Source organism: Balaenoptera musculus, chromosome 9 (genome assembly GCF_009873245.2).
Source record: "Balaenoptera musculus isolate JJ_BM4_2016_0621 chromosome 9, mBalMus1.pri.v3, whole genome shotgun sequence".
Taxonomy (NCBI): Eukaryota; Metazoa; Chordata; class Mammalia; order Artiodactyla; family Balaenopteridae; genus Balaenoptera; species Balaenoptera musculus.
This window is the reverse complement of record NC_045793.1, coordinates 31,645,194-31,717,282: the sequence shown is the minus strand read 5'-3', so window position 1 is coordinate 31,717,282 and position 72,089 is coordinate 31,645,194.

The following is a 72,089-nucleotide window of genomic DNA, read 5'->3' as shown; positions in this document are numbered from 1 at the left end:
TAATAGCCATTCAGACAGGTATGAGATAATATCTCATTGTGGTTTTGATTTGCATTGTTCTGATCTTTAGCGATGTTAAGCACTTTTTCATGTACCTGTTGGCCATCCATACATCTTTGGATAAATGTTTGTTCAGGTCCTCTGCCCATTTTTTAAACAGGTTGTTTGTTTTTTGATATTGAGTTGTATTAGTTCTTTATATATTTTGGATTTCAACCCCCTTATCTGATATATGATATGCAAATATATTTTCCCATTCAGTAGCTTGCCTTTTCATTTTGTTCATGGTTTCCTTTGCTGTGAGAAAGTTTTTTAATTTGATGTAGTCCCATTTGCTTAATTTTGCTTTTGTTGCCCTTGCCTGTGGAGATATGTCCAAACAAATATTGCTAAGACTGATGTCAAAGAACTCACAGCCTATGTTTTCTTCTAGGAGTTTTATAGTTTCAGGTCTTAAATTCAAGTCTTTACTCCGTCTTGAATTTATTTTTTATATGGTGTAACAAAGTAGTCCACTTTCATTCTTTTGCATGTATTATCCAGTTTTACGAACACCAGTTATTGAAGAAACTGGTCTTTTCTTCATTCTTTATTCTTCATTCTTCATTGTTTATTCTTGCCTCCTTTGTCATAGACTAGTTTACCATATATGCAAGGGTTTATTTCTGGGATCTGTGTTCTCTTCCATGGATCCATGTGTCGTTTTCATGCCAGTACCATACAGTTCTGATTACTATAGCTTTATAGTATAGTTTGAAATCAGAGAGTGTGATACCTTCAGCTTTGTTCTTTTTCCAAGATTATTTTGGCTATTTGGGGTATTTTGTGGTTCTATGCAAATATTAAGATTCTTTGTTCAAGTTCTGTGAAAAATGCCATTGGTATTTGTATAGGGATGTCAATTAATTTGTAGATTGCTTTGGATGATATGGGCATTTTAACAATGTTACTTTTTCCAATCCATAAGTACCATATATCTTTCCATTTAGTTTCATCGTTTTCAATTTCTTTAATCAGTGTCTATTAGTTTTCAGAGCACAGATTTTCCACCTCCTTGGTTAAATTTATTAGGAAGAATTTTATCTTTTGACACAACTGGAAATTGGATTTTTAAAAAAAAATTCTCCTTCTGATAACTCATTATTAATGTATAGAGACACAACTGATTTCTATATACAGTTGTTTCTGTGTATCCATTGGTTCTGCATCCACAGATACAGAGGGCCCACTGTACTATACCATTTCATATAAGGGACTTGAGCACCTACAGATTTTGGTATCCAAAATGAAACCTCATGGGTATTGATGGATGACTATATTAATTTTGTATCCCACTACTTTACTGAATTCATTCATTAGTTCTTATAGTATTTGTGGTGGAATATTTAGGGTTTTTTTTAATATATAGTATCATGTCATCTTCAAATAGCGAAAGTTTTACTTCTTTCTTTGCAATTTGGATGCATGTTATTCCTTTTCTTGCCAAATTGCTGTGGTTAGAACTTCCAATACTATTGTTGAATAAAAGTGGAGATAGTGTGCATCTTTGTCTTGTTCCTGATCTTAGAAGAAAAGCTTTTCACCATTGACTATGATGTCAACTGTGTTTGTCATATATGGCTTTTATTATGTTAGGCACCTTTTTTTCTGTAACCACTTTTTTGAGAGTTTTTATCATATCAATAAATGGATGCTGAATTTTGTCAAATGCTTTTTCTGTATCTATTGAGATGATTGTAATATTTCTTTTTGTTAACGTAGTATATCACAGTGATCAATTAGTGGATGTTGAACCATGCTTACATCCTTGAAATAATCCCACTTGATCACGTTATATGATCTTTTTAATGTGTTGTTGAATTTGGTGTGCTAATATTTTACTAAGGAGTTTTTCTTTTTTTTTTTTCTTTTTAAGAGGTGGGTGCTATTTCTTTTTTTTTTTAAATAAATTTATTTTATTACTTTTTTATTTTTGGCTGTGTTGGGTCTTCGTGGCTGCCCTCAGGCTTTCTCTAGTTGCAGAGAGCAGGGGCTACTCTTCATTGCGATGCGCAGGCTTCTCATCGCGGTGGGTTCTCTTGTTGTGGAACATGACCTCTCGGCACACGGGCTACAGTAGTTGTGGCACGTGGGCTCAGTATTTGTGGCTCACAGGTTCTAGAGCACAGCCTCAGTAATTGTGGCGCACGGGCTTAGTTGCTCTGTGGCATGTGGGTTCTTCCCAGACCAGGGCTTGAACTCGTGTCCCCTGCACTGGCAGGAGGATTCCTAACCACTGCGCCACCAGGGAAGGCCCCTAAGGAGTTTTTCATCTATGTTCACCAGGGATGTTGGCCTGTCATTTTTGTATGTGTGTGGTATCTTTGCCTGGTTTTGATATCAGGGTAATGGTGGCCTTATAAAAGTAGTTTGGAAGTGTTTCTTCCTCTACAAATTTTTTGAATAGTTAGAGAAGAATAGATATTAACTCTTCTTTAAGTGTTTGGTAGAATTCACCTGTGAAGCCATCTGATCCTGGACTTTGTTTTGGCGGGTGGGGGATTAATTATAATGTGTGTTGGTGTGAATCTCTTTGAGTTCATCTTGCTTGGGCCTCTCTGTGCTTTCTGGGCCTGTATGTTTGTTTCCTGTCCCAAGTTAGGTACATTTTCAGCCAATATTTCTTTAAATAAGTTTTCTGCACCCCTTCCTTCTGGAATTCTTATAATGTCAATGTTAGTATGCTTGATGTTGTCTCAGTCTGTTAAGCTATCCACATTTTTTAAATTCCTATTTTTTTCTGTTTTGATTGAGTAATATCCACTACCCTGTTTTCCAGATTGCTGACCCACTCTTCTGTATCATCTAATGTACTGTTGACTCCCTCTAGTGTACATTTCACTTCAGTTATTGTGATCTTCATCTCTGATTGGTTCTTTTTTATATTTTATAACTCTTTATTGAAGTTCTCACTGTGTTCATTCATTGTTCTCTTGAGCTTCGTAAGCATCTTTATGATCATCACTTTTGATTCTTTATCAGGTGGATTACTTATCTCTGCATCATTAAGGTCTTTTTCTGAGGTTTTGTCTTGTCTTTCCTCTGGAACATATTTCTTTATTTCCTCATTATTCTTGGCTCTCTGTGTTTGTTTCTATGTATTAGACAAAACTGCTACCTCTCTCAGTCTTTAAGGAATGGCCTTGTTTAGGTGATGATCCTTCTCATTCCACCTTTCCTTAGCTCTTGGTTGTCTCTCAAATTTTTGAGGTTGTCAATTCCACCTGATTTACTCTTGATGTGTTCCTTTTGTTAGGGGTTTGCCAAGACCAATCCATGTTTCAAGGGGAGGAATCTCATTTAATGCCTAGTGTCAGGCTGATTGGATGCCAGACCTTCAGGTAGCAGCTAGTAACACATGCAGATACATACAGTCCTGTGGGGCTTCAATCCTAATCCCTGCCGGCCTCCAGGAGATCTGGAGGTGTCACCTGGGCAATAGTTTCCAAAAAAGGGGGAGCTTCTGGCCAGGGTATAAGCTCCTTTCTGGGGAGTCTCATTGAGCTCTAGCAAGGGCTAGGGGGTACACAAGGATGGTGCCTCCCTGCATTTGTTCTCCGGGAGCACCTCCTTGGCCTCTAGATGTGAGGGAAACCTGAAGCCTACCCTTTAGGGTGAAGTTCAAGGGTAAATAAACAAGCATTTCTTACAGGAAGACTGGGTTGTGTTTCACTCTGCTCCCTTTGCAGTGCCCTGTTCATGGTGGCCTGCCAAGAACTGTTTTTTTTAGATTGTTACAGTGTCAAGGAGGTCAGGAATTCCAGCCCCCTTGGCCACCAAGGCCTGGTGACCAAGGAGGATCCTCTGTGTGGTTTGCATGCTTGCTATCTTTAGGCAGGTAGCTGGGGAGTGTAAGGGGTGGGGCTTGCTCTTTTGCTTCAGGAAGGCAGCAGGGAAAATGACTTCAGCAATGTAGTATGAGGGTGCCTTTTCTATGCCCACATCAGCTTTAGGCTTGGAGCAGGAGAATGACAAGACCCCCAGCCAGAGAGTAAGGGAGAATGTCAGCTGTCCATACTTGCAGACTTTAGCTAAGGAGCAACAGAATGCCTCAGCCATTTGTGCTTGCCCACCTCAGCCAGGGAGCAGGAGAGTACTGTAACCACTAGAGCTTGTTAGCCTCAGCAGTGCAGTGGGATAGTGTCATGATTGCTTTCCCCTGGGTCCAAGCTTACCCACCTGTGCTAGCAGAAATGGTTTGGGATCCTTGGACATCATCTTCATTTGTTTTCTAAGCCAGATGTTTTGGGGGCTTGTTTCTCCAGTATAGATCCCAGGGGCCGAGGTGCCTGATGTTAGGTGCCAATACATCATTCCTCTGAGAGAAGTCCTGTGAGCTGAGATCATTCCCTATTGTGTGCCACCTTGCTTGAGGTAAGGTTTTTGGTAAGAGTATTTCTCTGCCTCTCCTATCTGTCTCCATGTGGTCCTTCTTTTCCTGCATTGTGGAGCTAGTTCTCAGGTTCTTTTCAGAGAGAATCGATCCATATGTAGCTGTATATTTGTTGTGTCCATGGGAGGAGGTAAGTTCAGGCTCTTCTTACACTGCCATCTTGAACTGCCCCTTGTTTTATATTTCTTATACTTGTTCTATTAATGAGAATGTACTAGTTTGCTAGGGCTGTGGCCATAATGAAATGCCACAGACTAAATGGCTTACAGACAGGCATTTATTTTCTGACAATTATGGAGGCTATAAGTCCAAGATCAAGACTAGGGACCCACCCTAATGAACCTATTTTATTTTATTTTTGACCCTATTTTAAATTAATTACCTCTTTTAAGAAAACAATTTCCAAGTGTAGTCACATTCTGAGGTACTGGAGTTTAGAGCTGCAACATCTGAATTTTAGAGGCACACAATTCAGGCTATAATTGGATAAGGACTTTTATCTCATACAATTTTTGTGATGATTAGACATAGTTAATATAAAAATGTAACACAGCCTGACATATGTGCTTTAAAAATGTCAGGCTTATTATGATATTTTGAATTATTGTAATAAATGAAGTGAAATATGATTCTACTGCCCTGGTATATTTCTGCTCAGCATAGTCTGGCAGATGAAAGGGAACACATCAACTGGTAAATGATATATTTTCTCTGAACAAGAACCTTTGATTCTACAATAATTATTTAAAGAAATGGCTTCCCACATAAGACCCATAAAAGTATCCAAGAAGGCACCGGGTGACAAACCTGGTATACCTCTTGCTGTGAAATATAAGTGAGCCCTATTGGGTAGGAGAGGAGAAAGAGGAGGTAGAAGAAGGTTTTAAACTTGATCAAGACCATTTTATCATTATTTTTTCCTTTATAGATTGGGTTTATGTTCCCTGGTTTAAAATTATTTTAAATTGCCTCATCGAATGTGACAAACACTTACTTGCCTTTTCTTCCTAAAGTGTAATCGTTTTAGCTCTTATGTTTAGGTCGGTGACAATTTTTTAAATTCATTTTATTGAAGTATAGTTGATGTACAACGTTGTGTTAATTTCTGCTTCACAGCAAATTGATTCTGTTATACATATATATGCATTCTTTTTCCTATTCTTCCCGTTACAGTTTATCACAGGATACTGAATATAGTTCCTTGTGCTATACAGTAGGAACTTGTTGTTTATCCACTCTATATAAAATAGCCTGCATCTGTTAATCCCAAACTCCCAATCTATCCCTCCCCCACCTCCCTCCCACTTGGCAACCACAAGTCTGTTCTCTATGTCTGTGTGTCTGTTTCTGTTTCATAGATAAGGTCATTTGTGTTATATTTTAGATTCCACATATAAGTGATATCATATGGTATTTGTCTTTTTCTGACTTACTTCACTTAGTATGGTGATCTCTAATTGCATCCATGTTGCTGCAAATGGCATTATTTCATTCTTTTTTATGGCTGAGTAGTATTCCATTGTATATATGTACCACATCTTCTTTATCCATTCATCTGTCGATGGACATTTAGGTTGTTTCCATGTCTTGGCTCTTGTAAATAGTGCTGCTATGAACGTAGGGTTGTATGTATCTTTTTAAATTACAGTTTTGTCTGGATGTATGCCCAGAAGTGGGATAGCTGGGTCATATGGAAACTCTATTTTTAGCTTTATGAGGAAACTCCATACTGTTTTCCATAGTGGCTGCACCAATTTACATTCCCACGAACAATGTAGGAGGGTTTCCTTTTCTCCACACACTCTCCAGCATTTGTTATTTTTAGATTTTTTAGTGATGGCCATGCTGACCAGTGTGAGGTGGTACCTCATTGTAATTTTGATTTCCATTTCTCTAATAATTAGTAATGTTGAGCATCTTTTCATGTGCCTGTTGGCCATCTGTATGTCTTCTTTGGAGAAATGTGTCAGTGACAGATTTTGAGTTAAGTTTTTGTATGGTGTGAGGAGAGTCAGGGTTCATTATTTTCCATCTAGTTATCCCACACAATATCTCTTGTCTGAATGAATTACTTTGATACCTTAACATATTTTTACATGCATTACCCCTACATAAATTATAAACATAACAAGATAATTTTTAGCAGCTCTATGGTCACAAAAGAAATAATTATTAGGGAAAAAACCAAAAGAAAGAAATATTTTTCTGGATTTGCTCAGATATTTATCATTACAAAAAATTCTTTATTTTTTGAAGATTAGAGTTTGTATCTGGCATCATTTTTCCTTTGTCCAAAGAAGGCCTCCTGCATTGTTTCTTATAGTTCAAGTCTGCTGAAACTTAATTATCTTAGTTTTCTTTATCTGAAAATATGAATAATAAATCTTCTTTCTTGAAATACATTTTTACTGGATATAGAATTCTGTGCTGACTTATCTTTTTAACACATTAACTTGTTCTATGCTTCATGGATTTTGATGAAAAGTTAGCAATTAATCATATCACTGTCCCTCATATGTATGTGTCATTTTTCATTTGCCACTTTTAATATTTGCCCTTCCACTCTGGCTTTCAACAGTGTGACTGTGATGTTGACAACTTTGAGCTTCTTTTTGTTTATTATGTTTGACATTTGTTTAGCACCTTGGATATGGAAATTTCTTGTCAAATTTGGAAAAGTTTGCAGAATATTATCTTAAATTGTTTTGCCCCTTTCTCTCTTATTCCCTCTTTTCTTTGTGATATTCCAGTTACACATATGTGTTATGCCCATGTGTGTATAAAATGTCCAATGATCTTTTGCCATCATCTAACAGGTCCCCAAGGCTCTGTTCTTTATTTTTTCATTTTTTCTGTCTAGTATTTACTTCTATACTTTCTATTAATCTATCTTCAAATTCTATTTCTCTTTACTGTGTTATTTCAATTTGGCTGTAAAATCACCTACCTTTTTAAAATTTCTCAGTTATAGAATTCTTTTTTGTAATTGTTTGTAATTATCAGCTGAAATCCACTATCTCTCTGTTGAGATTACCATTTATTAAACATGCTTTATTTTCCTACATTGGGGATAGTTAAAATAGTTGCTTTTAAATACTTGGGAGCTTATTGAAACATCTGGTTCATCACACAGTCACACTTTATAGATTGTCTTTTTTCTTGAGAATGTATTTTTGCATAGTATCCCACACATTATGAATATTAGACTGGGGAAATGCTGTATTGTGTAGTTCTTCAAGAGTGCTCGTTTCTTTGTTTCGGAAGATAATTTTCTTGGCTGAGCTTGATATTTTCTTCTCTGGTCCTTTCTTTTCCAGGATTCCTTCACTCCCTTCAGTGTTCATGGTATTCAAACTTTTCTCTCCTCATTCAAGGAATATTGTACATTTTTCCCATATGTGCTTCCACAAACTGTGTCTTCCTCATGAGCTGCTAGCTATAGGCTAAAACTGTGCAGGGAGAATTTACTTGTATAGCTCCTTCTATTGTCTCTTTCATGTACTCACTCTTCAATAGGCAGTTTGTTTTTGTTCACTTCCCAGTACTTTCAGATAGTTGCTTTCGTATTTTATAGGTGTTTTGTATTTTATAGTTTTATAGGTGTTTTTCTGCAGGGGGTATTCCAATATGGTCATAGTCAAATGTAGAAGTCGCATAAATTTCTTGTTGCACATCTGAATTTGTGGGCTAATAAAATGCAGAACATTATATCAACTACATAAATAAACAGGAACAACGAAATAGTGACTATGCTGAACAAGACTGAAAAGAATTGTCTTCCAGTTGTACTAAGTTATAGAAACATTTATGTGAGCTAAATTCGATTAATAACACAAATATTGAGACAAAAATGAAGGGACATTTTCAGATTAAACTTCAAAGCTTCTCGTATACTGGAAACAAAAGCTACGGTGGCCTCTAAGACTTCTGTGTTATTCTAAGCATAGAGGCCCAGAATAGTCTGTAATCAGGTTGTTAGACTGTGGGGTGGTGGTGGTGGTGGTAACAGTGGTGATGGTAGGAGTGATAACAGTGCTGGCAGTGCTCGTAATGGTGTTAGTGGTGGTGAGAACATCAGTATTGGTGGTGCTGGTTGAGGTGGGGGTGGAAATAGAGGAAATTGTAATGATATAGTATTGACATCTGAGAGAAATGATTTGGAGAAATGATTAGATAACAGGTTCCACAAAGGGCTGAATTTCACCTATTTCTAACACTGGGAAAAACATTCTCTTAGATCAAGTAAAAGGTATGTTGACCTCAACTTAAATTACTAAACTATAATATATATTGAGCCTCATTTAACCTATTTGTAATGTTTCCCAAGACAAGAGTTGGTTGGGTTGTTTCTCAAGACAAAAAACATGTTTTTCTCTAGAACTATATCTGTATTCCCTCTCTCACTGTGTCCCTATAACATTTGGTTCATATTTTTTTATACTTTTACCATGCCATAACAAACATTCACTTTTTTATGTTATTTATTTGAGAATGAGGAGTATGCTTTTTCATTCCCTGTATTACCTTACATAATACTTTGACTGATGTGCAAAGGTATGGAATTTAACCATGGTTTGGAGTGTGTAAAATGTTACATTTGTTCCATGAAGTAAAATTAATTTTACTCTGAGCTTGCATAATACTGATTGACTAGAAATATATTATAAAATATTTAATAGAGAGTCCTCTCTACCTACACTCACTCAATGTTCTTCAAAGATCTGCACAGCAAAACAAAGACTGATGCCCCCAGATTTTTTCCATATCTCTTGCCTCTGAGAATCCTATGATATTAGCACACATAAACCTTTTAAGTGCTAAGGCATGAGGTTCCTATGTTGTGCTTGGTGGCTGATGTAGGAAACATGATGCTCAAGGTCCAGCCTAATAGGACAACCACTGAGCCATCCATTTCCCTTTGTCATTTCTCCTTGCCTAAGGCATGCAAATAAAGAGGTGTGTAGGGCTGGTAATCATAAGACCTATCAAGCTTTTTTTCCTTCCCAGTATGATATCTCCTCTCTTTCTCCTGCTTGCTTTTTTCCCATCACCCCCATCAATTTTAGAATAACCCTAACCTAGGGTCTCAGAACTGAGCATAACAGCTATCGTAGAAGGAGACTGTCCTTCAAGAACCTTTATTTTTATTTATTTATTTAACATCTTTATGGGAGTATAATTGCTTTACAATGTTGTGTTAGTTTCTGCTTTATAACAAAGTGAATCAGCCATGCATATACATATATCCCCATATCTCCTCCCTCTTGCGTTTCCCTCCCACCCTCCCTATCCCACCCCTCTAGGTGGTCACAAAGCTTTATTTCCATCTCTGTTTCTAATCTCCCTTTCATTGAGACAACACAAAATCTGGCTACCTGATTGAAGTGGAGTATGCTGGGGGAATGTAAGGGAAATATGTACAGCAACAAATTACTACTAACACCTTGAGAAATCATCCTGCTGCATACTCAGTGAATATTTGTGAAATCAATGTGAATAAATTTAGTTTAGGTATGAAGAGAAATTCTAATTCCATTTTAATTTGGGTGACATCTAAGGAGAACAAATTAGTTTTACTTTTTCTCATGGTTCTCTAAATTATCAATCATTTGTTACTTTTGTTAAAAATTTCTAGGTCCTTTATAGTTACTAGTCTTTAAAACTAAGAGATTCTGAATTTCTTCAGACTCAGCAGGAAGGGGCAGGTTTGGAAGTACAGTGGATCTTTCCACATCATACTGTGCTACAGAGGAATCTGGTGGGAAATTGGGTAGCAATGCCCATTTAGGGCATTAAATCATCCTTGGGCTGGTGGGGAAAAAAAAATAACTAAAGAGGGGCCCTGGGCTGGACTAAGAGTCCTGGGGCTTTGAACTGAAGTTTCCAAAGTTGGAAAGAGATTATCTTAGCCCATATTTCATATCTTGTTGCACCCTCCTTGCCTTAGTAAAAGTTCTTATTCATATTGCTTAATCAAATCCAAAGGCCAATGTATTATTTTTATGGATATTCTTAGTTTATTATAGTAAGTTTGTAAGCAGAACAAAACAATTCCTCTAGCCTCTATCTTATTCTAAAGAAAAAAGAACATTACTTCAGCTCAGCTCATTTGAAGAAAATACCCTAAGTTTTCCTATTAGTTCTTTTCTTTCTTCTCCTGATAGTATCCAAAATAAATTAAACCCATGTGCTGATCTGCAGCACACATCAAACTCCTTACTTTGCAGAATTTAAGTAACTCCAAATATGTCTCTAGGGTTCATCCCAATTGAATTCATAGTCAGGTCCTTACCAAAAAAATCTCTCGAAAGGCAGCCCAGTCCTTCCTCACAAAATGGTTTCTCTGACAAATTTCTGCCTAAACTACTGCTACTCAAATTTAATGTGCGTATAAAACACACAGGGATCTTGTTAAAATGCAGATTTTAGGCCAAATGTCCCAGAGGATCTGATTCAGTAGGCTTGGACTGAGACCCAGAACTCTGCATTTTTAACAGGCCCTCAGGTGATTCTGAGACACATGCTTTGCAAACCTCACTACCTATCTGCCTTATGTTATGCCTTATGAGATCTTTCTTCTCTCCATCTCTAATCACAATAAGAGAACAGAAGACATTTTTTTTCTTGTTTTCTTTCCTTCACTAACACTTCTCCTTTCCCTATAAAAAACAGGCAAATTTAGGAACCTGCTTTTTATTTTCTATCTCAGTCCTTTCTCATGTATATTTTTTTTCAATAATAAAATGTCAGGCTTTTTCTGATGTATGTTTTTCCTCCTTCCAAACCAATTAGGCTATATTTTCCCTGTATTTTCTTAAAAATTTTTGTGTTACTATCGGAAATTTATTATTTCCCTAATTATTAAGCAATTTATACAGTTGGGATTGATTCTGAGTTCACCACAGTAGATCAATGACAGTTAATTGGAGTGTATTTACAAACACTATTTTTGTAAATATCAATGGAAAATGTGACTCTTCTAAACAACAAAATCAAGATAAGATGTAGAGTTTGACAGTCTGCTAGACTCTCACTAGCTAAATAATTTCTGTACCGTGATCTTACATTATAATTCAAATTCTTGCCTCAGAACAATCACAGATTTCTAATATATATAAATGTAAAGGTCATCGTGGATTACTATTAAGTTACTGAAATCCAAGTGCCTCTTATATGTTCACATTCCTAATGATGTTCCCTTTTAATAGTTCCTGAATGATAGTAAATACCTTGAAAATTTCCAAATATTGGGAAATTTAAAAAAAAAAACTTTAAATAACACTTGTATCAAAGAGGAAGTCTCAAGGGAAATTTAGAAAAAAAATGTATATAATAAAAAATGAAATAAATTATATCAAAACTTATTAAAACAATACTTGGAAATTTGTAGAACTACGTGCTTTTATTTAAAAATTAAAAAAGAAACAAATCTAAAACCAGTAACCTAAGCTTCCTTCTTATAAACTAGAGAAAGAAGAACAATTAACCCAAAGAAACAGGAGGAAAACAATAAAGAATAAATACAAGCCAATACAATTAATTAAAAAAATAGAAAATGAAGGAAACCAAAAACTGATTCTTGGAAAAGATAAATAAAATTTCACAACCTCTAGACAGTCTGATAAGGGGAAAAAAGCAAAAAGAGATGACCCATATTACCAATATCAGGAATGAAAAAGGTGGCCTCACTATCAATCCTATGTATCTTAAAAAAGTAATAAAGAAAAGGAAATTCTATGGACAACTCAGTGTCTATAAAATTGACAACTTAGATGAAAAGGACCAACTTCTTGAAAGACACAACTACAAAATCACTGAAGGAGAAATAGATAACTGAAATAATCTTATAACCATTAAGGTGATTGAATCTGTAGTTTAAAACTTCCTAACTCCCACATCCTCCCTCTCTAAACAAAGGAAATGCATGCAGGCCCAGATGATTTTACTGATGCACTCTACCAAGTTTTTAAGGAGAAATAATGACAATTCCAAGCAGTGTATTCCAGAAAATAGAAAACAGAAGAAAAATACAAGAAAAGAAAGCTATAAACCAACATTCTTCAGGCATGTAGATGTAAAAATTCTCATGACATAGTAACAAATCAAATCCAGCAATATTTAAAATGGATATTAAATCACAAACAAATGGAGTTCATCCTAAGAATGAAATTCTCATTATCACTCATAAATCAATGTAATTCATTATATATATATATATATATATATATATATATGTATATATAGGCTAAATAAGAAAACATGTGATAATCTCAATAGATGCAGGAAATATCTGAAAAAAAATCAACTTTATCCATACTAAACATTTTCTGAAAACTAGCTGTAGAGGAAACTTTAGTAACCTAATAAAAGACGTCTTCAGTCAAACTACAGCTAACACCATGGAGAGAGATCAAATGCTTTCTCTTTAATATGGAGAAGAAGGCAAGAATGTCCTCTCTCGGCATTCCTATTCAGTATTGTCCTGGAAATTCTATCCAGTGAAATAACACAAGAAAAATAAATAAAAAGCATACATATTGGCAAAGAAGAAATAAAATTATTTTTTATTCACAGATGATGATTGCCTATTTAAAAAAGTTTTAATATCTACAAACAAGCTCCTGCAATTAATAAGTGAATTTAGCAAGGTTGCTGGATAAAATATCAACATACAAAAGTCAATTTTTTCCTATATAGAGACATTAAAATACAGATATATATGGGTATACATATACATATATAACATGAATAGAAATATCTATGTAAATATATCATTTATGGTATTACCAAGTAATGAAGTACTTAGATATAATTCTAACAAAATATGTGTAGAATCTATATGCAAAACATTGATGAAAGCAATTAAAAATCTAAATAAATGGAGAAACAATGTTCATAGATTGGAAGACAATATTTTTAATATGTCATAGGTCCTCAATCTTTTCTTCAGAGTAAATAAAAATTGGCAAGCTAATTTTAAAATGTATATTAAATGGCAGAATAATTAGAATAACCTAAATGATTCTTAAATGGAAGAACATAGTCATAGGATTCACATTATCCAATTTCAACGCATTACTATAATGCTCCAGTAATAAGATTGTGTGGTTTTAGCAAAAGCATAGACATATGTATCAATGGAACAGAATAGAGACGTCAGAAATACATCCACACCATATAGTCAACATAGTTTTGACAGTATATTGATGGAGAAATATTGTTTTCTCATAAACAAAGCAAAACAAAAGGACCCTCAACATAATTAAACATAAAACTTCCCAAAAGCCCCATATGCATTCATCTACTTGACCTTAGGTTTTCCGTATGGTAGTATAGTGATGAATTTTCAGATGAAACACTAAAATTACCACCCACAGGTGGTGGGGAGCTTGATAAATTAGACTTTATCAAAGTCAAAACTGTTTGCTCTGTTCTGTGAGAGACTCTGTGAAGAAAATGAACAGACATGCCACCCACGAGAAAAAGATATTGGCAAATCACATATCTGATAAAGGATTTGTATCGTGTGTGTGTGTGTGTGTGTGTGTGTGTGTATTCTTTGTTTCATAGGTTTCCTATAGTTTCTTTCAAGTTTATTTTCACTAGGATTTTTAAAACTACTGATAGTTTATACAGTTTTAAAGTTAATATATTTTAATATATCATCGGTCATCCATATCCAGAGTTTCTACATCTGTGGACTCTACTAATCATGGATAGAAAATATTCCAAAAAATTTACAGAAAATTCTGAAAAGCAAAACCTGAATTTGCCATATGCCAGCGACTATTTATATTGCATTTATATTGTATTAGATATTATAAGTAAACTAGAGATGATTTAAAGTATCTGGGAGGATTATGTAGGTTAATTGCAAATACTACACCAATTTATATAAGGGACTTGAACATTCATGGATTTTGGTATCCACAGGGGGCTCCTAAAACCATTGAAAATTGGAAATGGGGAATTTTAAAGTGCTTATAATATTATCTCCCCAGACATGAGCTGTATATTTCCCCATATCTGTGTCTTTATATGCTGCTTTTACTAGTATTATTATGGGTAAACTGCCCATGATAGTAGCAGTGACTTATCAGAAGGGGACCATATGCAATTTCTTCTTGCCTACATAAGGACTTCAGTCTATCAATGCTTTCCCCTTACTATCAGATATTTCCCATGAATCTAAAACCATGTTTTCTTCAACCTACTACCCTTTAGGTCCTGCATAATTTATTTTCTTCCTTTAAAGAATATGTTCCCAAATAAATTATTGATACCTATAGTCTCCATTTTATCTTCTGCTATCTACCTACCCCTTACTTTTGCTCTCTTTTCTCTCTTTTATTTCTCTTAAAATTTTTAATTGTGAAAATTATGTAGAAACAGAAATGTGCATGTGTGTGTGTGTCTGTGTGTACAGGTTAAATATATAAGATAAATCCCTGTGTGATTAAAATTTTGATTAAATAAGTAAACCTTCTTAGCCCAGCATAGATCAGAAATAAAAATGCATCAGTCCTGACACACTTTATATCCCAAATATTCTATCTCCATCTCTGTCCTTCCACCACAGGTCATATCCTGACTTAGTGGTAGTCATTTTTCTTGCTTTTTTTAAAAAAAGGACTTTTATTATTTTCATAGGCATCCCTAAACAATGTATTTTCACTTGTCTATTTTTGGACTTTAAGTGAACAGAATTATTATTTTCCTATTTAATATCTCAAATATGTTGTCCATTCTTATTTAGTTAGATACTTGAGTTGTTTTCTGTTTTTAGATACAATCCTCCCCTACCCCAATTCTGGATATGAGAATTACCTTTGATCCACAAAGCTGTTCACCCATTTTACATTTTGTTAAACTGGTGGAAATATAATAAAACAATGTCATGTTTTTGTTTTATACATCCCTAGGGAAGTTAAAGACTTTTTAAATGTTTCTTGGCCGTTGGATTTCTACTTTTTGAAGTGTCTCTTGAATACTTTTTTCCCATTGTTCCTATTGATTTGTAGGATATCTTTATGTATTTGGGATATAAGTACTTTAATGCTTATATGAATTGGAATGTCTTCTGCCCTCTGTTGTTTCTCTTTTTACTCTCTTTTAGGTACTTCTATGAATAAAGTTTGTAATCTTAGTAGAGTTGAATTTTTCCATCCTTTTCTGTATTTTAGAGCTTTTTATTAAATAAAATTACCCTTCCCATTATGCTCTGTATTATTATTTGAGACCCTTATTGTTTTGACTTTTACATTTAGGTCATTAACTGTGTTTTGTGTGGTGTAAGGTAGAGGGTCTAATCATTTTTTTTCTAATATGGATTCTTCAAATGCATTATTTGCCATCAATTTTTCACTTCATGTCTCTTAACATGTCAAGTTTTCATGTATTTCAGGATTTTGAATTTTGGTCCATTGATTAATTTATCTCTTCCTTTGCAATGCTGCGCTCCCATAATTACTGTAGCTTTGTAATAATTTTTGACATTTTACCAGATATCACACTAACTTTTTTTTCACTATAGTAATAAATGGTCCTAGGAATGGGCAAAAAAGGCAAATTCATCTGTGGAAAGCCTCTTTATAAAATTGCTTGTTAGGCTCTTCTGAATGACAGGAACATACTACATGCTTTACAATTTCCAGAGGGCTTTCTAATGATTAGTATTTGCACGTCTATTTTATTTCTAAACTCTGAATAAATATTTTTTAAATGATAATTAATTTGGGAAAATGTACAATAGCTGCAATCAGTTATTTTCAATTATTGATCCTCAAAATGATGCATAGACATCATTGATGCATAGCTATTTCAACATGCAAAATTAATTGTTTTAGTGAAACATTATATATATGTATAAAGTAGTAAATAGTATAGCATATCGTGAGAGATGGTTCAGAATGAGGTTTCAGTGTGTTACAGTGAAGTAACATCATTGTCTTTTGAAATTAGCTCTTTGCTATTTCCTGACAACTTCTCAGCCAATAAGTGATCATAAGAGTAAATCACCGAGTTGTAATTGACTGTTTTATTAGGATATATTATTCTTTAACATAATTTCTTTGTAAAGATTATTCTGGTTTATCTTTTAAGAATTAAAGGTGTTTTGGATTTTCATGAGTATAATAAATTAATAAGAAAACAAAGTCAGAGGTGATTAAAATACAGACATCATTGTATAAGCTATGTGATAATTTAAGTAGAAATAACTTTAGTTAAGACAGTCAAATTATTTTGAAATATTCTGTAATTCAAGCCATTCACTAATGAAAGACATAATCCAATGATACAGGAAGTAGGATACAATGTATTGCTAGTTTCGGCAGGTCATCTCATTAACATGAATGATGAAAAATAAAATGATGTGAATAAATATTTGGTTTTCATAATGTGGAGGAATAAAGGACTTCCTGATTTATTAAATGAAATAATTTATATGTTGTGGGCTTTCAGTCAGCCTTGTTTTTTAAAATGAGGTGTCAGTATTCATATCTTGGTAACATAAAATACCTTTCATAGTCTTCCTCTAATTCTATACTTCTTTCCCTTTGCTGTGATGGGATTGATGTGTGAACTTATTCTTGAAAAAATAGTCCCTCAAGATAAAAATGTTGACTTCCCTGCTGGCGCAGTGGTTAAGAATCCGCCTGCCAATGCAAGGGTCACGGGTTCCATTCCTGGTCAGGGAAGATCCCACATGCCGCTGAGCAATGAGCCTGTGTGCCACAATTACTGAGCCCGCATGCCACAACTACTGAAGCCCACGCACCTAGAGCCCGTGCTCCACAACGAAGCGGAGAAGCCACTGCAATGAGAAGCCCGCGCACCACAACGAAGAGTAGCCCCCACTTGCCGCAATGAGAGAAAGCCCACGCGCAGCAATGAAGACCCAATGCAGCCAAAAATAAATAAATAAATTTATTTTTTAAAAAAAGAATGTTAATGTATTTATTGGGGTAAAGTGGATCAACATCACTGAAGAAGTCTAGATTTAAAAAATGGAAACATTTCATTGACAAATTATAATAAGAGTTTGAAGAAAATTTTGTTTATCTTACCCATATTATTTGAAAATTGAAAAATTTACAATTAAAAATATTGCTTTAGTTTATAAGGTAGAGTTTTAATAACCAGAAAAAAAAGTTAAATTTCTCGAGCCATGATAGGTAACTACCATTGTTCACTTCCCTCACTTTACTTTAGCCAAAACTGGACTTTCTTCTCCCACCTCAGAACTTTTAAGAAATCACTGTTCATTCAGACTGAAATGTTCCTCACTAGTCATATGGCTTTTGTTTTATCCCTTTTATACACACTGAGAACTGAGCTCTCAGTGTGTATAGATATTGTATAAAGAGTAAATTTTTTTGGAAAAACTACGTTTCCTACTCCAGATCATTCTGTGCCAAATGTATTTTTATACTAATATCACTTATTTAATTTGTGTATATTTGTTTATTATCTAGCTCTCAATTTTAGTTTCATGAAGGCAGAAAGTTTTTCTTCACTTCAGTTTCCCCAGTGCCTAGAACAGTGCCTGGCACATAGTAAATGCTTAATACATAATCAATGAATGTTGAATGAAAGTTTTTATGTTACAGTTCCATGGAGCACATGAACAGAGCCTTGACCTGATATATACTGTTAAGGTAATATCAATAAAACCTTTATTATGGAAATACTGAATTGATGTCTGAATTTTTACCTCCAACTCTATTTGCGCAATACAGTAATTCAATTAATTGCTTTGTTTTCTGTATTGCTTTAATTTTAATTTTGTATGACTAAATAATAAATGCAATGAATAACATATAAAGAATAATAAAATAATTTATATTTTTATTGAATTAGTTTTGTGCTATGGTCGTGGTAACAGAGAAAACACTAAGATTACCATATTCTAAAGGAAACTGAGCTTGGAACCTTTAACATAGGTAAAAATAATTAAAATATTTAAAATATGGCTAATCAGTATTCTTTCTTACAGTTTTATCACATGAGTTTTCATGTGAAGAATTCCTTTCAGTTTCTGATAATACCTCTTTCCAGTGTTTAGAAACTTTATTCGGATCTGTTAAGTCTAGTAAAAGAGAAAAAATTTTTATAAAATATCAGGAACTATGGCTGGGCTGGGGCGGGGGGATGGAGGTTGTGAGCTGCGCGGCAATGTGCAGTGTTGGATATATCTATTCCCTTGATTGTGCTGATGGTATTACAGGTGTTTGCATATATCCAAACTCATCAGATTCTACATGTTAAATATGTGTAGTTCTTTGTGTATCTCAATAAAGCTGTTAAAAATTGTTAACAGGAGAAATTGAGATATTTTCAAATGAAATGTGAAAAATAGTTTCTGAAATATATTGAAAACATTTGTTAAAAATAAAAGAAGTAGTCATCTTTCTTTCTCTATGGTGTTTCCACTTTTATGAATAAGTAATAAAGAAACAAGTCTCCACTTCGGTTTCAAAAGTAGATTATAAATTACATAAACTTATGCCTTACATAAACTATGTCTGCTGTGAGCTGTTTGTCTAAACAACTACTTAAATGAGATATATTTACTACTCCTGAGAAAATATAATTTAAACAACTTTATCTATAGTGCTTAATTTATACAGTTATACAATATTTTTTGTCAACTTCTTCATGAGTATTGTATTTGTGTAGGATTTGATGCCTGATATTTAAATTAATACCATTTCCTTAAAATTGAGTACAATAATCTTTTCCCCTCTTTCTTAAAAATACAGTCTTCTCTGAAGCTAATACGTTACTTTGAACTCTCACTTTGATAGTATCATAAAAATAATAAAATGTTATTCTGCATCTGACATTTATTTTGTTTAGTTTCTTCTCTATGTATTGAGGTATAAATCAAGTTCAGCAAAATGCATGCATCCTAAGTGTGATTCCAATTAATATTTATATATATTGTAAGAAAATATCATCCAGGTTTATATGTGATATTTCCAAAACCCCAGCAAACTTCCTTGTGCCTTTGTAATGGGTTGATAACCACATCCAATGATAACTACACTTTTGACCTCCATTATCAAAGATTAGTTTTGTTTATTTTTGAAATTCCTATAAGTGGAAACACATAGTAAGTACTGTTTCCATTTTTTTCTTAACTTTATGGAAATCATCCATAATGGTTTTATGCAGCAGTTGATCAACTATTGTTCACTGTAAGGTAGTATATAACATATTTATAAATTATCTTGCTGACAGACATTTGGATTATTTCCAATTTGGGGCTACTATTAAGAATGCTGACATGAATATTACTGTGCTTGTACTGTTAAGATGTAAGTACTTATTTATGTTGGGCATATAGCCGGAAATGGAATTGATATTGTTTTAGGGAATAAAAATGCTCATCTTTATGCAACTGATTTTTCAGTGCTGATTTTGTATCCTGCAACTTTAGTGAGTTCATTTAGTAGTTTGAACAGTATTTTTGGTAGTGTCTTTAGAGTTTTCTATGTATAAGATCATGTCATCTGCAAAGTTCATAAAATCTTGAGTATATTAAATGATAATTAAATAAAATCACTTGTTGGCACTGTAGCCGATATATAGTTAGGGAAATTTTAAAGAGTTCCTTCATAGAGCAATGCTATTTCACAGTATATTACAACTCCCTGAGTTAACTGTTTAATTTCAACATTTTTGTATGGTATTTATTACTGCTGTTAATAATAATTGGAGAAGTATATGGAATATCTATGTAGGTATGTATTCCATATGTTTTTTATTGGAGTATAGTTCTTTACAATGATGTGTTAGTTTCTGTTTTACAACGAAGTGAATCAGCTATATGTGTACATATATGCCCTCCCTCTTGGACCTCCCTCCAACCCCACCCCCATCTCATCCATCTAGGTCATCACAGAGCACTAAGCTGAGCTTCCTGTGCTATACAGCAGGTTCCCACAAGCTATCTATTTTATACATGGTAGTGTAAATATGTCAATCCTAATCTCCCAGTTCGTCCCCCCTCCCCCTCCCCCTCCCCCTGTGTCCACATGTCCATTTTCTACATCTGCGTCCCTATTCCTGCCCTGAGAATAGGTTCATCTGTAACATTTTTCTAGATTCCACATATATGAATTAATATACAATAATTGGGTCATTTGTAGATATGTGGACGGACCTAGAGTCTTTCATACAGAGTGGAGTAAGTCAGAAAAAGAAAAACAAATATTCCACATATTTTTATAACTTTATTAAGAGTACCAAAAATTATATTTTATATTCACATATAGTCATGACAATATTATTTTGAATGGAAGTAATTTTCACACAATAATATCAATATTGGTTTCGGAAGTGAAAATTTGAGTAGGTCTAATTTTGACTTGCACTCAGTGATTCCCCATCTCTTCCTCTTCTGCTTAAGTATGTTGGGTCATTTTCTGTACTTCCTCAAGTTAATATCTTTAAACTACTATATATTTTATACTTGCTGTTGGCCTGATGGCAGGAATGTCATAGTTGGCATTGCTTGTCATGTGTTTGATTTAACATATGCACAAGAATGCTTTCTGATAAAAATGTCTGTCTAAATCAATTAGACAAAACAGCTTTTTGATAAGAATAAGATAAAATCAGGAGTAAGAAGTAATAAATCACGGTTAAATTGGGAATTATTTTTCTTTTTAGTCATATTGTAATAGTGCATTCTATAATTGATGGTATCTCAGATTTATTGAAATACAATGTATGTATCTGTTGTACTGGAACTTTAGACATGCCTAAGAAAAGACCAGACACTTGACTGCTTATTGTACTGATCATAATACTGTACACCTTAAATATAAGTATTTAAATATTTGTTAAAGAAATACTTGAATTTATGAAGGATAATAAAAATAAGGAAGTGTAAGGAAGAAACCCATAGAAGTCTCATATGATAAAAATATGACATAATGGTCACATCACTTTTGATAAAGCTTTTTGATATTTCAAAATACAGTTTGCCAATTCACAAAATATGTTTATATTTAAACTCATTTTGATCACAGACAATTAAACAAAACACATTAAAACCAAAAATATAATGTCTTTTTCTAATTATAATTAAATCAGTGCTGTTTAATTATATGTTTGATGCAAATAAAATTAAATAGCATATTTCGAGTGATGTTTTTGCCATAAATAAATGTTTTTAAAGTGATTCTACTGTTAGAAAAAATTTATGAGTTTTTCATCCCCCACACTATCATATTAGGTTATCACTGAAATAAACAAATAAAATGTGTATAAGCAGCAAAATGGTGCAGCTCATATAATTTAAATATCAAATTAAACTTTTTAATTCAATATATTTGGGAGTATATATTTTAACTTATACCAAAATAAATTTTTCCCTAAATGTCCCTAAATGTAAAACATTCCTGTTTAAAAAATACTGAAGAGGAGGAACCGGATTCTAAATTCCTAGTTACCAAAACTTTTCTTTAATAAACACATCTAAAAGGGGAAAATCAATAAATTTGGAGCATCTGTTATATGTTTTATTCATTAAGAAAACACATCTAACTCTAACAGAATTTAAGGAGGCCTGAAGTTTTTCATAAAATATATAAGAAATCTTATATATTCAATAGATGGTCAAATTTTTTCTATTCACTAAAAAATGTAAATAGAAAATAAAAATCCTACAGCCTTTATTTTAGTGCCTTTCTCCTTGCAGAATGTTTAAAAGTGATTCTTGACATTTTTAAGACAGAGCTTGAGAATCTGTTTGTATAATCTTTCTATTGGTAACTTAACTTAGGTTCTGATCTTAGAAAAAATTAATTATATGTAACTCATGTTTAATTACAGAGTTGAAAGAATAGTAAAATTGGGATACTAGGGCACTTCACTCACTTTAAATTGTCATATTTAAACATCATGAAAAGGCTATGTTCAAGATATTTTAGTAAAATAATAAACTGTATATGCTTAGTACATTAATCAGTTTTTTATATATTTTCTTTTTATAGAAATATATTGAAATATTAGTATTTGTACATTTTCTGTTATATGGTCATTTATAGTTAACATTATTGCTTTACTTATATTTACATGTAAAAATATAATATAAAAAAATATATATTTTTTAAGAACACAACTTTGTATTTTTCTTTCAAGGGAATAATAGAGCCATAAGCATTGTCAAAGAATGAATTGTCTTTGAAGTTTCATGACCTGTTCAATGAATTATCTTTGAACCAGATGTGACTCATACTGATGATGGTCCCTTGTGATAAGCTTGTTCCTTCTGCATAATTTTCAGTTCAAGCTAAAATTACTAATTACTGAAAAATCAAATTAATATACTGAATCATTTTCATACTAATATAGCAAGGAAAATATTTGTGGAATATATGAAGTGTCACCTGTACACAATATATATGTATAGTAACATGTTACTGCAACCATATGTATCAAGTAGCAGTTTATTTCTCTGTTGTTTTATTTGTTTTTTCTCCTTAATGGAAGTTTTATAAATAGTAACATTTAATTTTCTCCCATCTGTTCTGTACATTCAAAACATGCTAAAACCAAGTTGTTCACTTCCTAAAAATATCACCACTGATCTTTGACAGTACAAGTGTTTATTAGTGTACAAAGTAATGATCTACTAGGGAATGTCAAATGAATCTTGTTACTAGTCAGATTTATGGGGACAGAGTCAACAAGAAAATAAGTCAAGAAGTAGAAATAGTGTTTTAGGTGGAGAAGAAAATTTATAAATCATCCCTTGTCTTTGGAGGTCAATAGTGAAACTGTTGGTAAACTCTGCATGCAATTTTGACTGAACTAAACCTATCATTCACAGTATCTCTAACTGGTGATTTCAGTGGACATAATCTTAGAAATGCTATGTTTCCATGATAAAATAATAAAGGGAAATGAAATAATACCAAATAATTTCTTTGAAAGTGATCTCGCTCATGTGATTACACATGTGTACTTCTTTGATGCATTTCCTTTGTGGCTGTTGTTTTAAAGTCCCATTATTTTTAAAAAGATTCTGCAACTGGTCATATCTCCAGGCACAGCCAGATAACTAATCAACTAAACCAAACAATGAATGATTCAATTCAGTAGAATCTGGTTAAATGCTCAAACATAGAGCACTAAACTCATTGTTAACCTGAACCTTTCCTCAAAATCGTTACCCTGTTCTTCACATCTCTATATCAGAAGGTTTCCAACCAGATTTATGTGACTCTCTATATAAGGGTGTTTCTAAGTTTACTTTTCTTCACCTTTTCAGCATAACTACAACATTAAATAAAATATTTTAAATAGAAATCATCCAGAAAATACTATTGTACTGTAAAAACTAATTTTCACTTTAGTAATTTCCTTAAAATATATCTTATTGTAAGAAACATAGTTTGCTTTGTCATTCTGTCTTTTCAATTGAGAGATCAAAAAATTTAGGGAAAATTAAGACTCTCATTATAATTGACATTATATATACACACATATTATAATATAAAATATTTGATATTTAAAATAATTTTCCTAATTATGAATTTGTGTGATTTACTTTAAAATTTAGAGCATGAGTAGTGCAATATGTGTATATATATATATATGTGTATATACAAAAACTTAATCTAAATTAGTAATTTGTGTGGATAATTAACATAAATATTGTTTTCTGTTATAATACCAGATTGTTACCAAATTAGCTTAATGAATTTTAAAACAAAATTTTGATTGGGAAATGCATGGTGTTTCCATATATACTTCTTTAACCGTGGAGTGACAAAACCAATTGTCCTTACATGTTGATATCTAAGAATTCACCATCTGATTCAAAGGAAGACTTTTCTGCAGTGATCTCATGAGTGTATTGGAGGGCAGAAATAGAAATTTCTCTATCACTGTACTGGACGGTAGAAAGGGAATTTTTCCTATAAGTACAGACAGATTCAGTGGGTTGAATGATGTTGTCTGTTTGCTTGTAAATGGCTGCTTTTCTTTTTTTTCCTTGAGGAGATTGATTCAGTCTGGAATTTGCTTTCATCATGATGTACTCACTTAAAAGTGAGGATATGGGAGTAGGAACACATGAACCCTACTCTCCCTACTTCTAACATCCAAAAGATAATCGATATGCAGCAAAATGAGGACAGCATTCAGCCAGTGTTCCCTAGGTTAGGTCAGTTCATTATACTGACTATGTAGATGATTTCTAATTTTTATTAGGATAGTCTAAACTACCATAAATAAATTGGAATGTCTACATTCTACTGTTTTAAACTTGTGTAGGGTTATTTATTTCAGAATAGACCCATAGAAGTTTGATTAATAAGACAAATCTTAGCATTTTTATGGCTCTTCATTGCCATGTTGTTTTCCAAATGGGGTATATTAATTTATAATTATCGCTATACTTCTTTCAACCTGCATATTAATCTGAATGGTCTGCTTATATAGCAGGTAAAACATAATTTTTTTAACAGCTTTATTGGAATATAATTGTTTTACAATGGTGTGTTAGTTTCTGCTTTATAACAAAGTGAATCAGCTATACATATACATATATCCCCATATCTCCTCCCTCTTGCGTCTCCCTCCCACCTTCCCTATCCAGCCCCTCTAGGTGGTCAAAAAGCACCGAGCTGATCTCCCCGTGCTATGCAACTGCTTTCCACTAGCTATCTATTTTACATTTTGTAGTGTATATATGTCCATGCCAATCTCTCACTTCGTCCCAGCTTACCCTTCCCCCTCCTTGTGTCCTCAGGCGAATTCTCTCTGTCTGTGTCTTTATTCCTGTCCTGCCCCTAGGTTCTTCAGAACCATTTTTCTTTTTTTCTTAGATTCCATATATATGTGTTAGCATACGGTACTTGTTTTTCTCTTTCTGATTACTTCACTCTGTATGAAAGACTCTATGTCCATCCACCTCACTACAAATAACTCAATTTCGTTTCTTTTTATGGCTGAGTAATATTCCGCTGTACATATGTGCCACATCTTCTTTATCCATTGATCTGTCGATGGACGCTTAGGTTGCTTCCATGTCCTGGCTATTGTAAATAGAGCTGCAATAAATCTTGTAGTACATGACTGTCTTTGAATTATGGTTTTCTCAGGGTATATGCCCAGTAGTGGGATTGCTGGGTGGTTAGGTAGCTCTATTTTTAGTTTTTTAAAGAACCTCCATACTGTTTTCCATAGTGGCAGTATCAATTTACATTCCGACCAACAGTGCAAGAGGGTTCCCTTTTCTCCACACCCTCTCTAGCATTTATTGTTTGTAAATTTTTTGATGATGGCCATTCTGACTGGTGTGGGATGATACCTCATTGTAGTTTTGATTTGCATTTCTCTAATGATTAGTGATGTTGAACATTCTTTCATGTGTTTGTTGACAATATGTATATCTTCTTTGGAGAAATGTCTATTTAAGTCATCTGCCCATTATTGGATTGGATTGTTTGTTTTTTTTGATATTGAGCTGCATGAGCTACTTGTAAATTTTGGAGATGAATCCTTTGTCAGTTGCTTCATTTGCAAATACTCTCTCCCATTCTGAGGGCTGTCTTTTCATCTTGTTTATGGTTTCCTTTGCTGTGCAAAAGCTTTTAAGTGTCATCAGGTCCCATTTGTTTATTTTTGTTTTTATTTTCATTTTTCTAGGAGGTGGGTCACAAAGGATCTTGCTGTGATTTATATCATAGACTGTTCTGCCTATGTTTTCCTCTAAGATTTTGATAGTGTCTGGCCTTACATTTAGGTCTTTAATCCATTTTGAGTTGATTTTTGTGTATGGTGTTAGGGAGTGTTCTAATTTCGTTCCTTTACATGTAGCTGTCCAGTTTTCCCAGTACCACTTATTGAAGAGGCCGTCTCTTCTCCATTGTATATTCTTGCCTCCTTTATCAAAAATAAGGTGACCATATGTGCATGGGTTTATCTCTGGGCTTTCTATCCTGTTCCATTGATCTGTATTTCTGTTTTGTGTCACTACCATACTGTCTTGATTACTGTAGCTTTGTACTATAGTCTGAAATCCGGGAATCTGATTCCCCCAGCTCCGTTTTTCTTTCTCAAGATTGCTTTGGCTGTTCGGGGTCTTTTGTGTTTCCATACAAATTGTGAAATTTTTTGTTCTAGTTCTGTGAAAAATGCCATTGGTAGTTTAATGGGGATTGCACTGAATCTGTAGATTGCTTTGGGTAGTATAGTCATTTTCACAATGTTGATTCTTCAAATACAAGAACCTGGTATATCTCTCCATCTGTTTGTATAATCTTTAATTTCTTTCACCAGTGTCTTATAGTTTTCTGCATACAGGTCTTTTGTCTCCTTAGGTAGGTTTATTCCTAGGTATTTTATTATTTATGTTGCAGTGGTAAATGGGAGTGTTTCCTTAATTTCTCTTTCAAATTTTTCATCATTATTGTATAGGAATGCAAGAGATTTCTGTGCATTAACTTTGTATCCTGCTACTTTACCATATTCATTGATTAGCTGTAGTAGTTTTCTGGTAGCATCTTTAGGATTCTCTATATATAGTATCATGTCATCTGCAAACAGTGACAGCTTTACTTCTTCTTTTCAGACTTGGGTTCCTTTTATTTCTTTTTCTTCTCTGATTGCTGTGGCTAAAACTTCCAAAACTATGTTGAATAATGGTGGTGAGAGTGGGCAACCTTGTCTTGTTCCTGATCTTCGTGGAAATGGTTTCAGTTTTTCACCATTGAGAATGATGTTGGTGTGGGTTTGTCATACATGGCCTTTATTATGTTGAAATAATTTCCCTCTATGCCTACTTTCTGGTGGGTTTTTATCATAAATCGTTGTTGAATTTTGTTGAAAGCTTTTTCTGCATCAATTGAGATGATCATATGGTTTTATTCCTTCAGTTTGTTAATATGGTGTATCTCATTGATTGATTTACATATATTGGAGAATCCTTGCATTCCTGTGATAAATCCTACTTGATCATGGTGTATGATCCTTTTAATGTGCTGTTGGATTAAGTTTGCTAGTATTTTGTTGAGGATTTTTGCATCTATGTTCATCAGTTATATTGATTGGTTGTTTTTTGTGTGTGTGTGACATCTTTATCTGGTTTTGATGTCAGGGTGATGCTGGCTTCATAGAATGAGTTTGGGAGTGTTCCTCCCTCTGCTATATTTTGGAAGAGTTTGAGAAGGATAGGTGTTAGCTCTTCTCTAAATATTTGATAGAATTTGCCTGTGAAGCCATCTGGTTCTGGGCTTTTGTTTGTTGGAAGGTTTTTAATCACAGTTTCAGTTTCAGTGCTTGTGATTGGTCTGTTTATATTTTCTATTTCTTCCTGGTTCAGTCTTAGAAGTTTGTGCATTTCTAAGAATTTGTCCATTACTTCCAGGTTGTCCATTTTATTGGCATATAGTTGCTTGCAGTAATCTCTCATGATCCTTTGTATTTCTGCAGTATCAGCTGTTACTTCTCCTTTTTCATTTCTAATTCTATTGATTTGAATCTTCTCCCTTTTTTTCTTGACGAGTCTGGGTAATAGTTTATCAATTTTGTTTATCTTCTCAAAGAACCAGCTTTTAGTTTTATTGATCTTTTCTATTGTTTCCTTCATTTCTTTTTCATTTATCTCTGATCTGATCTTTATGATTTCTTTCCTTCTCTTAACATTGGGTTTTCTTTGTTGTTCTTCTTTCTCTAATTGCTTTAGGTGTTTATTTGAGAGGTGTTTATTTGTTATTAAAGGTTAGGTTGTTTATTTGAGATGTTTCTTGTTTCTTGAGGTAGGGTCATATTCTATAAACTTCCCTCTTAGAACTGCTTTTGCTGCATCCCATAGGTTTTGGGGCACCATGTTTCCACTGTCATTTTTTTCTAGGTATTTTTTGATTTCCTCTTTGATTTCTTCAGTGATCTCTTGGTTACTTAATAGTGTATTGTTTAGCCTCAATGTGTTTGTATTTTTTACAGACTTTTTCCTGTAATTGATATCTAGTTTCATAGCACTGTGGTTAGGAAAGATATTGATACGATTTCAGTTTTCTTAAATTTACCAAGGCTTGATTTGTGACCCAAGATATGGTCTATCCTGGGGAAGGTTCCATGAGCACTTGAGAAGAAAGTGTATTCTGTTGTTTTTGGATGGAATGTCCTATGAATATCAATTAAGTCCATCTTGTTTAATATATCATTTAAAGCTTGTGTTTCCTTATTTATTTTCATTTTGGATGATCTGTCCATTGGTGAAAGTGGGTTGTTAAAGTCCCCTACTATTATTGTGTTACTGTCGATTTCCCCATTTATGGCTGTTAGCATTTGCCTTATGTATTGCGGTGCTCTTTGTTGGGTTCATAAATATTTACAATTGTTATATATTCTTCTTGGACTGATCCTTTCATCATTATGTAGTGTCCTTCTTTGTCTCTTGTAATAGTCTTTATTTTGAAGTCTATTTTGTGTGTTATGAGAATTGCTACTCCAGCTTTCTTTTGATTTCCATTTGCATGGAATATCTTTTTCCATCCCCTCACTTTCAGTCTGTATGTGTCCCTAGGTCTGAAGTGGTTCTCTTGTAGACAGCATATATATGGGTCTTGTTTTTGTATCCGCTCAACCAGTCTATGTCTTTTGGTTAGAGCATTTAATCCATTTACATTTAAGGTAGTTATCGATATGTATGTTCCTATTACCATTTTCTTAATTGTTTTGGGTTTATTATTGTAGGTCTTTTCCTTCTCTTGTGTTTCCTGCCTAGAGAAGTTCCTTTAGCATTTGTTGTGAAGCTGGTTTGGTGGTGCTGAATTCTCTTAGCATTTGCTTGTCTCTAAACTTTTTAATTTTTTCATCAAATCTGAATGAGATCCTTGCTGAGTAGAGTACTCTTGGTTGTAGGTTCTTCCCTTTCATCACTTTAAATATGTCCTTCCACTCCCTTCTGTCTTGCAGAGTTTCTGCTGAAAGATCAGCTGTTAACCTTATGAGAATTCCCTTGTGTGCTATTTGTTGTTTTTCCCTTGCTGTTTTTAATGTTTTTTCTTTGTATTTAATTTTTGATGGTTTGATTAATATGTGTCTTGGTGTTTTTCTCCTTGGATTTAACCTCTATGGGACTCTCTGCACTTCCTGGACTTGATTGACTATTTCCTTTCCCATATTAGGGAAGTTTTCAACTATAATCTCTTCAAATATTTTCTCAGTCCCTTTTTTTTTTCTCTTCTTCTTCTGGGACCCCCTATTATTCGAATGTTGGTGCATTTAATGTTCTCCCACAGGTCTCTGAGACTGTCCTCAATTCTTTTCATTCTTTTTTCTTTTTTCTGCTTTGTAGTAACTTCCACTATTTCATCTTCCAGGTCACTTATCCGTTCTTCTGCCTCAGTTATTCTGCTATTGATTCCCTCTAGAGAATTTTTAATTTCATTTATTGAGTTGTTTATCATTGTTTGTTTGCTACTTAGTTCTTCTAGGTCCTTGTTTGGCGTTTCTTGTATTTTCTCCATTCTACTTCCAAGATTTTGGATCATCTTTACTATCTGAATAGTATAGTATCTTTACTCTGAATTCTTTTTCAGGTAGACTGCCTATTTCCTCTTCATTTGTTTGGTCTGGTGGGTTTTTACCTTGCTCCTTCATCTGCTTTGTATTTCTCTGTCTACTCATTTTGCTTAACTTCCTATGTTTGGGGTGTCCTTTTCACAGGCTGCAGGTTTGTAGTTCCTGCTGTTTTTGCTGTCTGCCTTCAGTAGCTAAGGTTGGTTCAGTGGGTTGTGTAGGCTTCCTGGTGGAGGGGACTTGTGCCTGTGTTCTGGTGGATGAGGCTGCATCTTGTCTTTCTGGTGGGCAGGACCGCGTCCGGTTGTGTGTTTTGGGGTGTCTGTGACCATATTGTGGTTTTCGGCAGGTTGTCTGCTAATGGGTTTGGTTGTGTTCCTGTCTTGCTAGTTGTTTGGCATGGGGAGTGCAGCACTGTAGCTTGCTGGTCATTGAGTGGAGCTGGGTCTTAACGTTTAGATAGAGATATCTGTGGGAGCTTTCTCCGTTTGATATTACGTGGAGCTGGGATGTCTCTGGTGGACCAATATCCTGAACTTGTCTCTCCCATCTCAGAGGCACAGGCCTGACAAGACCTTGTCAGCCACATGGCTCAGAAGAAAAGGGTAAAAAAAAAAAAGAAGGTAGGATAAAGTTATTAAAATAAAAAATTTTTTAAATTATTAAAAATAAAAAAAATTAAAAAGTAATAAAAATAAGTAAAGAAAGAAAGAAGGGAGCAACCAAACCAAAAAACAAATCCACCAATGATAAGAAGTGCTAAAAACTATACAAAAAAAACAAAAAAACAAAAAAAAACAGACAGACAGAACCCTAGGACAAATGGTAAAAGCCAAGCTATACAGACAAAATCACACAAAGAAGCATACACATACACACTCACAAAAGGAAGTAAAGGAAAAAAAAATATATGTCTATATATAAAAAAAAGGAAGAGAGCAACCAAATCAATAAAGAAATCTACCAATGTTAATTAGCTCTAGATACTAAACTAAGATAAACATAAAAACAGAAATAAATTAGATGCAGAAAGTAAAACCCCAAGTCTACAGTTGCTCCCAAATTCCACCGCCTCAATTTTTGGGATGATTTGTTGTCTATTCAGGTATTCCAGAGATGCAGGGTACATCAAGTTGATTGTGGAGTTTTAATCCTCTGCTCTGAGGCTGCTAGGAGAAATTCCGCTTTCTATTCTTTGTTCACACAGCTCCAGGGTTCAGCTTTGGATTTGACCCTGCCTCTGCCTGTAAGTTGCCTGAGGGCGTCTGTTCCCCGCCCAGACAGGACAGGGTTAAAATAGCACCTGATCAGGGAGCTCTGGCTCATTCAGACCAGGGGGAGGGAGGGGTACGGAATGTGAGGCAAGCCTGCAGAGGCAGAGGCTGGCATCATGTTGCAGCAGCCTGAAGCACACCTTGTGTTCTCCCAGGGAAGTTGTCCCTGGATCATGGGTCCTTGGCAGTGGCGGGCTGCACAGTCTCTTGGGAGGGGAGGTGTGGATAGTGACCTGTGCTTGCACACAGGCTTCTTGGCGGCTGCAGCAGCAGCCTTAGCGTTTCATGCCCGTCTCTGGTGTCCATGCGGATAGCTGCAGCTCGTGCCAGTCTCTCAAGCTCATTTAGGCGGTGCTCTGAATCCCCTCTGCTAGTGCACCCCAAAACAATGGTCTGTTGCCTCTTAGGCAGTTCCAGACTTTTTCCTGGACTGCCTCCTGGCTAGCTGTGGCACACTAGCTCCCTTCAGGCTCTGTTCACACAGCCAACCCCAGTCGTCTCCCTGGGATCTGACCTCCGAACCCCGAGTCTCAGCTCCCAGCCCCCACCCGCCCCCACGGGTGAGCAGACAAGCCTCTCAGTCTGATGAGTGCTGGTCGGCCCCGATCCTCTGTGCGGGAAACTCTCTGCTTTGGCCTCTGCACCCCTGTTGCTGGGCTTTCCTCCGTGGCTTCAAAGCTTTCCCCCCCACCACCCCCTATCTACACCAGTGAAGGGGCTTCCTAGTGTGTGGAAACTTTTCCTCCTTCTCAGCTCCCTCCCAGAGGTGCAGGTCCCGTTCCTATTCTTTTGTCTCTGTTTTTCCTTTTTTCTTTTGCCCTACCCAGGTACGTGGGAAGTTTCTTGACTTTTGGGAAGTCCGAGTCTTCTGCTAGTGTTCAGTAGGTGTTCTGTAGGAGTTGTTCCACATGTAGATGTATTTCTGATGTATTTGTGGGGAGGAAGGTGATCTCCAGGTCTTACTCCTCCGCCATCTTGAAGGTCTCTCCAACATCATTGTTTTAATTTACATTTCTTTGATTACTGTGAGAGGTGAACATTTTTCCTCATGTTCATTCATAATTTTCGTATGAAATGAACTTTCATTTAACTTTCCCCACTACCCTTTGGGGTCCTAATGTTTTCTTGTAAATTGAATGAATTATTTATATACAATATACAGTAAGCAAGTATGTTTTGCATACCATTTATTTTCACTTTGTTTCACCTTACTATTACATGATCCATTAAAATTTTGTAATTCATGCAGTAGAGGTTTAAAATCTTTTTTGTGATTTTCTGGTGCTTCCAATTGTAATATTTTTTTCACACCACAGTTCTAACACGTATCTATCCAATTTACAAATAGCTTTTATAATTTTGTTTTTATTTTACATTTAACTCTTTATGCTTTCTCTCATCTTGTAAACATAATCAGTTATCTCCTTTCAAATGTAACTAATTTCAGATTCATTTCTAATAATATGACAGATTGTATGGATTAATATGGGGGCTTTCAGTGAAAATCACCTACAATTAATAAGCAAAACGTACAAAATGTTGTAAGTATAAAGTTTAAATGGACAGAGAATTATACAAATTCCAGAAGTTAAAAAAAAGGCATACAGTAAAATATTGATGAATTTGACAACATTAAAAATTAAGAACCTCTATTCATCAAATATCATGACAGAAGTGCGAAATTTTTTTAAATTTGTAAAAGGTGTTTGAAGTGATATAACAAAGAATCCAAATATATAGACACTTCTATAAATAATTAAGCGAAAGAAAAATTGAAAAGTGAAAGAAAAAGAATCAAATGGATGGCTTGTAAACATTTGAAAGTATGTTAATCTTGATTAAGAATCAGAAAGATGCAATTAAAGACCACAATGATATGTAATTCTATATCTATCAGGTATCAAATTCACATTTACCCCAAATTCACATTATCAACATCAATTTCTACCCTGAATTCCAATCTAATATTTCCAACTTTCTACTCTAAATTTATAATTGTGTCTGTGTTCACTCAAGCTTGCTCTTTTTGAGTGTTTCCCCCTCACTTATTGATAACTTTCTTTTTTTATTGTTCTTCTTTATTTTTTCTTTATTATCCTACTGCTTCAGCCAAAAATCTTTGAACTCCCTTGATTACTCTCTGTGTCTCATACACGTTCTGTCATGAGCATACCCTCTGCTAGTGAATCCCATAGGCTGTCCTTATAAATTATATCCAGGACTGACCACTTCGCACAATTTTCTCTGCTACCACTCAAATAGTGCCATAATTATATTTCAGTAGTTTCCCTGCTCTTCCCTTTCTTCACTTTTCTCAACACAGAAGCCAGAGTGATCTTTGAAAACATATATTATATCATGGCACTTCCATGCTCAAAACATTTCAGTCACTCTCCGTTTCTTTCAAAGTAGAAGGCAAAGTCCTTACAATGGCTTACAATACCCTGTATCATCTGGGTCACCTGCATCAACATCAACTACTACTCCACTAACTCACTGCAACCCAGCTGTTCTGGCTTCTTTGTTGGTGAGTGTATGTGTATGCTCTTATTAGTATTTGTTTTTAATGCACCAAGCATCCTCCTACCTTGCATCTTTTTCATTGGTAGTTCTCTCTGCCTGAAATATTTTTCTAAATATCTGTATGGCTAACTTTCTTCTCCTTCAAGTCATTGTTCAAGTCATTATTTTCCTTGACCACCCTTTTCAAAATTGCAACAGGGCCCTCCAGCATAATTCTGTTCTTTAATTTAAATTTAACATTTTTACTTAATAACTATTATTTTAATTAAAATATTATTTATGTGTCCTATTCACGGTTGGTTTATGTTAAGTAGAATTTTAAGCTACATGGGACATGGAATCCTCTTCTATTTGGTCTCAGTTGTATCTTAAGCTCCTACAACAGTGTCTGGCACAGCAAACTTCTCATTTGTTGACCTATGAATGAAATCTTGAAATGAAATTCTTACAATGCATACAAGGTACCTGCCATCAAGAAAGTATAAAAAGATGTACTACTGTTCTTGCCAGGTGAAACTAATCAACTGGGGGTTTCTATTTATTAGAACAGAGAAAAGTAATCTACTAGAACTAAAACTCCATACCAGGATCTACTTCTGAGACTACTTCTGGAACAGTCACATCAACTGTCCATATCAAGATATTTTGACATCAAAAGATATCAGTACCTGGTTAACTTTACTGCATAACAGTGTCATCAGTCTTCACAATTTATAAATTATAATGAGGATGTTATAGCAGAATCATCAATTCTGCTTTTATCTACTTGATATTATTTTAACCATCTGTCTAGCATAAACCCCCAATACGACTTCTGGGCCAGAAAGATTTTCCAGGAAATAGTTTAGGTTAGAGTGACTATCCAATAGCCCACAAAAGTTTGGGTAATTGCTTTACACAGTGCATAGTTGCCCTACAAAATATTAATCTTGGGAAAGACTAAGTGGGTGCACTTATTTGTTACGGAAGGCTGTTTCCTCAAGATTACCCAGCTCTTATTTTTAGAAGGGCTTTAGATTAAGATCTAAATCATGTCTGGGGCTTTGGGAGAGGGCATAAACTTTGTATTTGAGAGGCTCAAATCAGGTCTGTATTTAACAGTCTGAGATATTTTTCATCTCTAATGAAAAATAATTTGTAATTTTATGAAATGAATTCCATCTGCCATCACCCCAATATGATTCTAAAGCAATTTAGATTGTGTTCCTCCTACCAGAATTGCCATTCTAAAATGATTCTAAATAATCTGGTGCTTTACTCACCAATCTACCCTTAGGAAGCAGCATGATATATATATTCAAAACACGTCCCAGTCCTCTGGAATTAATTATTTCCCCTACATTATCCATAGTGTTTCTAGCCTTTTGGTGGCATTTATTATAGACTCTTTTATCTATATTTTTATTAGATGGTAGAATACAACTAACAAAGTGATGATACTAAATACAAAATAGTATATATATTAGTTAAGTATTAAATTAAGCACAATAATTGAATGAACTATGTCACTGCACATCACTGACTGTGTATTTCCACCCAGATGATACTTTTTCACTCCATCTTTTCAGATAGTTTCAAGTATACCGTGAGATCTGGAGAACTGTTTTCTAAAATCTGTTTTACAGTGTTAATTCATATATTACTCATATAGTACTCAGAATAGAAACTTATACTTTCTAAATTAATTAACACTAACACTTTTCAGAAAGATGAGAAATATTTATATTTTAGGATTATTTCAATTAAAAAAATTAACAGCTGGCAAATGTAATAGGGAATGTAGGGCTACCTCACTCTATAAAAAGGAGATAAGCAGGACTTACCTGACATTTGGTCTGGTGTTGGGTCAGTCTCTAGGAGATTCTCTATACATTTTTTACTTTTGTATGTTAGCTTTATCCTCAGCCTGTTTCTCCAGAACTAGAAAAACTGGATACAGAATTTTCAAGTTTTGTGTTCTTATATGATGCCATCCAGAAGGAAACAAAGCATATACTCTTATTTTTCTTACATGAGTTCTTAGCTTTCATGGATTGGAATAACCTAGGAACAACTTCTGTGGCTGGAGAATTTCCATGTTCCGATGCTTTTAGCTTGGATAAATCAACAAGTCATTGGGACAATGGGAGGATATTTCTCTAGCTGTAACAACTAGATGCTACTCCTGGACATGGGATGGAGCTAATATATACCAATCTGCATGGTAGCCATATAATATTGGGGAGGGATATGATAAAATAAATTTTCACTGCTGATAGCTCACAAAATAAAAATCCAAAAAATCAAACTTAGCAAGGATGGAAGCTCTGTCAGCTCTGATGTAAGAATTAACAGATAGTTTGATCAGGCAGTGAAGATAGGATTAAAAAAATCAGCTCAAATCTTTTTTTTTTTTCTTTATGTTACTTTATTAAAGTTTCAACCTTGAGGAGATGAGCATCTGATTAGCCTATCTTGGGACACAGATAATCTGCTGCTTTTTCAAGCAAAGGCCAGTTGCTTTTTGCTGACCAGTGCATTAAAGATTTGACTCAATGGGAAATGACAGAGTCCAACCCAAATCCAGGGACTTGTTAGAAGAAGGGAAATGGATGCTTACTTGCAAAATCATCAGAGGTTTATTACTATATTTGCTCTTATTATTTCTCTATAATTTAGTATTCTTTGCTTTCTCTAAAGAATTGCCTTGCAAGAAGTGTATGAAATCAGTTCAGAGTTTAACTTATTTCACCAAGTGATTATGTGATACTATAGAAACCATACTCATCAGTTTTGCTGATAATAGTAATTGGGTAAAGGTGACTAATATCTTAAATGGATTTCAAAATAACTATGATTAACTAGAGAAGTGGTCTACACTTTCAAGATTAATCCATCAATTGCAATCCAACAATTTAAGGAATAAAACCCGAAACACATACATGTAAGATGGATGATTTCTGACAATAGTTAATATAGAAAAAAAGGGAAGGTTATAACATCCATTAGAACTTTAAAAAAATTAAAGTTATAGAATAACAAATATTCTATAGTATTTGTGGTGGCATATATATTAACCAGAATTATGTGTCTTAAATACTGAAATATTATGGAAGTTTTGGACCCTGGAGTAGACAACTGCTGTTTGTGCCTGACTTCTGTCTGTCTCTGCATTCTTCTGGCAAAAGAACACATCTTTCTTTCAGACACATTACTCTGTCCCATTTAATCTGGTTCTGGCATGAGTACAAGTCACACTGCCCTCTTGTTTGATCCAAAATTTGGGCAGGAAATTCAGATCAGGTGATTTAAAATAACCTTTGGTCATAAGGATTGTCTCTGGAAAGAACAAGTGCCCCACTCCAATAAAATATTTCCATAAACCGACTTGGGATGATGTAAGTTTTGACACTATGATTCTGTATCTTTCCTTACTGCCATATGGAGAAAATCTATGTGTGCAAGGAAAAACTCAAATAGAAAACAGGGTGGGAAGAGAGAATGAAAGAAATCAGAGACCAGACAAGTAAGAAGACAAGTCATGTCTGGATTTGTACAAAAGTGAAGATGCTGAAGGCTCTATTGGAACTTCCTGTAGTCAGGTGACACTCTTGAGATTCAAAGCTTGGAGATGTAAAGGAGGGAGAAAATATAAAGGTCTGAAACTAATAAGATGATTCAAAGAGGACACTTACCTCATCTATAAGCCAGTAGTGGGGCAGGAGGGGGGCTGGGGAGAAAATGTAGCCTCCATTGAGAAGGTTCCAGAAAATGCTGATATGTCATGGGAAAAAACGATTTTAGTTATATCAAGAATGACTATGTTCTGGCGAAAAAATATGAAGGATTTCAGGCATGGGGAGAGGGTGGGAAGTGACGAGCAGAATATAAACTGTGAATACATGGTAAGTAACTTAGATAGAGACAAAAGACAGAATGTGATTAGTCTGATATTCTCAAGGGAGGTTGTCTTGGTTGTCTTGGTATGGCTTAGAGTTTTAGAAGAGGAAAGGGTGGCTTAAAAGTATAGAGAGATATAGGTAGATAAAAATGCATAATATATATAGGGAGTCATTATGGAGTTTAAAGCCAGGGTATTGGATGAAATTATCAAGGACATGAGTCATGAATGTGAGTCACTGGGTTGACCACTTACTCTAAAATGGTTTAGAAATGAAATACACATATACATACATACACATGCACACATTTCTGTTATAGTTGTAACCTATTTAATGATTTTTTAAAAATCAAAAACTGTAAATATAAACAAATCTTACATAATTTAATTTCCTAGAAGTGAAGTGTTAAATCATTAGTAGCCTGGTAAAGACATTTGTCATGTGTTGTGTGTGTGTGTGTGTGTGTGCATGTGTGTTTGTGTTTGGACTGAAGGAACAAAGAATAACAACAAACAGAATTGATTAGAAATTTACCAACAGCAAAATTAAAGTAATTTAAATGGACTTGCTGAACAGTTTTATAGAATTTTGCTGGGGAGACTCTGATTACAAGATAGTTTTCGGCTATAGTTAATAAATGATTAATAAAAACTTAAAAACTGGGAATCTTTGATCATTGCAGTATATGTAGTTGCTTGGATGATGAAACAATCTGTGCTTAAACAGTTTGTGTTCAAAGCTTCTGGAAATATTGAAATATTCCTGAGTCCTGGCAATCTATTACTGAAAGAGATTGAGTTTAGGGAGTTTGTCTGTATTTTTAAGTCAATATTTCTTTAGCTTTCCTTCTCTAAGTTCCTTTTGGTCATTGATAAGCCATGGCTATAGGATACATACACCACATTTTATTAGTGATTTTCAGTTCAGATCTGCACTACTAGTCAAAGTATCTGTGGTCATATGTTTTAACCAGATTTAGATCTTTGTTCGTGTTGAATCATCACTTCTTACATTACCTGGTGAGACTGAGGCTACATAGCAGTATTAAAGACTCTATAAACTTCATATTTGAATGCTACAATTCAGAAAATGCTAATAATATTTAGACCTTTTAGATTATATACAAGCCAGTAGCTAGGCATAGAAAATTAAGTCTTGGCAGTGATTTTTTGGATATGACACTAAAAGTATAAGTAACAAAGGCAAAAATAAAACTGTGACTATATCAAACTAAAACATTTCTGCACAGGGAAAGAAACAATTGATAAAATGAAGAAATAACCTATGGAATGGAAGAAAATGTTTGTAAGCCATATATCTGATAAGGGCTTAATATCCAAAATATATAAAGAACTCATACAAATAAATAACAACAACCAAAAAAAAAAAAAACCCAAACAATCCAATTGAAAATGGGCAGAGGATCTGAATAGACATATTTTCAAAGAAGACATACAAATTGCCAACTGGAGCATGAAAGGATGCTCAACATCACTGATCATCAAGGAAATGCAAATCAAAATCACAGTAAGACTTTATTCCTGTCCTGCCCCTAGGTTCTTCAGAATCATTTTTTTTTTTAGATTCCATATGTATGTGTTAGCATACGGTATTTGTTTTTCTCTTTCTGACTTACTTCACTCTGTATGACAGAGTCTAGGTCCATCCACCTCTAGAGAATGGACTTGAGGACACGGGGAGGGGGAAGGTTAAGGTGGGATGAAGTGAGAGAGTGACACTGACATATATACACTACCAAATGTAAAATAGATAGCTAGTGGGAAGCAGCCGCATAGCACAGGGAGATCAGCTCGGTGCTTTGTGACCACCTAGAGGAGTGGGATAGGGAGGGTGGGAGGGAGATGCAAGCGGGAAGGGATATGGGGATATATGTTTACATATAGCTGATTCACTTTGTTATACAGCAGAAACTAACACATCATTGTAAAGCAATTATACACCAATAAAGATGTTTAAAAAATCACGAGGTATCATTTTTTATTAATTTTTATTGGAGTATAGTTGCTTTACAATGGTATGTTAGTTTCTGCTGTACAGCAAAGTGAATCAGTTATACGTATACATAGATCCACTCTTTCTTAGATTTCTTTCCCATTTAGGTCACCACAGAGCACTGAGTAGAGTTCCCTGTGCTATACAGTAGGTTCTCATTAGTTATTTATTTTATATTTAGTAGTGGATATATGTTAATCCCAATCTCCCAATTCATCCCACCTCCCCTTTCCCCCCTTGGTAACTATAAGTTTATTTTCTACATCAGTGACTGTATTTCTGCTTTGCAAATAAGTTCATCTGTACCGTTTTTCTAGATTCCACATATAAGCAATATTATACTATATTTGCCTTTCTCTTTCAGACTTACTTCACTCTGTATGATAGTCTCTAGGTCCATCCATGTCGCTGCAAATGGCATTATTTCGTTCCTTTTTATGGCTGAGTAATATTCCTTTGTATATATGTACCACATCTTCTTTATCCATTCCTCTGTCGATGGACATTTAGGTTGCTTCCATGTCCTGGTTATTGTAAATAGTGCTGCAATGAACATTGGGGTACATGCATCCTTTTGAATTATGTTTTTTTCTGGATATATGCTCAGAAGTGGGATAGCTGGGTCATATGATAGCTCTATTTTCAGTTTTTTAAGGAACCTCTATACTGTTCTCCACAGTGACTCTACCAATTTACATTCCCACCAACACTGCCAGAGGGTTCCCTTTTCTCCACACCCTCTCCAGCATTTATTATTTGTAGTTTTTAATGATGCCCATTCTGACTGGTGTGAGGTGATACCTCCTTGTAGTTCTGATTTGCATTTCTCTAATAAGTAGTGATGTTGAGCACCTGGAAACCATAAACAAAATGAAAAGACAACGCTCAGAATGGGAGAAAATATTTGCAAATGAAGCAACTGATAAGGGATTAATCTCCAAAATATACAAACAGCTCATGCAGCTCAATATCAAAAAAACAACAACCCAATCAAAAAATGGGCAGAAGTCCTAAATAGACATATCTCCAAAGAAGACATACAGATGGCCAAAAAACACATGAAGATATATCATCTTACACCTGTTAGAATAGCTTTCATCAAAAAGACAAGAGACAAGTGTTGGCAAGCATATAGAGAAAAGGGAACCCTTGTACACTGTTGATGAGAATGTAAATTGGTACAATCACTATGGAAAACAGTGTGGAGATTACTCAAAAAGCAAAAAATAGGATTATCATATGATCCATCAATCCCAGTTCTGAGTATATCCAAAGGAAATGAAAACAGAATATCAGAGATATATCTATACTCCCATGTTTATTACAGCATTATTCACAATAGGCATGATATAGACATAAACTAATCACCTGCCATTGGATGAAAGAAAGAAAAGGAGGGAGGGAGGGAGGAAGAAAGAAGGAAAGAGAGAGAGAGAGAGGGAGGGAGGGAAGAAGGAATTGGGTGAGATCAGAGAGGGAGGGAGGGAGGGAGGAAGGAAGGAAGGAAAGGAGGAATGGAGAGAGGAAGATAGAAAAAAAGAAAAAAGAAGGAAACCCTGACATTTGTGACAATATGGATGGTCCTAGAGGATAGTATGCTAAGAGAAATAAGTGAGACAAAGAAAAACAAATACTGTATGATATCATTATATGTGGACTCTTCATCTGTAGAGCCTGCATTATCAGGTATGAGTGTATCAGCCAAATTGCTAATTTCCTAATTTCCTTTAGCCCAAATTTATTTAACAACATTCTGTAGTGGTTTGGATGATGGCATCACTAAAAGATACGTCCAGATACTAATCTCTGAAACCTGTAAATTCTGCTTTATTTAAACAAAGTGTCTTTGCAGTTGTAATTAAATTAAGGACTTTGAGATTATCCTGGATTATCCATGTACACCCTAAATCCAATGGCATGTGACTTTATAAGAGACACACAGAGAAGACAAACACAAGAAAGGTTATATGAGAACAAAGGCAGATGTTTTAGTGATGTGGCCACAAACCAAAGAAGTCAGCAACCACCAGAATCTATAAGAGGCACGGAGCAGATTTTCCCCTAGAGCCTCTGTAGCAAGGGCAGCCTTGCCTATACCTTGGTTTTGGAGGCTGTCCTTCATATTTCTAATGTGATTACTTCTGGGGAGTGGGAAACAATTGGGTGAGATCAGAGAGGTGATGGTGTACATGCCAGAGAAAGCATTTTACTTTTGACCCTGTTCATTTTTGATACAATAAAATTGATTATTTTAATAAACATGACTTACCATTAAATTATGGAGAAAAAAGAAAATTAATAGAGATGACAGCTTTCAATTAAATGCCTCTTAAAATAAAAATTCAATGGGTATTTGTTGAAGAGTGAAAATGTTTCTATCTACTATAAAATCACTGGGGATCGCAGCTTCCTCCATATACCCCAATATTCATTGGTTGTGTGGTCTGAAATTATAGCATTCACTTGTTCATCAAATAATTCTTGAGTTCCTATCATGTGCCAGACATTGCTTTGTGTGTTTGAGATAAGGCAAAAAAAAATTGGCAAGAAGAAAATTTCTCTGACCTAATGGAACTTATATTCTAGAGGAAGAAAGATGAAATATATGATTGATCTGTCTCATCACCATCATCGTCATCATCACCACCATCTGTTAGATAGTGCTAAGTACCAAGAAGAGGGAAAGGAAATGTTATGTTTCTCACTGAGAAAGTGATATTTAAGAAAAAAAGAAGTGAGCAATTGAGTCATGTGGCTATTGAGTAAAGAGCATTCCAGGCAGGAGACAGCCTAGACATGTGGAGATCTAGGTAGCTGAAGTAGAGTGAACAAGTAGTAGGAAACAATGTTAGAGCAACAGCAGAGGCCAGGTCATGGAGGACCTTATATGATTTACATTGAGGAGATTGGATGCCACTGGAGAATTCTAAGCTGAGGATAAGACAATCTAACACATTTTTTAAAAAGGGTGTTGGAAATTATTAAAAAAAAAAAAAAAAGTAAGATGGGCCCAGGAAAGAAACGTAAATGAGCTTAATGATATAGATGAATTGGGATGGGAAAGATTTGGCATTGGGTTCTTAGTAAATTTACATTGGCTGCTTCTTAGTGTTAGAACTTTATACTAGCAGTTATACCTAGAGTCATGGCTTTAGACATTAGGCAAGAGACTAGGACAAGTATCTGCAGGTGAAACAGATGGTTAGTGCTGTATTCAGGAAATTCAGGGTATAGATTTGCAGTAGTTCCAATGTTTCAGAACAATTGTTATTTTTGAAAAAAAAAATAATGATAGTTAACTTTGTTCCAAATAGGTGTGATTTTTCGTAAAACAGTCCTCCTTATATTTGAGCAGAATTGTAGCATGACTAGGCTAATGACTTAATGCTGGATTATAATACAATACTATAAATTGTGCTTGGTTTCCAAATTCCTATGTCTTCTTGGCCTGTGTGTGGGAGAGGAGATGTTGTCAAATGGTGGACTAATGATAATCCATTACTGTGTCCAGTAAAGGGTGCAAGAGACTCTTGTTTGAGAAAGGATTCAGTTAATGTCTATTCTTAATACATTGCAGAAGGAACTACTCAATTCTAGGCATTGATTCATTATTCCTCAAATCAGCTCTCTAGGAAAAATCAGTCATAGTCCCTCTCTTTAGGAAGAGAGTTTTCTTAGGAGTTTTTTGCTTTTCTTCCATTACAAACGAGCCCCTCTAACTTCTGCATAGCCTATTGTCAGTTATCAAGCCCTTTCCTCATTTGAAGCCAGACAGGTGTCTGAGTGGCACTCAGAAAGGAATATACCACATTTTCCAACTTTCTCATCCTGAAGAATCATCTAGGAATCTTAAATACAGATTCCTAAATTCTAGAAATTCTGATATAGTAGGATTTGAGTGGTACCAAAGACGTCTACCCCAGACAATTCTGATTGAAGAAGGGGGTCTGTAAACCAGCCTTTGAAAAATGCAGCCTTATAATCTAAAGTTTTGTAAGATGAAGCAGTTTCAATGTAATCAAATCAATTTAATTTCTAAATTTGGCCTATATTTTGTGATATATTAGTATAACTTCTCCCATCTTTACTCGCATCTCAGGATTAACACTTCAAGTTTATATTTTTTATGCTATCGCTTCTTATAGTTTAGTTACAATGTTTATTGAAGCTCTTGCACTAGGGAGGAATTTCAGTGGTAAGCCACATTCTAGAAACAAGGCTTTAATTGGGACATTGTCTTAGAGAAAACACGTTGAGCTCAATAAATAAGAACTCTTTCATGGGGCGAGACAAAGTTTTCAAATTGTGAGACCTTAAAAAGGTGATACTTATGGGGCATATACACAAATTTATGGGCAACTGAGTCTGCAAACTGAAGATACAAAAAATGTATTTCCTAATTCTCGCCAGTGAAAGATCCAAGAAGCAATGACACTAGAGATGCAAAGAACCAAACTTTAACTGTGATCATCCACTTTCAAATTCCTTACTTCTGTTTCCTACTAACCAGTACTCTCTTCTCTCAGGTTTCAGTGATATGGTCAGTATTTCCCCACTCAAGGTGTGACTCTCTCTATTTCAACTCGATTTGTTTTTAATTTTTAAAATTTGCTTCCACAACCACTGGGGTACTGCTACATTCTTCCTTTTTCCTGCATTATTTATTTGTCACTTTGCTCTCCTATGGTTAGTAGCTAGTCCTGCTAATTTCAGATGCTTGTTTCCCCGCTTACCATCAATATTTGTAAATCCTGTTTTTCACTTATACTTTAATGGGTAAATAGTAGGTTGTTAGATTTGTTCACCTTTATGATTATTGTATTTCCAGAGAGATAAATAGAGATATTTGAAATTAAATGCCTTCCAGTAAATACTAGACCCTGATTTCTTTACAATATTCTCACTAATAAAAGTTGAAGATCTGCCAGTTTCTTTACCAATCACTCTGTTAAAAATGCTCTTCTCCCAATTCTCTGTAAATTTTCATTTTCTTGAAGTCTCTACAATAAATCTGTTTTGTTTAAAGACATTTTCCTGCAATAGCAAGGTGCCTACCTTGTTCTTGCAGTGAGACCATCCTATTTTAAGGGATGGGTTTTGTTTCTCTTTTTCTTTCTCGGTTACGGATGCCTACAAAAGTCACAAAGAACTACATTAACTTTTTTTTTTTTTAACATCTTTATTGGAGTATAATTGCTATACAATGGTGTGTTATTTTCTGCTTTATAGCAAAGTGAATCAGTTATACATATACATATGTTCCCATATCTCTTCCCTCTTGCATCTCCCTCCCTCCCACCCTCCCTATCTAGGTGGTCACAAAGCACAGAGCTGATCTCCCTGTGCTATGCGGTTGCTTCCCACAAGCTATCTATTTTACGTTTGGTAGTGTATATATGTCCATGCCACTCTCTCACTTTGTCACATCTTACCCTACCCCCTCCCCATATCCTCAAGTCCATTCTCTAGTAGGTCTGTTTCTTTATTCCCATCTTGCCACTAGGTTCTTCATGACCTTTTTTTTTTTTTTTCCTTAGATTCCATATATATGTGTTAGCATACTGTATTTGTTTTTCTCTTTCTGACTTACTTCACTCTGTATGACAGACTCTAGGTCCATCCACCTCACTACAAATAACTCCATTTCGTTTCTTTTTATGGCTGAGTAATATTCCATTGTATATATGTGCCACATCTTCTTTATCCATTCATCTGTTGATGGACACTTAGGTTGCTTCCATGTCCTGGCTATTGTAAATAGAGCTTCAATGAACATTTTGGTACATGACTCTTTTTGAATTATGGTTTTCTCAGGGTATATGCCCAGTAGTGGGATTGCTGGGTCGTATGGTAGTTCTATTTTTAGTTTTTTAAGGAACCTCCCTACTGTTCTCCATAGTGGCTGTATCAATTTAATGGTTGCTCTTTTCCTAGTGGCTAAAGGGCACCAAGAAGTAATGGCTCTAACTTTATAAGTACAAATAACCAACTTATAAATGAACTTTCAGGATTTGCTCCATAAAGTCATATTCAAAGTATTGAAGTATGTAAATGTGTAATTATTTTATTCACATACCCTATTATCCTTCTTGGTTGTTGAAATTCAGATCAGATTTATTTTTCCATTACACATATGAATGTCCATCAGCTTACAATAGACATTTGAATGTAAACCATTTCATATTTAGCATAGCTTGTTAAAAGACTTTAATTCAGCATAAATTTTACCCTCTAAATATATTTAGTCTACCACTGGTAAGTGATCTCTAAGTCTTCAATTCATTGTAATTCATTATACTTAATAAATTTTTTTCTCTCAATTTTATATCAACTTAAAATGTATTTTGTACAATAAAAAGTACATAACAACTTTCACAGTTTTAAAAATATTAGTATAAAAATTTACACTATGCTACAATAATATGGTATAAAAATTATACCTTCAACATCTAATCCTTTAAAGTTATTGATAAGCCCAAACATCTTATTTTCTTAAAAAAGAGCCATTGGATTTCTTAAAATAAAGTCAATGTCTTTAAGGGTATGTGGTAAGAACTTATTTAATACACTAATAAAATATTATAAATTGTTATATAGCATTTTCCTTTTTCCTTTTCTCTCTATTCTTTAAATGAAATAGTTTAATTTTTATGATGATAGGGTCAGCTATTTGTCCAACAGCATCAAGTACTTTCTAGAATTTTTTTAAATCAATATTTTTATAGGCTATACTCCATACAAAGTTATTATAAAATATTGACTATATTCTCTGTGCTGTACATTACATCCTTGTAACGTATTTATTTTATACCTTGTAGTGTGTATCTCTTAATCCCCTTCACCTATGTTGCCCCTCCCCCAACCCTCTCCCCTGTGGTAGTAACCACTAGTTTGTTCTCTTTATCTGTGAGTTTGTTTCTGTTTTGTTATATTCATTTATTTATTTCATTTTTTAGATCCACATATAAGTGAAAACAGAAAATTTAATATAAGTTTGCAAACAAATTGGCTGAATGTTTCTTAGGGATAAATGCATAGAAATTAATATGTTAGTTATAGTAATTTTATATATTAATAAAAATTATGACTAACCAAGTTATTTATATACCTTGGGCTGATCTTAGATAGCATGGTGCATTTTAATGGAATATATAAATTAGATCTTACATAGAAATATATTATATCTCCACTCCTACCCTTACTATTACTAATAAAAATAATTTAAGTACTGAGAATGTATAAGATACATTTTCAATAATTTCTTAGAATTAAACTTTTTAAATAAAGTACATAATAATGTATTCGGTTGGTTACTTTACAGCAAAGTAGAGATCTTTATTATTATAAATATAAATTCATAACTCAAAGATTCACATTTTGGTTTCTTTTATACAAGTAAAAGTGGTAGATCATATCTTAATCTCAAGACTTTTACAATGCAGAAAAATAATCACAAAATTTCTCGATAATTTTAATAGCGCAATATAAAATTTAGAAAACTATAATCTTACAGAGATCAAATATTTATAATATTTAATACTTTAATAGTCTTCTACTCCATTATATAAACTAACATCAGCATTTTTTTCAAAATAAAGCAAGACTTCTTGTTTCAATTACAACACATAAAGTGCTTTCAAGTTATCCTTCCCACATTACAACACGAAAAAACTAGACAAACTGAAAAGAGAAAATAATTTTTAGAAATTAGTCTACAGGGCAGATTGTCATCTTGAACTTTAGAGACACAGTTAAATTCAAAGAGTCATGGCTGACATCTGGAGCAGAGTTCAGTGGAGCCATAAACTGATAGGAACACTTAAATGGTAATATTGACAAGTTATCCAAATCACACAGCTTGAGGCTGGCTGTGGACTAGCATCAAGTAAGAAATTTGAGTTGTAGGCAGCTCCTTAACACTTCTCTGGGTTTTATCTCAGGGACCCAACCAGGTTCTCAAAGTAAGTTCTGAGAAAGTATCTCTCATGGCTCAGAAAGAGAAAGCATCTGAATAATCCTTATGGAAAATACATAGATCCTTTTTGATAACAAAGCCATACTCTCTAAGGGGAAAGACTTTAGCCAAGCCTTGTCCCAGAGCTTTGGTGAAAGGGCATTTCTCTAACTCTAACCCCTCTAGTTTGTAAAACTGAAGTGGGGGAGTCCATATAAGAAGTAATACTTGTGAAAGTTACAGGCCAGAGATGCAGCCCGCCAAAGGACTGAGAATTAATCAGAAGATTGTAGAAAACTTATCTTCCCCTACACCTCACCACCGTACCAACAGTGCTCCAGTATAACAGTGGATTACAGATGAAAGAGATGCAAAGCATAGACTCCTTCTGAGTCAGAATACTTAGGTAGGCCCAAAGTCAATGGGGAGACAAAAACAAGAACACTAAAATAATTTCAAGATCTGGTACTTACAGCTATCAAAAAAAAAAAAAAATTGAGCAAAGGTGAATGTGAATCCTCACACTAGAAACCTATTTATCTCATTTTTTATTACCCAAATACAACATGTCCTGCTTTCCAAAGAAAACATTATTAGGCATGCCAAAATGCAAGAAAAAAATACAGTCTGAAGAGATAAATCTTCAGAATGAGACTTAGATGTGACAAAGTTATTGGGATCATCAGACAGGTAATATAAAATAACTTTACTATATTAACAACACTAATGAAAATTAAATAATATGAAAGAATAAACACTTAATTTTAAGTAGGGAGATAAATTTTCTAGGACAATCAAAATGAAATGCTAGTGATCAAAATCACTGTAGCATTGGTGAAGAGTGCCTTTTACAGACTCATCAGTTGACTAGACATGACCTAGGATAGAATCAATAGAAACTCCCCAAACTTAAGAGGAAGGAAAAGTACAGAATATTCAATAACTGTGACACAATCTCAAAAGCTATAACATATATGTAACTGGGATATCAGAAGTAGAAGGAAGACAAAATGGAAAAGAAGAAATATTTGAAGTAACAATGGCTTAGAACTTAGCAAAATTAATAAGACACCAAAATACAGATCTAGGTTGCTCAGAGAACTTCAAGCAGAATAAATAACAAAAACTACAACTAGGCATTTCATAATTAAACTGTGGGAGACCAAAGACTGAGAGACGGTCTTGGAAAAAGACTGATGGAGAGACAGTGGACATTTTGCCAGAAATTATGCAAGGGAGAAAAGAGTAGAGTAAGATATTTAAAGTTTTTAAAGAAAAAGTAACAACTGATATAGAATTCTATATCCAGCAAAATAATCTTCAAAAGTAAAAGAGAAGTGAAGACTTTCTCAGACAAATAAAAACTGAGGGAATTCATTGTCAGCAGATCTGCCCTGCAAAAATCACTAAAAGATTTTCTTTAGTAGAAGAAAATCATGTAGGTAAGAGACTTGGGTATAATAAATACAGAAGAACATCCTAGAAGGAATAAATGAAGATAAAATAAAATTTTTCATTTTTATTTTTCTTGATCTAGAAGGTAACAGCTTTTGAAAAATTAACATTATAATAGTGTCAATCTATGGAGTGATTATGGCATATGGATACCTAAAATGAATAAGAGAAATATCACAAGGGATAGGAGGGTGGAAATGGGAATGCTATAACTTACATGTAGTACACATGAAAAGTAATAATGTTATTTAGAAGTAGAATTATCTTAGTACAAAAATACTGTCAACTATGGGGCAACCACTAAATTTGTCAATACAGGTATAACTGATATCAACTTTAAGAGAAGAGATAAAATGGGATCATATAATGCTCAATTAAAACCAGAAACACATAAAATGTGGTGATAGGGAAACAAAAAACTGTCATAACAATTGGAATACATTTACAAACAAGCTGATATTAATCCAAATATATCAGTGATGACTTTAATTGTGAATAATAACAATGGTTTCTATAAGAAATTACTTTAAATATAAAGACTGTGATAGTTTAAAAGTAAAGGGACGGAGAAAGATTCACCATACTAACACTATTTTTAAAAGCTGGTTTGTCTATATTAATTTCAGACAAAGCAAACTGACTTCAGAAAAAGGAAAATTATGAGGGATAGTGAGCAGCATTACAAATATTAAAGGGATAAATTCTCCAGGAACACTTTACAATCCAAATGCATGTGCACTTAATAATAGGCCATCAAAATAGATAGAAGCAGAAGGAGAAATAGATAAATCAACTATTGTAATTGGAGACTTCAGCACCTCCCCTGTCAGTAACTGATAGATAAAGCAGGCATAAAATCAATAAGTTGATTTGAAATGCTTTTACAATCAACTTGATTTCATTGTCTTTTATAAAATATTCCATCTAACAATAGCAGAATACATATTTTTCTAAAGCTTATGTGGAATGCACCACAATATCCATGTTTTGATTCATAAAACACACTTTAGCACATTTAAAAGAATAGAAATCATACAAAGTATGTTGTCAGACCATAATAGAATTCAACAATAAATAAGTAACAGAGCTTGCTGGAAAATCTCCAAGTTTTTGGAAGTTAAACAATCCATGTCTAAGTAACACATGGATTAAATGTGTTTCAAGAAAAACTTAACAAATATTCTAAAGTAAATGAAAATACAACTTTCAAAATTTGTGAGATGTAGCAAAAGCAGTGCACAGAGGAAAATGTATAGTATTAAATGCTCACATTGGGAAAAACAATAAAGATCTAAAATTAGTAATTTAAGCTTCCATCTTAGGAAACTAGAGAATAAAGAAGAATTTAAGTTTAAAGAAAGCAAATAAAAAGAAATAGTAAAAATCAGAGTAGAAATGAATCAAACTGAACATAAGAAAATAACAGAAAATCTGCAAAACCAAAAGCTAGTTCTTTGAAAATATCAATAAGATTGATCAACCTCCTGCCAGGCTAGCCACGAACAAACAAACAAACAAATTCAAATGATGAGCAATTTCAGAAATTAGATAGGTATTGTAACTATTAAGGACATTCAAAGAGTAATACAAAGTATACTATGAATAACTTAATGCCCATATATTTGATACTTCAGATGAAATGGATCAATTCCATCAAAGATATGAACTTCCAGAACTCTCACAGGAGAAACATATAATGTGAATAGTCGTATGTCTATTAAATAAATTGAACTGATAGTTAACAACCTGTCAAAAAAGAAATCGACAGACCCAGATAGACTCACCAATGATTCTACCAAACCTTTACAAATGCTACCAATATTACAAATTTCTCCCAGAAATTAGAAATTTAGAGAAAACTTCTAACTCATTATATGAGTTCAACATTACCCTAATATCAAAACCAGATAATGATATTAAAATAAAGGAAAACTACATACCATATTGCATATGAACATAGACTCATACGTCCCCAATGAAATACTATTAAACCAAATCCAGCAATAAGTAAAATAATGCCTATGTGGGATTATTTCTGGTATGCAAGGCCAGCTAAACATTCAAAAATCAATCAGTGGAATCCACCACATCAAAAAACTTTAAAAATATAAACATATGACCGTACTGATGGACAGTAAAATGCATTAGACAAAATCCAACACCAATTCATGACAAGAATATTCAGCAAACTATGAATAGAAGGGAACTAAGTTTCTACCATTTGATAAAGAACATCTACAAAAATCCTACAGCTAACACCATATGTAATAGTGAGAAACCAGAGAGCAGTGGCTTAACTCCAGAGAGCAGTGACAAGGAACAAATATCCTTTCTTACCGGTTCTATTCAATATCATACTGGAAGTCCTAACTAGTTCAATAAAACAAGTAAGGGAAAAATAAATTTCTAGATTGAAATAAAGAGAAAAGAAACAGGCTTTATTTGCACATGGCATGAATGTTTATATAGAAAATCCCCCAAACTGACAAATAATTCCCAGAACTAGTAAGTGAGTAAAACAAGGTCAAAGGATTACTAGCTTAATATAAGAAGAACACTTTCCTATATACCAATAATCAAAAATTGGTATTTGAAATTTCTAAAAAATACATGAAATAGCATGAAATAAAATGAAATACTTAGGTGTAAATCTAACAAAATAAGTATAGGCCCTATGTGGGAAACTATAAAACAATGATACAAATTCAAAGAAATTCTAAATAAATGGAAACGCATTCCATGCTCACAGAATGGATGACACAGTATTATTTTGGTGTCAATTCTTCCAAACTTGATCTATAGATTCAATGCAATACCAATGAGAAATCCAGAAAATTATTTTGTGAATATCAATAAATTGATTATAAAATTAATATGGAGAAGAAAGGGACCTAGAATAGCCAAAAAACACTACAGTGGAAAAAAGCTGAAGTACTCAAACTACCTAATTTCTATGCTTACTGTAAGTTTACATGCACTGGTGAAAAAATAGATAGATTATTATATAGAAACAGATATAGAAACCCCAGACTTAAACTGTAATTATAGTCAATTATTCTTCAACAAAGGAGCAAAGACAATTCAATGAAGGAAGGTTAGCTTTCATAATCATTCTGGAGCAATTGGACACCTATACACAAAAACATTGATCTAGGCACAGATATTACAACTTACACAGAAATGAGCTCAAAATGGATCATAGATCTAAATGTAAAATGAAAATGTATGTTGTTTTTGAATAAAACATAGGAAAATGTTGGCATGACCTGGATCTGACAATGGGTTTTTAGATACAACACCAATAGCATGTACCATGAAAGAAAAAAAAAAAGGATAAGATAGACTTTATTAAAATTATAAATTTCTACACCTCAGAAACTGCTGTGAAAAGAATGAAAGGCAAGTCACACACTAGGAGAAAATGTTTGCAAACTGTGTATCTGATAAAGCACTTATGTCCAAAATATGCAAATAAATGTTAAAATCAATAGTAAAAAAATTAAAATGGGTAAAAGATCTGAATAGACACATAAAGCACATATACAGATACTAAATAAGCATATAAAAATATGTTCAACTTCACTTGTCATTAGGGAATTGCAAATTAAAGCAAAACCGAGACACTACTACACACTTATCACAATGACAAAGAGCCAAAAATCTAATAATGCCAATTGCTGGCAATTATGCAGAAGAACAGAGACTTATTCATAGCTGGTGGAAATGTGAAATCATACCACATTTTGGGGGAATGTTTTGTCACTTTTTATAAAGTTAAACATAGTTTTATCATACAATCCAGCCATCATGCTCCTAAGTAATTATTCAGCTGTTTAAAAATTATATTCATGCAAAAATATGCACATAAATGTTTACAGCATCTTAGTGTATAATCACCAAAAAAAAATGGAAGCAACAAAGATGTCTTTCAATAGGTGAATGTATAAACAAACTGTAGTTTGTTTATATGCAGTAGCATATTTAGCAATAAAAAGCACTGTGCTGTCAAGCAATGAAGGCAGGGGTGAATCTTAAAAGCATAGTGCTAAGTGACAGCAGCATGTCTTAAACCACTATGTACTATGAATGCATTCTGGAAAAGGCAGACCAGAGAGATGTAAATTATCAGTGGTGATCAAGGGTTTTGGGATAGGGAGAGTATTGAATAGGTGAAACAAAAGGGATTGTATAGGGTGGTGAAACTATTCTCTGTTATACTATATTATACTGTAATGGCAAGCACAAGCTATTAAGCATTTATCAAATTCCCTAGAACTTTACAACACAAAAAGTAAACATTTCCCATATGGAAATTTTAAAAAATCATAAATGAAGTTGGGGAATCTCAGGGTGGAATGCAATAAGTGAAAAAAGACTATAATGTATTTCAAATGTAATGAGTGTGTTTGGAGAATAAGATGCTGTCCTAAGTAACCCTGGAAATGACTGGAGATTGTAAAACCAAAGGCAAAAATAGTTGTACATAGCACTGTATCTAGTTAATAAAGTTGTTTCCTATGGTGGCACAGGTTAACAATTCTGAAACCACTATAAATGGTTACTAGAATTAAACAATTATATAAATGAGTGGCAGATGGTGAGAGCAAAGTTTCTCACAGAGTGGGAGGTTAGATATAAGCATATGGAAGGGGCTAGAATGATCAATGTGGTAATGGATTCGAGTTGGAGATATCAGTAAAGACTGATGTTCAAATTAATATAGATATAGATACAGATATTTACATATAGACTTATTTATATATGTGTTTATATACATAAGTTATTATACATACATGCATACATTCCTTTGCTCTGTCAAGTTAGAGGGCCTAGAAGAAACAGCATCTTTCTCTTCCATGCTCAGTTTAAAGTTGTATTTAAAATGTTTCTTACATTTGGCAAAGTTTTTCTTCAGCCTGGCTCCTTTTTCCAGCAATGGAGCCTCATTATGTATGATATAATAATAGACATGCTAAACTGTTTCTACATGCAACTGTAGCCTTTGTGTAATGATCAAACATGCTTAATAAAGAAGCAAATATAACCTCTAGAAATTAAAAAAATAATAAGAAGAAGAAGACTGTATTCTTAAGGTGAAGTGAGAATGTGGTTGAATAGGCAAGAAATTTCCCTATTTAGTTATAATATAGGGAGATTGGGATTGCCATATATACACTACTATGTATGAAATAGATAACTAGTGAGAACTGACTGTGTAGCACAGGAAACTCTACTCAGTGCTCTGTGGTGACCTAAATGGGAAGGAAATCCAAGGAAGAGGGGATATAGTATGTGTGTGGCTGATTCACTTTGCTGCATAGTAGAAACCAACACAACGTTGTAAAGCAACTATACTCCATTTAAAAAAAAAAGAGAGAGAGAATATGTATTAAATATTAAATAATTTTTCTATTGATGATAATGTAATAATTTAACACTAGAGTAATGCACAGTTATGTGCTGACTTATTACCCCATCCTGCCTTTTCTTAGAGAAGAAGAGATTCTCTCACAAAACAGGGGGTTCTGCTTCAAGGGAGATTTTTCAAAGAGTTGACAATATTACTGCTACTACTACTACTATTAATACTACTGCTACTATAATTAATATTGTTAGTTTCTGTAAATATAATGTATACCTATTAGTAAGTAGTAATCTTGCATTCAGAATTAGACTGTATAAATCTCATTGGCATAGTTTCCTCAAGAATCTATGTTCAGTCTCCCAAATTAATCATGAGGATTCTAATTAAACTGACTAATAGAGATAAGCACAATATAAATTCTAAAAGCAATCCTAAAGGAACAAGTTTCCCTGGAGCTACAGAGTACAATTTCAAATTTTCTCTTTATATTAAAACACAAAAAAGATAGTATACAATAGTGTTGCAAATTATCCACATTGTTGATCCCTCTTAGTAAGGACTTGAAAATCAAATCAGTTAAAAAAAAAAAAAACAGCAATAATTTCTACACTTGTGTACCATAGGCTGTTTCTTGGAGATAATGTTTTGATTCAATTATGTCTGCAAGCACCATAATTTCTATTGATGAACGTGGATTGACATAGCTGTTTAAGCCTATAATGAACTAAATGTTACACAGAATACAATTTTCCTCTTCATTTACCTTAATTTATTCTAGTTATAAATGCCATTGACTTCCATGATTACAGAATAAATCTCACTATAAGATCAATTACTACAGTTTAGAATAAAACTTGAGTTATTTTGTAATTATATTCACTGGGTATTCCATTTTAATTTAAAATAGCTTTTGCAAAAATACTGGAGCTTTAATGAATGACGTACAGGATTACATTTGAACCTTTAACATGTAGTTAATAAAATTATTATAAATTGTTATATTTCTTCATATTTGGTTAATTTCACAATTTTCTGAAAGTATCTAAACAGATGCTTTCTGGATTTAATATATAATTTACCTATTTGATGTAAGAAAATGTGTTTCTCAAAATAGTATATGTATGTTTTTTGTATTTCTGAATTTTTTAAATGAGTTTTTTTCTTTTTATGAGAAATACTGAGTATCATTTAATAACTTTTGTCATCATTAAATATGACCAAAATAGTATATGGTTTCAAATAAAGTTGAAGTAATTTAAAAATCAAATCAGTTTTAAAGAAAGAGCACTAAGTATATTTTCTTCAATATAAATGCGAATTTACATACTTTCTTATATCAGTGGTTCTCAAACGTTCTGGCTTCCAAATCCCTTTACCTTCTAAAAAATTATTGTGGGCCACATGAGTCTTATATCTATATAGGGTCTTATATCTACAAATATTTACCATATAAAACTAAGAATTTTTAAAGTAAAATAATGTGCATGTATACATTTCAATAGTTGTCAGAGCAGTGACCTAAACACATTGTTGTGTAACTTCTGGAAAACTCTACTGTTCACTCATGAGAAAATGAAATTCAAAGACTAAAATGTTTTTAATGAACATTTAAACATTTAATGTAAAGAACATTAAATCCTTGGTAATTTCATCACTTTGTTATTTTTCCAGAAAGTTGACCTTATCTTTTAAGACTGGACAAACTAATATAGTTTTTATTCATAAAAGGCTAAAATTGCATATTTATCAAATTTGCTCTTCCCTTTGCTTCTACTTCTGACACATGCATATTCACAAACCCAATTAATGCAATATTTATATATGTAATTATCCATCTTGATCTTTTAATCTAAACAGAAATAGATAAAAATAAAATAGTAACACATGCTTTCATTGCCTTTGAATAATGTCAGGTAGACCTCCTAAACAACTACCACGGCATACTTCCTTGTAGGATGATCATGATAGAACTGTGAAATTGTGATTCTCTTGTTCCTATCTTATATTTATTTCCATTGTAATACATTTATTTGCTGGAGATATTTGTCAAATCTTGAGTCTTGCCACTAAGAAAACAATAAAAAACTTTATATTTTTCTATTAAAAAATGATGAGAAGGTCTAAATAAAAGGGATGAAATGATGCAATTTAAAATGTAATCCCCATGAAACGTTAGTATAAATTGTGGAGTAAGGGACTCTGAAAATTCCTCCATAAAAGCAATGATAAAACTGACAAAATGAAATGTCAGAATCAACTTTTTCAGAACTCTGGAAGTTAGCCAGATATTTTCAGGAGTTCAGGGAGTGTTTATTAGAAAAAATGCTGAGTCTTGATATGACAGAGAGCTTCATGATGTTTTAATTTGCCTGTACCTATATCACTTTGTTCAGCCCTACAGTGGACTTAAAAACTAACAGGCCACAATCCTGGTGAAACCAATAGTCTGGTAGCCACCACAGGAGACAAAATGGGATTACAACTTTTTTAAGATTCATTCCTAAAGAATTATTATTATTTCAACAATCTTGTGGTTCTCTGTAAGACCCCACTTGCAAGACTGTCTACATTTGACCTGACTTGGAATTCCTCTAGAGGAATATTTTTTCCCCATGGGTGACTGTCAAAAACAATTACAGGGAATTGTTTAACTTTGGTTGCCCAAGGTAAAAAATATGAGTTGGGGCAAACAATAGGAAAACCAAAAAGCCTTAAAAGGAAAAGCTGAGAAAAAAAGATGTCTATAGAGTCATTGCAAACCTCCAATATATTCTTGGGAAGCTATAAGACCACACACATGGATAAGTCTGTGTTTATGGCCAGGAGAGACTTGAGGCAGCCTTAAGTTTTCAAGTTAGCCAGACTTTGAGGCTCTGCTAAAGCAGGAAGTAAAGACAAAAGTAGAATTGTTACCTGACTGGCTGAATATTAAAGGCATTTCCCAATACACACACACAGAGCCCTTCATAAGAGATTATGATACATACAGATTCTAGGCATTTAAGGAAATATCTTAACTAACTAAGCAGAGACTTTAGTGGCCAAACATGGCAAAGAATATACTCTTTATAGAATTAGCTTAGGAAAGTTGTCAAACAAGCAAAGAATAACAACAACAGACCCTGGAGAGGGAATCTGATTTGCAGAATTCTTGCATTATATTATTTAAAATTTTCAGGTCACAGCAAAGAATTATAGGCTATACCAAGAAGCTGAAAACCAGCAGTTTACAGGACATAGTATTTATTTTCTAGAGCAATAGAATACTAAAGAAACAAATTATACTCTGCTTCTGATCATGAGGAACTAGTTAGTACTGGATCCCCACTTTCTCTCTAAACAAGTAAAACACTGAAAATAATATATCACAACTGTTTATATATATTGAATTAAAGGCAGTACAAGCCTATTATCCCTGAAAGAAGGTAAATAAATGAGGCATAATCCATGATCACACTAGATTTCTGCCTGGTAGTATTTTATGGACAGAAGTTTAAGGAATGATATTCTTAGCAGAACACAATGATCTCACTGAGTTGAGGAGACAGTATTCAGGTGTCTGGACTCCAAGGAGCAGAGAACTAAAGAGGGGGGAAAGAGCTACAAAAGTATACATAAGGGTGCTGTTGATTCTTTGGCTGAATAATAACTATCGCATTGAAAGAGTAAAACTCTCTAAGTCTAGTCAAAGAATGAGTCCTTAAGTGTTCACAAAACTACTACTAGACTAATAAGTGGATTTAATGAGGTTCGGGATAAAAGATTAATAGAAAAAAGTTTTATTTATATATGCTAACAGTAAACAACTGAAAAATGATATTTAAAAACATTTATAATAACATCAAAACTGAACAAAATATATATAATGCTGGAACAAGGAAAACTATGAAACATTGCTAAGAAAGATTAGGAACACCTAAAAAAGTATAAAATATGCCATATTCATGGATTGGAATACTTACTATTGATAAGTTAACTATGCCCAAATTGATCTATAGGTTTAACACACTCTCAATCAAACAAAGCCCTATTCACCTAGTACTCTTTGTAGAAAATGAAAGTTTTATAGAGAGAGAACCAGGGCTGGAACAAAGAGCTAGAGATAAAAGTAGAGATAGACATATATTATATGATAGATACATATAGTCCATGTATTAGATACATATATATATAATTGAAGGATCTAGAAATAGCCAAGAGAAAAATGTTGGAAAATATTTCTATTTGATTCTAAGACCTACTTTAAGACTACTATAATCAAGACAGTGTGATATTTATATTTTCATAAATATTTATATCAGTGGTATAGAATAGACAATCAAGAAATAGACCCATTAGTTTACAATTATCCCAGAATAAAGATAAAAAAAAGAAACAGACGCACATCTATATAGTCAATTTACTTTAAGTGGTGCCAAGGTAATTAGAGAAGAAATGAAAATATTTTCAACACATAATGCTAGAATAACTGGATATTTATAGTGAAGAATAGGCCTCAATTATTATGTCACAACATATACTGAAATTAAATTATTACTTTGTTGGTAGGAATGTTAAATGAGACAAAGATCAAGATCATCTAACACACATATCTTATATGGTTAAACATACACTTGCCATACGACCCAGAGATTGTCCTAGGAATTTCTGTTTGAAAAATGAACTGCATTTATTATCAGTGCTTTGTCATTTTATATTTAAGGTAATCATTTACACAATTGTGTTTGTCTACCTTTTGCTAATTGATTTTGATATATCACAGCTGTGATGTGATCCATTGTTTCTGCTTTCCTAGAGATCTTCATTTCCATCTTGTATAATTTTGTTTCACTTTAAAGTATTTCCCTTGGTATTTCTAGCAGTGTGAGGCTACTGGTACCAAATTCCTTCAGGTCTCTTTTATATGAAAATGCTTTTATTTGCTATAACTTTGAAAGTATTTTTGTTAGATATAAAATTCTAGGTTAACATATTATATTTTTAAAGCAGTTTAAAGTTTCTCTTTCACTGTCTTTTCTTTATTGTCACTGGTAAGAGAGTAGCCATCATTCATATCTTGTGTTTAGGTAACAATGTCCATTTTCTCTAACAGTTTTCAAGATTTCATTGTATTTTTAGTTTTCTGCAGTTTAAGTGTGATTTACCTAGGTGTGTATTTCTGTTAATATTACTTTTCTATGTATGGTTCAGTTTAGATCATCTTTATTTGCTTCCAAGAATGATGAATTTTGTTCTGGTAGGCAGGTAATTAAAGGTGAATTGCCTTGATTTAGGGTAGAGTTAGTTTTAGGTTTTATTGTGGTGAGTTTATCTCAGTTTTGTTCTTAGTCGCAAACTGTATCCCTTAATCCTGTTACATAATCCTTATATTTAAGGCATGATTTCTGGATTTTCACTGACAGTGTGAGGTTTTTCCCAAGATCCTTTAACTCAGTAAGTTTTGTACTCCTAATCCTGTCCATACAGCTCAGGGTAGTTGCTTTTATCCCTGTTCAGCAATTTTAGGCTTCCTAATGTGGTTCCCACCTGTGTTCCTGCAGTGCGTAGTCTCAGCCTCCTTTTGCACAGTTTAAGGAGTCAGCCATAGTTTTGAGATGAATTTGTGTATTTGGTGGTTCACCCTTCTGTTTTGCTCTCCTTGCTAAGATTCTCCTCCTCAGTGTGCAGCCACTCTTGCAGACCCAACTTCAAGTTCTGATTTTGCAATCCAGTAAGATGACTTGTATAATAAATTGGAAAGTTTTCTCTGTTACTTTGCTTGATAAATTTCTTTCTTTTAAGCTTTGTTTCCCTCCAGTTTTCGTCCAGCTTTTAGTTTCTTATCAATGTATTCAAACAATTTTATAAATATACACATATACAATTATATGTAATATATAATATATATCCATAGTTTACATAGTCTACTACCATCATTAGGAGAAAGATTAATTGGATATAATTTATTTTGTTATCAATGAAGTTGAATTCCTACAAAACAATTTTTGTTTTAGATTTATTTTTTAAATACAAAAGTACTGAACATTTAAAAATTTTTTAAATAATTAATTCTAAAAGTTCTTAGTGAATTTTTAAAGTAAATAATCAAAACACTGTTATATTAAATAAAAAACAGTGGCTATGAAAATAAATTATGTTAATGATGTCCTAAATGCTTTTGTTCAGTGCTTTAAGTTTATGAATGTACTTATATTTTATTCACTCTAACCATAACCCTACAAACCAAGCATTATAATCTCTTATATACAAATGGCAAAAAAGAGTATCAGAGAAAGAAAGTCACTTACCTGAGTTCTATTATTAGGAGGCAGAATCTTTACCTATATTTGTTTTATAACAACAAATCCAATGTTAAGGCTCAAATACCAAGGACTTTATCTATGAAGATCTTTTTAAGTTCCTTAAAGGAAAAGGGTTGATAAAGCTATGGAATTCAAGATCAAGGGCATACAGGAATCTTTAGGTTGGGAAATAAGAAAATATCAATAGATAGGTCTACAATTTATGATGTCAGAATCTCCTGCATTCTCGTTCTGCATCATGTAGTTTTTGTAGTATTAGTGAACAAATAAAACTTTTGTTATTTACACTCCTTTTTCAGTGTGAGAGAACAGCAATTTGAAAGTTGAAATCCTGTTGAAAACCTTTTTTTGTATTTTCTGTTCTTCAGCACTTGGAAACCTTGGGAAATTTACTTCTACTCCAGATGAAGTCTCTTTTAGTGATGGAATTGACACCCCATCCCCTCTCCCAGTCTTAGGTCCATCTCTTCCACTTCTCCTCCTTGTGCAGGCACCATTATCCAGGATAATCTATGTATCTAAGATAAACACCCTCTGTTACATTGCCTATACACATGGACAGACACACACATGCACACTTACCCCTACTTTTAGTTCTAAGAGGAATGTGTTTCAAACAAAACAAATTTATCAGTGTTAAAATCTCCTGTAGATAATGCTTCACCTGAATTACCTTCTTCAATAATTCAGATAATATCACTGCAGCAGTGAGATCTGCTAAGGTAGATTCTCCTGCAAGTTTTGCTATGCAGGACATTGTTCTTTTCAAGTTTTTGAACCCACCCTCACTTTGTTTTTTATCATCCTGTCCTTAAACAAAATGTGCTTTCGTCTTTGTTTCATTTTTATGTAACTTGGTAAAAAGCCAAAACAACTAGATTTTAGGACTGTTCATTTATTATTTTACAATACAAAAGCTTACACTTTGAGTTTCATCTCGTATCCATATTCTACAAATAAATCTTAATATATAATCCTCCTATTATTTGTGTAGGATTATATTTGTGCAGGATTATTTTTGTTTTTGTGATTTCTATTTATAGGTAAAGATTAGATCAAATGTTTAAAAAAGCAAATGTAAAATTTTATATGCAAATGTAAATCAATATCGTTGTACAGCTATCATGGCTAAAACATGATTTGTATGATATCTGGAATGTTTAACAAACATGTCCACAACCACATTGTTAATATGTTGAAGATATATGTATATGTGTGTATGTATGTGTATATATATATATATATATATATATATATATATATATACACATATATATATATATTTAAAGACAGTGGAAGAGAATCATAGAACTTTGCTTGAATTATTTAGCACAGTATTTTGTAGTCATAAATACAAAGAATAAGAAGCATTTCCTTTCTTTCCCCTTTTACTTGGTTAAAAATGTATAATGAGTGTTTATCATGTGTAAGGCATTTTGGCAGTCATTAGGAATCCAGTGATTCAGTGGTTTCCTGGTTTCTATTTTTATGGGTATGCAATCTAAACATAAGACTAATTTTTTAAAAAACATGAAAACTCAATCTAGAAAGTATTTCTGATTAAGGAATGACAGACTTCAGCTATACTACAGACTCTTAACAGAACCCTAACTCCTAGAATTGTAACTAAAAAGGAATTTTAGTTTATATATATATATATATGTAGTATATATATATATATATACAACATATATATAACAAACATATATATGTGTGTACAATACGTGTATAGTGCCAACACCTAAGCAACTAACTCTGTGCCAAACTCTAGCTATATTCTCCAAAATTTTGTCTGGAAGGAAGAGTAATTTAGTATGATCAGTTTAAGAAAATGGATGCAATGGGTGCCAAGAAAGAGATGAAAAATTTTCTTTCACCATAGTCTTATAGCTCTTCTCAATGACCACCCTGAATAAAATTACTGATGAAAGAAGATAAATAAAGTCATAAGAATTCTAATATTCCCTAATTTGGAGACAGATAATCTAATGGTAAGAGAAAAATCAAAGAAAATCTCTGGTAGTAGAGGTGTCTCTGTATCTGAACTGGAACTGGAAGGGACTCCAAGACCTGCTGTTTTCTAGTGCATAGCACTTAGTTGAGAGAATGAGTTAAAATCAAGGGCTTGTTGGAGTGTGCATGATATGCTTGAAGAACAGTAAAGATATTGATCAGTAAGATGCTGTGGAAGATCAAGTGGTATATGTTGGTGACTTTGACTAGAGTTATAGCAGTAGAAAAGGTGAGAAATTGTTTGTTTTATTTTTTAAAGTAGAGCCAGCTGTTTCTGCTGATGAATTAGAGTTGGTATGTGAAAAGAGGAGACACCCCACATTATTTATCCTAACCTGCTGGATCTTTTCTGATAAGGGTGAGATAGGCAGTACCATAGACTGCTAATTGTGTACCAATACGCACTCCACCATTCTCTCTTAGTGATAGACCCTCACATTTTAAAACGTTTGGAAGGGTATACAGGGAGCAATATCTGAGAAATTTGACTCCTAAGCACCTGCCAAACTCTAACTTCATAAAAATTTTCCTTGACTTTCCCTGAAGAATCTCTTTGTAAACATAAAATGAATTTTTCAACCTTTACTTCATCATATTACAACATTCTGGTTATAATTACTTAACACTGTTTTGTGTGATTCTTTCTAATTTTCTTTATGACTGTTTTTCTCATGAATACAATACAATGATTAGGTCATTCGTAAATGCCCAGTACAGTTCATGTTTATACTCTCCCATAACTTGTGTTTTTTCTTAACAAGTTATCTAGATAGATTTTTATGAAATAGAATAGAATATCTATTCTAGATAGATATACATCTGTGTGTATAGATATACACAGTGTATATATTTATACACTATGTTAGTTAATCACATCATTATCATTTACAGTATGACATGTGATTTATTTAATTGTTCCTCAACCACCAAACACTAAAATGTAACTTCACTGACTATCTAGTTTATATACCCTTGTGTATTTGTATGGGAAATTTTATAAATATAGATGCATGGAAGTTTAAGTTTGGTGTCAAAGGGGGTGTATTTTAACTAGAAAGGAACTGACAACTTGCCAACCAAGAAAATAATTGACACATGTCTTTAACCTTCAAGTGTTTAACAGCTTTCATGTCCACTCATGTAGAGCAAAACTGATCATAACAAGCGTTAAAATATTTTTGCTTGTCTGATTAGGGGAAAAGTGATGGTTTACTTGTATTTCCCTGGCTTCTATTGAAGCTAAGCATCTTTCATTTGTTTTTCATTTTAGCCATTTGTGTTTCTTCTGTGAACTCCCTGTTGATATAAATTGTCCTTTAATATTTGTTGTTGTTTAACTTGAAATAATTTAATCCTTTTCTACTATGGAGTCATTTCTTTTTTGGACCTTCCAAGAAGCCTTTACATCAGACTTTTTATGTACGCAGTTTTTAAATAGCAAAGATAGAACAAAAAGAGGAAAATGGTTGTTTCCTTAGTATCTTATTATTGATAACTGATCTTACAATTTGTGAAATCAAACAGAAGATGAGTTTATTCTAGTATCTATGAAATATCAATAAAACCACTAACAGCACTTGGATATTACTGAATACAGATTTCTTTTATATCAAATGTTATTGTACAAAGAAAAATTACATAGCAAGACCTTAGTGACCTATGTAAATTAACAAATTCTAAATGAGGTAGTAGGTTAAAAAAAAGTACTACTATTGAATGTATTCTTAGAAACATGAAAGTGCTTGTACAGTCTTCCAAAGATATCATATTTATAACCAGAAATTGATTACTGCTCATATTACTTTTTAAGAATTGGTAATGTTTTCCTTAAAAGTAATAGACTATTTCAATCTAATTTTAATTCAATTCTTTCTGCTTGCAAGATTAACCCTTTTATTTGCAGCCCAGGATAATATAGAGAGGTAGTATTTCCTTTAAAAAACTCCAAATAGTGACTGATACATGAAAATCTATAGCTAGTTGAGGCCACAGTAACATCCACTCTAATAAGAAAACTTCAATCCATTTTCTAGATAGATATTTAATTATGTTTATGCAGATTGGTGACTTTAGTTTGTGCTTTGTGTGTGTGTGTGTACATATATATGATATTTTAAATACTAAATTTAATGTAATACTTAACAGTAGTGACAAAACATACTTAAAATTATGTTAAATATGACAAACAGTTCCTTTAATATGGCAAATATATACACACAAATTATAGGCATGTCATTATTATGTGCATGTATAAATAATGGCATATGTAACAGTTCCTTTCAGTCACAAAGAAATCTGTTTTTTTTTTCTTTAAGTGTACATTCTAATTCAGGCTGTGGTATATGAAATGAAACTGTTTATGTGTCTCTCTGTATTATAACTTTCACCTCCCCTAGGCCTTTGGTACTAATCTGAATAATGTTCCTTTTGACCACTTTCTTCACCGTACAAAAATATTACATTATTATCCATACTCCCCACACTGTACATTTCATCACTGTGATTTATTTATCTTATAACTGGAAGTTTATACCTCTTAAACTCTCTCACCTGTCTCACTCATCCACCCAACACCTCCCCTCTGACAGCCACCTGTTCTCTGTATCTATGACTCTATTTCTGTTTTGTTATATTTGTTCATGTATTTTGTTTTTGTTCATTTATTTTATATTTTAGATTCCACTTATGTGTGCAGTCATACTGTGTTTGTCTTTCTCTGACTTATTTCACTTAGCATAATACCTTCTATGTCCACCCATGTTGTTGAAAATGGCAAGATTTCATTATTTTTTATAGCTGAATAATATTCCACTGTGTGTGTTCTATATCTATATATGTATCAGTCATCTTCTTTATCCATTTTTCTATTGGTGAGCACTTAGATTGCTTCCATATCTTAGCTATTATGAATAATGCTGCAATGAACATAGGGGTGCATATATTTCTTTGAATTAGTGCATTTGTTTCCTTTGGAAAAATACCCAGAAGTGGAATTGCTGGATAATATGGTAGTTCTACTTTTTAATTTTTTGAGGAAATTCCCTATTGTTTTCCATAGTGTCTGCACCAATTTACATTCCCATCAACAGTGCACAATGTTCTGTATTCTCTACCTACTCGCCAATACTTGTTATTTGTTGTCTTTTTGATAATAGCCATTTTGACAGCTGTGATATCTTATTGTGGTTTTGATTTGCATTTCCCCGTTGATTAGTGATGTTGAGCATCTTTTCATGTATCTATTGGTCATCTGTATGTCTTCTTTGAAAAAAATGTCTATTAATGTCCTCTGTCCATTTTTAATTGTGCTGTTTTGTTGATGGTTCCCTTCACTGTGCAAAAGCCTTTTAATTTTATGTGGTCCCATTTGTTTATTTTTGCTTTTGTTTCCATTTCCTGAAGGGACATAGCCAAAATAATGTTGCTAAGACCAAAGTCAAGGAGCATACTGCCTATATTTTCTTCTAGGAGTTTTAAGGTGTCATGTCTTACATTTAAGTCTTTAATCCCTTTTGAGTTTATTTTTGCATATAGTGTGGGGAAGTAGTCCAGTTTTTTCTTTTTCATGCAGCTGTCCATTCTTCTTAACATCATTTATTCAAGAAGCTGTCTTTTCCCCACTGTATATTCTTGCTTCCTTTGTCATAGATTAATTGACCATATAACTGTGGTTTCATTACTGAGCTTTCTATTCTGTTCCATTGATCTATGTGTCTGTTTTTGTGCCAGTATCACACTGTTTTGATTACTGTAGTTTTGTAATATAGTCTGAAGTCAGGGAGTGTGATACCTCCAGCTTTGTTCTTCTTTCTGAAAATTGTTTAGGCTATGCAGGGTCTTCTGTATTTCCATACAAATTTTAGGATTCTTTGTTCAAGTTCTATCAAAAATGCCATTGGTATTTTGATAGTGATTGCATTGGATCTGTAGATTGCCTTGGGTAGGATGGTCATTTTAACAATGTTAATTCTTCCAATCCATGAGCATGATATAACTTTTCGTTTGTTTGTGTTGTCAATTTCTTTCATCAGTGTCATAGTTTTCTGAGTAGAAGTTTTTTACTTCTTTAGTTAGACTTATTCCTAGGTTTTTTTTTTTTTTTGGAGTATAGTTGTTTTACAATGTTGTGTCAGTCTCTGCTGTACAGCAAAGTGAATCAGTTATATGTATACATATATCCCCTCTTTTGTGGATTTCCTTCCCATTTAGGTCACCACAGAGCATTGAGTAGAGTTCCCTGTGCAATACAGCCGGTTTTCATTAGTTATCTATTTTAGACATAGTAGTGTATATATGTCAATCCCAATCTCCCAGTCCATCCCATCCCTTCTTCCCTGCTTGATATCCATACATTTGTTCTATATATCTGTGTCTCTATTTCTGCTTTGCAAATAAGTTCATCTATACCATTTTTCTAGATTCCACATATATGCGTTAATGAATGAGATTGTTTTCTTAATTTCTCTTTCTGATAGTTTGTTGTTAGTGTATAGAAACACAACAAATTTCTACATATTAATTTTGTATCCTGCAACTTTTTGAATTCATTGATGAGTTCTAATAGTTTTTTAGTGGTGTATTTAGGATTTTTTTATATATAGCATCATGTCATCTGCAAACAGTGGAAGTTTTACTTCTTCCTTTCCAATTGTATTCCTTTTACTTCTTTTTCTTGTCTGATTAATGTGGCTAGGACTTCCAATATTATGTTGAATAAAAGTGGCAAGAGTGGGCATCCTTGTCTTGTTCCTGATCTTAGAGGAGAGATCCTGATAATACAGGAGAGAAATGATAGTGACTTGAACAAAATCAGTGTTAGTGCTAGAAAGTAGCCAAATTCTAGGCAGATGTTGAAGTTTGGTTCAAGAAGACTTGCGGATCTATTTGGATGAGAAAATGAGAGAAATTGATAATTTTCTAAGGTCTCTGTTCTAATCATAGGAAGAATGGGTTTCCACTTATTGCAACTGGTTAGAATGAAGGAATACTTTTGGAGGAAGAGAATCAGGAGTCTAATATAGAGTTAGATAGGAATGGAGTTCAGGGGGAGTTAGGGATAACAAATATACATTTGGGAGGGATCAGCATAAAAACTATATTTTACCTATGGGGTAAATGGAGAAGAAGAATATTTCTAGGATAATTTCCTGGGAAGACTATGTATTTGTAGGTCAGGAAGATAATGAGGAAATAGGAAAGAAGAAATAGTATCAGTAGGATTCTGTATGAAAATTGAATCAGAATACTTGAAGAATTGATAGATGTGGATTGACTCTTAAACCACTATTTACTATTGATTTCTAATTGAACTACTTCTTTACTAAAGAAAGGAGAAATAAATTAACATCTTATATATTTATGTCAGCTTTATATCTCATCCCCAGTCTGAGTGCATACAAATAACTATGGACATATTTTACATTTTATCTCCTACCTTCACTTACTTTTCCTTTCTTGCCTTTCTTTTTCCTTCCAAAGCCAAAGTGGTATCTAGATGAGGAAAGACGGAAAATGTTTAGGTTCTGAGAGGTTCATTGAGCAGAAAGAAATACCCCGCCCCTAACACTCACACCTGCTAACTTGTTTTTGCATCAAGACCATGTCTTCTCTGACCTTAGTTATGAAATACGTAAGTTAAGTAAGGACTAATTATAGGTAAATATTTATCAAATTATTTCTGCTAAATTAGATATATGGCTTTCAATGTACATTGGTAGACATAATTTAAGTGGAAATTTATCTAAGTCTTTTCAAAAACTTCAATCAAATTCCAACATTTTATAGCGATATAGATGAATAGGACAATAAATATGACAGAACTATCAAGATCATTGCTTCAATTTTTAATGTAATTTAGAATGCATCAATTCAGGTGTGACATAAAATAGATTTGCTATAATATATATGAAAGGTATATGATGTGTATTTCACATCCACATGATAAAATTTATATTCATTTTGATGAGTAAGAATTTTTAATATTTTGTTAATAATTTAATGATGGGGCTTCCCTGGTGGTGCAGTGGTTGAGAGTCTGCCTGCCAATGCAGGGGACACGGGTTCGAGCCCTGGTCTGGGAGGATCCCACATGCCGCGGAGCAACTAGGCCCGTGAGCCACAATTACTGAGCCTGCGCGTCTGGAGCCTGTGCTCCGCAACAAGAGAGGCCGCGATAGTGAGAGGCCCGCGCACCGCAATGAAGAGTGGCCCCCACTTGCCGCAACTAGAGAAAGCCCTCGCACAGAAACGAAGACCCAACACAGCCAAAATAAATAAATAAATTTATAAAAAAAAAAAAAATAATAATAATTTAATGATGGCCTAAGGATCTAAGGCTTAATGGACCTGTGTGAGGTTGAAGAAGAATTATTTGGAAGTGGTACTTTAAGAGCTTATTGTCAAACTTTACCATTACAGTGAAGCTTATTTTTTAATCTGAAACTTTTTAATCAATTTAAAAACCTTCTCTAAATCTTCATAACATTCCATAAATCTGAAATTATGGTCTGAAACATTGAGATACATTGCTTATCATTTTGAACACAGCTGTGTGAATTATTGAGAACTAGAGAAATATAAACTAAAAATATGAAAATTGCTGTATAAATCTAAATGTTTGAGAAAGTGGTTATAAGTACTTCTGTTACAGTCAAACATGGAAGTAAGTAAATGTAAAATGTAAATTTGTACATAATATTCTTTAAGTTTTAGCCTATTCTGTGTGTGTGTGCATGTGTATGTATGTGTGATTTAAATAATAGACTTTTTCATTTTCAATTGAAAATCGTCTAATATCCTGGGATCTGTGATGACACAGAGACCTGCTACACAGCTTTAAGCCTATGTTTAACAATGCTGCATTGTACACTTAGATATTTGCTAAGAGGGTAGATCGCATATTAAGTGTTCTTACCACAATAAAAAAAGAGTATTTCAGATACCCTTGCTGACAAATACGAGAAACTAACTGAGGAGAACTGGAGATGATTTTATTTTTATTGAGAATCTTAAGTTATAGAATTCTCTGCTCACCTTGACACAAAGTGACCTGGTCCTCTGACTAGGGGAAATACAAAAAACAATTAAATTCAGCTAAATTAAGTCACTGACTTTTAATGTTTTTTAAATTTAAATATAGAAGCTCCTTTGAAAAACCTTGTACTTGTTGCAGATTTTTCTTTGTAAAAGTCTGCATGTTAGTTATGTTATTTGGATATATACTTTTTGAAGTTCTCCTAAGTCGCACCTCTAATGATAATGTAGGCTATAGTTTTACCTTCCTTCTCACCCTCTCATGTGTCAGACGTCTTACTTATAATTGTCTTTATCTACATTTTAACTACTTTTTAACTACTGAGAATTTACTTGTATTTGTAACACTTACTATATAATAAGATTTTAATTGCATATAACAGAATGTACTCTAAGTAAATGTATTTTTCCTAAAATGTACCAATCACATAGAACAAATATAGCCCATTTATGTTATGAATGCAATCTATCTATCTATATGCATAAAATGTGTATATGTAATCTGTGTGTATATATATATATATAGAATCCATGTCTATACATAATATATATAAATGTGTATGTATAGACATGAGTGCATGTATACATATTCATCCATCCACACACACACACACACACATTTTATTACCAATAGTAGCAACAACTCCATCTATTTATAGAACAAAAAAAGATAACACATAATATGAAAAGCTCTTAGAACAAAGACTGAATACAGAAAATGCATAATTCATATTTATAGAATTTCATCACAGCATTTACACTGAACATTTAAACGTTACATCAATAACAGTTTATAGCTAAGAAATTTTAAGCAAACACACCTGGGGGAAAAAAACACACCATTAAAAAAAGTTTAACTTTTTAAACTTCTCATATAAAAGCTATTAAAATTAGTGTTCTGATTTAGTTTAGTGACAATTTTTGTATGATTCTTAGAGATTCCTGAACATTCTGAGTATTTCAAATCAGTTTTTTACACCAATCAAAGATTACCAAAGAGGCTTACCTCAAACTCATCTTCACAGGGCTACCGAATAACAATTTTGATTAGAAAATCCATAATATATGTACATATACCAAATTAGAATGACTTTTTAACTGGATTATTGTTCAATTTAGTATAGAAAAGAATCAGTCAAAATTTTTAATCTAAACTAGTTGTTTGATCATTTGAACTTTTTGCATTGCTATTCTTTAGAAACAAAATGTAATTTCTTGACATGTTTCTAAGGAAAATTTGGCAAATGAAGAGATAAAAAACACGAATAGGACCAAAAATTACTGAATATAGTTCTTGAATAGTTAAAATTCAAAAATTAATGAAATGAATTTACTTTTTTTTTGCCTATTATTCCTTACAATTGTGGAAGAACACTAGTTGTGAAGTAAAGAATCAAAACATATTAAATACTTAGAATAAATATTAACAATTAACTATCCATTGGCAACTGAGTTAATGACTCATTCTACTTTCTGAGAGGGCCTCAGGAAAAATATTAATACTTTATAGCATCAGTTTCCAGTGGTCTTGCTAATATAAGTATTGTGTGATATGAGGGTTTAAATCTAATCTCTTCATATTAAATCATTTTCAGTAATTAAGAGTGAATATATTAAATGCAGAGAATACTATACACACTATTCATTATTCTCTTTCTTAACCTTCTGGAAACATGTCAGCTGAAGTTGTGAAATAAAGAACAGGGTATTTGCTAAATAAATATTTTCTTCATCTGCATAATACAATTGGTTTTGGACTCTAACATCATGGCTGATATAAAGTTCCTTGCTGAGTTTTAACCTAAAATACTTAAAAAACAAAATATATTGGAGGATGAATTCCCCTACTGACACTGTGAGCAATATTTCTTGGATTCCATGATCTCACCCAGAAAGAGAGAGAGAGGGACAGAGACAGACAGAGACAGAGACAAATAACATAGCCAACGAGGTTAAAAGAATTGAGACACAAGAAATAAAATCAGTGTAAATACTGGGATGCTATTAATGTTCTATTTCTTGATCTATATGTTGGTATGTAATTGTGTTAAATTTGTGAAAATTTACAATTATACTTCAACTAAGAGTTTGAAAAAATGCTTGTAGGAATCAGACTCAAACCTAAAACAAAACTAGTGTAAATGATTTATGAAGACTGAGAATAAGATGTAGGTTCACATTTTCACATCTTTTATAAATAGGAACAGTAACATAGGAACACTTAAGTATTTAACCTCCAGAGAATGGTGGGAAAAAAGCTACCACTGCTGGTGGTTACATAAAACTGTAGCAATATC